A 72,089-nucleotide genomic window follows, 5' to 3' on the forward strand; every position below is an offset into this window, starting at 1 on the left:
CGGAACAGATAGGAGAAACCAGACGCACTTCGACGCCTATGCACCCGCTTCCTGTGGGTGAGGTAAAGCTGGCACTCCGGTGCCCAAGTATAGAGAATCATCTCTAGTGTCTGTGTTTCCAACCTTAAGTTCCTAGGTCATCCGGAAGATTCCTTTTGCAGTAACTTTGTACTTTTTACGCACCCATTGAAACCTATGGGAGCACGCGTGTGACTATTTGCTCTGCACACGCAACCCGTGGACCTCCTGGTCACTAACTGAAGTTAGCTCCTTGTAGGCCCAGCGATTCTAGAGGCCCTAGGCCTTTTCCCTTTTCTGTTCGTGGTACTTATACCACTATTTTAGTATATGGTTTGAGTGGCCACCAGGGCCTATCCATATAAAGTGCAACTTCTGTGTATTCTACTGTAATCTTGTTTGATGATTTGTGCTCCTGTGCTCATAAAGAGACTAGGGGTTACTTTGAGAAATAAATACATATATATTTTGAATATATATCTGTGTGGTGTCCTTTCATTGGTATAAAAGGGGGTTACATTTGGTAAAACAGCCTGCTTAACACGTTTCACGAGTTTAGCCTCAAAGACTGCTTAGCCTACGCTACCACTAGGGCAGATAGTCCGAAAAGGTTGACTTACAACCACACCATAAGGGTTGCTTGGCATGGTACAAGGTGGTCACTTTAACTAGTGAACATCATATACCAGGCCAACTTCTCACATTGGTGAGCAGCGGTTGGATTTGAGCTTGCTGTGTTTTACCATTGTAATCTCTTGGTTACCAATTGAAAGATCACATAGGTACCTGTAGGTACATATAAAACAAGATTAGATTATACATAAGTTCTACTGAACTTAGTTGTTGTAGAGCAAAGGGAGTAGCACACCCTGACTACAACTACTAGATAGGTTTAGTAGGTAAACCCAAGTGTAGGTAGATTGCAACACATCCACCCACACTTAAGAGCAATGGCTGGGGCAGAGGGGTCCAAGGTACCCATCTCTGTTGAGAGTGACCCCCAGAGGGCACCATCCATCTTTGCTACCCTAAATCAGAATGAGCTCAGGCATTTGGCAACTCTTAGAGGCCTTAAACAGCCCAAGAACCCTACCGCTGCTGAGTTCAGAGAACTCTTACAGAATGATGAGAATCAGAGAGAGCTCGAGAAAGCTTCCCAGTTAGCCCCCTTAGGGACAGGAACAGGAGGCCCCCCTTCTGAAGATGCTACAGAGGTACCCCTTCCCAATAGTCACCCCTTAGATGGGATGCCTACCACAGAGGATGAGAGTGAGAAGGATACTGAAAGTAGTGAGGATGAAGGGAGAACTAGCCCAGTGCCAAGTGTTATACTTGGCCCAGCTAAACTAAGGCTATTGGGGACCGACAGTGGATATACCCCATTGGATCTCCCCAGTGGACTTAACACAGGGCTTGGAAGGCAAAGGAATCGCTCAGGCGAATCCAATGCTTCCCATGGCTCTAGAGGCTCTCAAGGTCACTCCAGAAGGAGACTGACCACCCCTCAGAGAAGGGAACATGAGGCCAGAATGCAGGAAGCCCAGTTGAGGATCAGGAAGCAGGAGCTAGAAGTAGCCCTGATGGAAGAAAAACTGAACAAGTCTAGGCATCCTAAAGAGAGTGGGTCTATACCCACTGGTGGCAGCATTGTCCCTAGGGACAAAGATAGGGTCTTTGACAATAGGAACCTGTCTAAGGTTGTGCCCCCCCTACAAAAGTGGGGATGACATCCACAAATGGATGACTGCTCTTGAGAGAGCCTGCAAAGTGCAGCAGGTTCCTGAAGACCAGTGGGCAGCAATCCTCTGGCTCTCCTTTGAAGGAAGAGGCAGAGACAGACTCCTCACTACTAGAGAAGAGGATGTCAGAAATTACAGAGTCCTGAAGAGTGTCCTAGTTGATGGGTTAGGCTTAACCACTGAACAGTACAGATTAATGTTCAGAGACACCCAGAAGACACAGACTCAGGACTGGTCTGAATATGTTGAATGTGCCACTAAGGCTTTGGAGGGTTGGTTGCTGGGAAGTAAGGTATCTGATTATACAGGATTGTACAATTTGATGATGAGAGAACAGATTTTAAATAACTGTCAAAACCAGCAACTGCATCAACACTTGGTTGACTCTGAGCTGACCTCTCCACAAGAATTGGGAAAGAAGGCAGACAAATGGGTCAGAACCAGGGTTAAGCAAAAGAACCAGAACCAGGGCCAAGGGGGTGATCAGAAGAAAACAGACCAAAAGGGTGGAGATCAGAAACCTAAAGACCAGAAGTCTTCAACAGGGCCCCAAACTACTGCTAAGGAGGGTGGGTCCCAACAGTCCAAAAAGAAGAAAGAAGGTCAAAAGAAACCCTGGTGCAATCATTGTAAAAATACAACTCACTGGACTAGTGATTGCAAAAAGGGTGGAGCCCCCAACACTGTTGCCCCTAAGGCACCTGCTCCCAGTACTACTGTTAGCAGTGTTGGTCCCCAGACAAAGGGTGTAGTGGGAATCACTATGGGAACTGAAGGAGATTCTGACTTAGACAGAACCCTGACACAGGCAGTCTTGATCTGTGATGGGGACATTGATTTGTCCCTGACTGTGAGCCCCAGTAACCTGGGCAAGTACAGGCAGACTCCTTTAATAAATGAAAGTGGCTCAAGCCTACAGGGACACATGTGCCAGTGTCACTATGGTGACACCAGGCTTTGTGGATCCTGGACAGTACATACCAGGTGAGAACTACCTGGTGACCAATGCCAGCAATGCCACTACTTCACATAGTGTGGCAGTTGTTAACTTCTCATGGGGAGGGGTAACTGGCCTCAAAAGGGTTGTGGTTAGTGCAGACCTCCCAGTAGAATGTTTGTTGGGCAATGACCTAGAGAGTTCTCTATGGTCAGAAGTGGAGTACAGGACTCATGCAGAGATGTTAGGTATATCATCACATGTCCTTGCTGTGACTAGGTCACAGGCCAAAAAGTGCCTCACTGAACCTCAGGTCTTGGATCCTGGAACAATGGACCAAGCACCTACCAAGAAGAAGAACAGGAGGGTCAAGGCTGTGCCTTCCCCTCCTGCCTCAGAGTGATGATCAGCCTTCCCAGGAAGCTGATCTAGAGGACCCTGAAGGAACTGTCCCTGAAGAACTTGAACCTGATCAGGTTGAGTTTCTGGGGACAGGGGGACCTTCAAGGGCTGACTTGAGGCAGGCTCAGTTATCCTGTCCCTCTCTTGAACCCCTCAGACAGCTGGCTGCTGCTGAGGCTGCTGGGAATGCTCAAGGTACCCATAAAGTGTATTGGGATGAAGGGCTCCTTTATTCAGAGGCTAGAGACTCCAAGCCTGGTGCCACCAGGAGGTTGGTTATACCTCTGCAATTTAGGGGCTTCCTTCTTACCTTGGCCCATGATATTCCTTTAGCAGGACACCTAGGCCAGAACAAGACCTGGGACAGACTTGTCCCTCACTTTCACTGGCCTCACATGAATGAAGATACAAAGGAGTTTTGTCGCTCCTGTGTGACCTGCCAAGCCAGTGGCAAATCAGGTGGCACAACAAAGGCCCCCCTAATACCACTACCTGTGGTGGGGGTCCCCTTTGAAAGAGTTGGAATAGACATAGTGGGTCCCATGGATCCTCCCACTGCATCTGGGCACAGATTTATACTGGTGGTAGTGGATCATGCCACCAGGTATCCAGAGGCAATTCCCCTTAGGACCACTACAGCTCCTGTTGTGGCCAGGGCCCTGCTGGGAGTATTCTCCAGAGTGGGGTTTCCTAAGGAGGTAGTATCTGACAGAGGTACCAACTTTATGTCAGGATACTTGACAGCTATGTGGAAGGAATGTGGTGTCAACTACAAGTTCACCACCCCTTATCACCCACAATGCAATGGGCTTGTTGAGAGATTCAACAAGACCCTAAAGGGTATGATCAAAGGATTACCTGAAAAGCTCAGGCGAAGATGGGACATCCTTCTACCCTGCCTTCTGTTTGCTTACAGAGAGGTCCCACAAAAGGGGGTTGGCTACAGCCCCTTTGAATTGTTTGGGCACCCTGTGAGAGGCCCACTGTGTTTGGTGAAGGAAGGATGGGAGTTACCTCTCAAAAAGCCTAAGCTAGACATAGTGGACTATGTACTTGGTCTCCGCTCCAGGATGGCTGAGTATATGGAGAAGGCATCCAAAAACCTTGAGGCAAGCCAGGCCTTACAGAAAGCTTGGCATGACCAAAAGGCTGTCTTGGTTGAGTTTCAGCCAGGACAGACGGTATGGGTGTTGGAGCCAGTGGCCCCAGCAGCACTCCAAGACAAATGGTCTGGACCCCATACAATCCTGGAAAAGAAGGGAGAGGTCACCTACTTGGTGGACCTAGGAACTCCCAGGAGTCCCCACAGGGTACTCCATGTTAACAGGTTAAAAGCATATGTTGACAGGGCAGACATGGGCTTGCTCATGGCTACAGATGAGGGACAGGAGGAAGAGAGTGACCCTCTCCCAGACCTGTTGTCTCAAAACCCTGAAGATGGCTCAGTTGAAGGAGTGACCCTTGGAGGCAACCTCACTGCCCATCAGCAGACTGAATGTAAGCAAGTCCTACAATCATTTCAACATCTGTTTTCCCTAATACCTAGCCAAACTGACTGGTGTACCCATGTGGTGGACACTGGTGACAGTCTGCCTGTAAAGAACAAGCTCTACAGACAACCTGACCACGTCAGGGACTGTATAAAGGCTGAGGTACATAAAATGCTGGAATTAGGTGTCATTGAACCCTCAGAGAGTCCCTGGGCTAGCCCAGTGGTTCTGGTCCCCAAACCTCACACCAAAGATGGCAAGAGAGAGGAGGTTCTGTGTGGATTACAGAGGACTCAATGCTGTCACCAGGACAGATGCACACCCTATTCCAAGGGCAGATGAGCTCATAGATAAACTAGCTTCTGCAAAGTTTGAGCACATTTGACTTAACAGCTGGCTATTGGCAAATCAGATTAGCTGAGGAGTCTAAGGCCAAAACAGCATTCTCAACCCCAGGTGGGCATTATCAGTTTGTGGTGATGCCCTTTGGTCTGAAGAATGCACCTGCCACCTTCCAAAGGCTGGTGAACCAAGTCCTTACTGGGTTGGATGACTTTTGTGCAGCATATCTTGATGACATTGCTGTCTTTAGTTCCACCTGGGAGGATCACCTGATCCACCTGAAGAAGGCTCTTGAGGCCCTGCAAAGGGCAGGCCTCACTATCAAGGCTACTAAGTGCCAGATAGGGCAGATTAAGGTTGTATATTTGGGCCACCTTGTAGGTGGAGGCCAAGTTCAACCACTGGAGAGTAAGATACAATCCATCAAGGACTGGTCCCCTCCAACCACCCAGACTCAAGTTCGAGCTTTCTTGGGCTTCACTGGGTAATACAGGAAGTTTGTTAAGAACTATGGGTCCATTGTGACTCCTCTTAATGATCTGACATCCAAGAAGATGCCCAAAAAGGTTCAGTGGACAGTAAGCTGTCAAAAGGCATTTGATGACCTGAAGGAGGCCATGTGCTCTGCACCTATCCTGAAAAGTCCTGACTACTCCAAAGAGTTTATTGTCCAAACAGATGCTTCTGAGTTGGGTGTGGGAGCTGTGCTGTCACAACTTAATGTAGATGGTCAAGACCAACCCATTGCTTTTATTAGCAGAAGGTTGACCCCCAGAGAGAAGAATTGGTCAGCTATTGAGAGGGAGGCCTTTGCTGTGGTGTGGGCCCTGAAGAAGCTGAGGCCATACTTGTTTGGCACTCACTTCAGAATTCAGACCGACCATAAGCCCCTCTTGTGGCTAAATCAGATGAAGGGTGAAAATCCCAAACTGCTTAGGTGGTCCATTTCCCTACAGGGGATGGACTTTACAGTGGAGCACCGGCCAGGTACTGACCATGGGAATGCAGATGGTCTCTCCAGGTACTTCCACTTAGGACATGAAGACGAGACTGGTCAAGGCTAGTTTAATGTCCCAGCGTTTGGGGGGGGTGGGGAGGGGTTGTGTAGGAGAGTAGGGTCTATCCTATCCTATGGTCACCCCAAATTTTTGCTTCACTGGTTTTTGACATATTGAGGCTGTGGGCCTGCCAATCAGACCCCCAGCCTGCTGTTCTCTCTACTAAATTGACACTGTGCACCCTAGGTGCATAACCTATTGGAATTGGATCACCCTGTGAGCCCCTGTACCAGTGTACACTAGGTACCCAGGGCATTGGTGTATCTAAGGCCTACCAGGGGCTGAAGCATGTATTATGCCACCCCTGGCCTAACAAATTTGACACAACTGGCTGATCACTCAGATGGGGTAAGCTGGTGTAACCACCTCTTACTTAGGTATAGTATACCTATACCTAACCTTAAATGGGACACATGTTAACCTATCAGTCACTCCTATGGCAGGCCTTAACAATCCTGAAGGCAGAGTGCTTGGTTCCATGTGAGATGGTGCTCTGGCATGAGCTGAGCCTGTCTGCAGTGGTCGGAACAACTTCCTTCTACTGTTTCCAGATATCGTCATACCATATACTCTTAAGTGCATTATGAACCTCGCGGTTAAATGCTATCTTTGGTTTGGCTTTATCAAAACATGTCGAGTAAGGTGTCATACGAATTGGAATACTAACCCCTCGCCAATTCTGGCGACGGGGTTAGCATTCCACCCTTCTAGAGGGACACGACATGTACAGTACCTGAAACCCGGGTAAAATCAGACAGCCTCAGCTCCACAAAATGGATGCTGCCACCACAGACACAAGTCTGCCCTCCTGCTGCTGGGAGTCCTTCCAGCTTGGGAGGTGTGGACAAAGGGTTTCCTGCCAGGGGAGGTGCGTGCACCACCCCAGACAGGATTTTGTGTATTGGTCAGGTAGGGCTTGAAAGAAACCAGACATGCCTGAGGCTCACAAGGAGCCTCGGTGCATATGCCAGTTCAATCCGGTCCTGGGGCACACCAGTCCCGGGCCTGGGGCGAGCTGGACAAAGGATTGGGGGTGTAACCACCCCCCTTCCTGGTCCCACCCTTAGGGAGGGACCTAGCAGGTAGTCCGGCCCCTAGAATCCGCTTAAAGGTAGGAGCTGTGTCCCAAGACTTCAGACATCCTGGAATCAACTTGAAACTAAGAAGAAGACGGGAACTTCGACGCTCTGCCGCACAGAGGACTGAAGCCAATCTCCCCTGTGGTCAGGGAGTGACCACCTTGCCAACGCAAGCACCATCCAGCGAATCAACGTCTGCTTTGCCGCCGCCTCCCGCCGGAGCCCGAGCCCAGAGACTGACAAGACCTGGACCTCCAGACCTCTCACCGCCCGATCCACAGTCCCTGAAAAGAGACCCATGGAGGCACCGAGACACGTGGAGCCAGCCATCTTGGAACGACTACGACAAGCTGACAAGTGCAACAACCGAGGCTCCCTCCAAGTTGTGCTTTGGGATCTGAGAAGCCCAACATCCGAGCAGCATCTGCACTAAAGGTGAGCCCTCCAGCATCTCCACGATCTGCGTGGGGCCCTTCTGCATTTTGCCTAACCGGTTGCTGGCCCGCTGGCTAGTGGCCATCTTGGCGACGAACTTCACGAAATACACCGCTGGTCTGGTTGCTCCAGACTGGCCCTTGCTCCCCTCCGAAGGAGCAGTCCCTCTGACCTTGCTGGTCAGAATCAGCTTATTTCCTTTCCTACAACAATTGCTTTTGCCAAGGCTTGTTTGCTTCGATCAAGTCGCCGACACCGCCAACAGCGAGAGCCTGCGTGGGACAGCTCGTGACTCGACTCCTGGACGTCGTCGACCTTCAGCGACCACGTGGCTGCAGAGACAAGCTACACCTTTCTTCCTGTTTGCACCCGATATCGCCTGGTACCCACCTGGTGCCACGCTGGTCACTGGCTAGTGACTGAACACTGTCCCCTCTGCTTACAGGTCTTCAACATCTCCGATCCACTCTTGGATCCACCGCATCTCTTCCAGACCGACCGCCTGCAGCATCTTTGTCCACAGGCTCCACGGAACAGATAGGAGAAACCCGACGCACTTCGACGCCTATGCACCCGCTTCCTGTGGGTGAGGTAAAGCTGGCACTCCGGTGCCCAAGTATAGAGAATCATCTCTAGTGTCTGTGTTTCCAACCTTAAGTTCCTAGGTCATCCGGAAGATTCCTTTTGCAGGTACTTTTTACGCACCCATTGAAACCTATGGGAGCACGCGTGACTATGCTCTGCACACGCAACCCGTGGACCTCCTGGTCACTAACTGAAGTTAGCTCCTTGTAGGCCCAGCGATTCTAGAGGCCCTAGGCCTTTTCCCTTTTCTGTTCGTGGTACTTATACCACTATTTTAGTATATGGTTTGAGTGGCCACCAGGGCCTATCCATATAAAGTGCAACTTCTGTGTATTCTACTGTAATCTTGCTTGACGATTTGTGCTCCTGTGCTCATAAAGAGACTAGGGGTTACTTTGAGAAATAAATACATATATATTTTGAATATATATCTGTGTGGTGTCCTTTCATTGGTATAAAAGGGGGTTACATTTGGTAAAACAGCCTGCTTAACACGTTTCACGAGTTTAGCCTCAAAGACTGCTTAGCCTACGCTACCACTAGAGCAGCTAGTCCGAAAAGGTTGACTTACAACCACACGATAAGGGTTGCTTGGCATGGTACAAGGTGGTCACTTTAACTAGTGAACATCATATACCAGGCCAACTTCTCACAAGTGGGCTCAACGGGCCTTGTGTTTTTTGGGTAATGCCACTCCCTGAGACGGAAAGGAGACGATCCTTCTTAATGCGCATCGATTCCAAACTGGCGGAGATGGCCACGACCGAACCGGGTTCCCTTGCCAATGGCATGCTGTTCGGCGACAAATTCGTCAAAGAAATGGGCAAATACGTGGCCACGTTTTCGGCACTAGATAAGGCTCAGGCAAACATCAAAAAAGTCTTCCACACGGGTGTTTTTGACAGGGCCGGACACTCACGAGGTCGAGGGTTCGGCCGAGGTTTTAACCAGACCACCCAAGGTGCAGAACAAAGAGGCAGAGGTGGTCAGAAGCCGCAGTTTTACCCCTCCCGCAATCGGGGAGAACGAGGTAGAGGCCACAGAGGAGTCTTCAGAGGGCAGCAAAATTCAACTGGAGATGGCTCCTATTCAGGTAAAGATTTTAAGTACCACAGAATGCATGGTGTGAGGTCGTATTGAGTTATTCCTTCACAGGTGGCAAGAGATTACGTTCGACCCCTGGGTTTTACAAACAGTGCAGGGCTTCCAGATAGAGTTCTATGCCTCTCCAAAACAGAGTCAGGTGCCCGTCTCCCTACATTTTTCCCTACTAGAACAGAGTTTCATCGACAGGGAAGTGGAGGCGTTGCTCCACAAAGGTGCAATTGTGAGGTCTACCCCCCACACTCGGGGTTTTGTAAGCACTATTTTCTTGGTTCTAATGAAGGACAAAGGGTTTCGCTTGGGGTTGAATCTCAGGAAATTCAACGCATGGGTGGTGTATCGCCACTTCAAAATGGAGGGCATTCATTTACTGCGGGACATCCTTCTAGAACACGATTGGCTAGTTCGCTTGGACCTGAAGGACGCCTATCTGGCGGTCCCCATATTCCCGCCACACAGACGGTTTCTCCAGTTTCTCTGACGCGACCAGTGGTTCGAGTTTTCCGCGATGCCCTTTGGTCTGTCTTCCGCCCCTTGGTGTTTCACCAAACTCATGAGACCGGTGGTTCAATGGTTGAGAGAAAGGGGGGTGCGTCTGATAATTTATCTAGACGATATCTTGATTATGGCGCAGTCGAAAGAACTGTAGGTAATGCACCTTTCTTGGACGATTCAACTGTTGCAGAAATTAGGTTTTCTGCTGAATCTAGAGAAATCGGTTTGGATCCCATCGCAAACGACGGATTTCAAATCAATTCACTCACAAGTCAGTTACTTCTTCCTCTGAAGAAGAGAGTGGCAATCAGGAAGGAGTTGAGGAGAGCGCTTGCCTCTGACAATATCATTGCGGACGCTAGCTCGCCTGGTAGGCCTTTTGGCAGCATCCATTCAGGCGATCTTTCCGGGGCCATTACATTACAGGGCCCTTCAGAGATTGAAAATCTTGCATTTGCGCAAGGGTCTCGTATGCGCAACAGATAACCCTTTCTGCAGAGGCTCGTACGGAGATGAATTGGTGGTTAGAGCATATGAATGCCTTGAATGGCAGGGCCATTTTCTCCACCAGCCCGGATGTAGTGATAGAATCGGATGCCAGTCGATGGGGCTGGGGAGCTCGTTGCGGGACTCTAGAGACAGGGGGGGGGGGGGGGGGTCGGTGGTCCCAGGAGGAACTGAAAATGCACATAAATTGCTTAGAACTTCTTGGGCGGAGTATATTCCCGGGTCATCCAACGTGATTGCGGACTGGAACTCACGACATTTGCGGGACAGCAGCGATTGGAAGCTGCATCCCAACAGTTTCAAGGCGTTGAACCTCAAGTGGGGACCTTGTGTATTGGACCTGTTTGCGTCCAGACTCAGCAGACAGCTTCCACGGTTCTACAGTTGGCGGCTGGACCCTCTAGCGGTCGGCTCGGACGCCTTTCTTCACTTGTGGACGACGGGCATTCTATATGCCTTTCCACCATTTGCCATGATCCCAAGGGTGTTGGCACAGGTTCGCAGACCGAAAGCAGAGCTTGTTCTGGTTTCACCTTGTTGGCAAGCACAAGCATGGTTTCCGACCGCCTTGACATTGGCTTGTGCGTCTCCGGTTTGACTTCAGTCATTTCCAGACATTCTCACAGACCCGCAGGGGCTTCGGCATCCGTTACTGTTGCAGGACCAGTTGGTTCTTATGGCCTGGAGACTTTCAGGCGTCGCTGGCAAGTGCCGGGAGTTTCGCAAGACACTTTCTTATCTCAAGCTTGGGCACCCTCGACACACATACAATACGAATCCGCTTGGAAGCGATGGGTTAGTTGGTGTGTGGTGAGCGACAGAGTGATCCCGCGGGATCAGACATTAATCGGATTATGAATTTGTCAGAACTAGCCAAATCCGGCTTGGCATACCGGACGGTGAATAACTTTAGATCTGCGATTTCAGCGGGACATCCGCATGTGGAAGGCAGACCGGTGGGGGAACACTCTTTGGTTTGCAAGGTGGTGCGAGGTATTAGTTTGGTGAATCCTCCTCAGCCTAAATACACCGTACTTTGGGACGTTTCGGTGGTACTGCGTTTGATGAGCTGGCCGAATAATGAAGCTTTGTCTAGGAAGCAATTATCGGCAAAATTGACAGTCTTGCTGTGCCTAATCTCATGTAGGCGAGTATCGGATGTACGGGCCTTGGATTTGGCAGGTAGAGCATTTACTCCTTCGGGAGTTTCCTTTTCAAGACGTACCAAAACGCATTCACAGTGTATCTCGTATCCTGCTTTTCCTCATCACAGCAAATTGTGTGTTGTCAAATGTTTGAAGGTTTATGAGGATTGTACTAGGGAATTTATAACTGATGTGTTAGGTCAATTATTAATTGCTCTTCAGAGAACTTTTCGCCCGGTCACATCTGCAACCCTGGCCAGGTGGGTCACTTGGTTACTGGGTCTTGCTGGGGTGGATACTTCCATGTTTGGAGCTCATTCCGTTAGAGGAGCTATGGCCTCCAAGTCATTTGGGGCGGGCTCCCGGTTGCAAGATATCATGACTGTGGCGTACTGGTCGGCTGATTCCACATTTAAAACGTTTTACCATAAACCTATTGTGGATGTAGCTTCGGTGGTGGTGGATCAACTTTAAACTAGCATAATCTGAGCCTCCGTGGACTGACATAGAATGAAAAATTGTCTGGCAAGCGCGACAAAGAATTTTCAATTCTATTAAGGACACGGAGGCGAGGATTATCCCACCCAAGCTTCAATATTGATAACATTGTGTAACTGCTATGATGTTGTACCCACCCTGTAATGCTGTAAGTTTAATGCAGTGTCATTGTTTTGAATGGAAATTACGATATCAGTTTCCATTCCAGGTGACCAGAACAAGCAAACTTGAGCTTCTGGGGTTTCGGCATCTACAAGGTGCGGTTCGTTGACATGACGGAGGAGGTCGCTTCGGACAAGGATCTACATCATGTGAAGTTTTCCAGTTTGGTTGGACGGTGGAAGATAAAGGCAAAGAAAGAGGAAGTTAAGGCTTTGTCGGACACTCTTATGTTATGGACTGTGTTGTGATTGGTACACATACAGGAAGGGGTTGTCCTTCCGGGTTCATGCCAGTTTAAAGTTGTTTATTGGCTGCTGTGTATGTCAGTAAAGAATAGAGAAGCATAATCCTCGCCTTCGTGTCCTTAATAGAATTGAAAATTCTTTGTCGCGCTTGCTAGACAATTTTTCACTATCCAGTGCCCTGACCGGGGGGGGGGGGGTTTGGGGGGGAAGAGAATGTTGGAGGTTTGGAGCACGGGTGAGGGAGTGTATTGCGGCGCTACTTTGTAGGGATAAGGGCTTATTTGTGGCCAGTGTTCGTGATAGAGGAGGGCGGTTAGGGTTAAAATATCGGAGGAATAGGTGGGTGTAATGCAGGGGAGGCTGGTTCAGTGGGGTTGGAATTTGGTTCGCGACCGAGAGCTCACGAGGGGAGAACAGTTGGACATACGCAGCAGATTCTCGCTTTTAAAGCAACCCACCACAACACATTAATAATGGAACTTGTACTTTTATTGAGCTTTGTAATGTATTGCCTCAGGTATCGAACTGTATTAACGTGCACATGAGTAAAAAAAGTTATTTTTCCCAGGACGGACTGATGTGTTTCACGTGAGATGCGCCCAGTCGTTAACTTTGGAAAGGTCTGTCAGCCTGATCAACCTGTTCGTCAAACATTTTAGTGTAATCAAACTGGGCACAGAATGTCTTGGAATAATGTTAGTAGAGCAGAATTGTATATTGTTGCAAACGTACAGTAAACTGTATTGAATTATGTTCTTAATGGGACTTGCCACCGTGACAAAGAACTACTACCCCTTGGGGAGTGGAAAGAAACAAAATTCCAACCTGTCAAGAATCATTTTATTGATAGTTTTGTAGTGCTGTTGCTTGACAAGAGTATAAAGGGAGTGGTGCGCGTGGCCGTCACGCGACACGAAAGTGACCTCGATCAAGCGCGAATGAGCATGAGGAATGCCATGGCACCTCTGCTCAAGCGCACGCCCGCGCACATGCACTGCAAGCTGTAGCCAGCGGTAGCATTGTTTGAAGCCCTCACAAAGTCTCCCCAGACCAGCGCAAGTGCTGGGTCAGGCAAGACCTAAAACTAAGGGAGCAACCCATGCTTTTGGGGCTACTCCCAGACATGCCTATAAACCTCTGGTTCTTAGTGGGCTTTCTGCCCACCCGGAGAAGCAGATGGCCTATTGCCCAGATCTACCTTCAGGAGGAGAGGGGGGGTGGGCAGGGCACAGAAAGGGTTTTTAGGATGTGGTGGAATTACCATGCCCATTCTGGCTAATCCCCTCCACTACATATAACAAGCATTGGCATAGCCAATGGGTCTCGCTTTTGGGACCTTATAAGTATTTAGTTATGCAACTGTTGCATGGCTAAACACTTAACGTCCCAAAGGCGAGACCTATTGGCTATGCCAATGATTGTTACAACTTCTGGTCTGAGCACATTGCTTAGGGCTACAGGAGTTTAAAAACTGGAACATCCCATAAACACAGCCGCAACACTGCAGTTTTGAATAGAACCAAGGTGCACAGAATAACGTAAAAGGTGGTGCGCATGAACATAGAAAAGAGAACGATGCACAAAGGGGTTTTAAGTGCAATACAATCTGGGGTAACTACATTTTTCTACTTGGCCCATAGTGCAGAAGAAAACAAATTCATGCATCCACTTAATTTACATGATTGTTATAAGGGGAGGGGGTGTGGTCCGTCGGCTAGACTGCCCACTTTGGTGCTGGAAACCAGGTTAAGAAGATCCTCGGTGGTCGCATCCACATCCTGTGATTCTGGGCAAATCACTTAATCTCCCAGTGCCTGGATGTGTAATGTAAATACGGTGCTCGTGTAAAGCACTCCAATACCTTCGGATCGAGTTCGCGCTATATAAATATGCAACAAAAAAAAAGCCAGCGACTTCACCTGCACATCCATTCTTTGCAGAGATGTCACGCGCATGTAATGTGGTGTTATGTTGCACTACGTGTTTTAACGCATAATCCACTTGTGATTCGGGCCGCAGGCAGCGTCATGGACGCGAGTCCGAACCTATCCGGGTTGCTTTCCCGTCTGATGAAATTAGGCAGCTCCTTACGCGGGGTGACCGCTATCAGTCAGTAGCATTTGTCAGCAGTGTCTGACTGATGCAAGCCTGCGGGAGCTTTGCATAGAGGAAAGAGGCGGAGGGAGTGGGTGGGGTTGGTGAGGATCAGGGGCGGAGAAAGTGCTCAGAGACTCCCACAAGAGCGGACTTGTCTCCCCTTTTCTGCTACGTGCCGAAGCTGCAGTCGCTCCGCATTCCCATGGACACCCCCCGCCACCCATGAAAAGTTAGGGGGAGGTGCACTAAACCTAAAACCAGTTAGAACAGGGGAGGGGAGCTGCATCAGTAGATTTGTTGAACCGGAGTTTCTCACCACCACCTCGCAAAGAGAAGAAAAATACAAATAGACTAAAACAATGTCAGCCTCCCCGGGGTCAAGCGTAGATCCCTCGCCCGTGTCGAATTGGCCAATTGTAACAATAAACGAACATAGATTGTGCAGCCTCCAGGTGCACAAACAGTGTGTGACTGTGAGCCCCCTTCGCCAGCTCCAGACAGTCGGATGTGACTTGATATCAGCCCGCAGCCTGTCCGCAGGCAACGGGGTCACCAGAATGTTCTCATTGATGCTGAATGCACAAGACAATCAAACATCGAACATGGGCTGCCGCTGGCTCCCTGAGCTGCACAAGTCTTTTCGTCCACAGATGATTTCACGAATGTAGAGAGGTTGGGACATCTTAGCACTGTCTTTCGCGGGGGACCCCAGCCCCAGTGATAGAAGAGAATGTTGTTGCCTTACGGCCAGAGCTGCCAACTTTAGAGCTGGGGAACCAGGTTCAAGCCTCAGCGTAGGCTCAACCTTCTGGGCAAATCACTTACTCTCCCGTGCCTACCAAAACATGAATGTATCCTTCTGTAATGTAAAACTGGTGCTCGTGTAAAGTGCTCCGATACCTTCGGGTGAGATCGCACTAGCTTTTCGGAGCACTTTTAAATGCCCCTTACTATAGTCTTGCTTTGCGATCGCTTACACGATAGCAAGGCTAGACCTAAAAACCTCTGGTGCCTAGTGGTCTTAATCCCCCCGCCCCCCCACAGGTAAGAGCCAGAAAGACTAATATTTGGGGGGCATTGCCATGCCCATTTTGGGCAGCTCCCACCCATATATACATAAAAATTTCCCGATGCCTAGTGTGCTTTCTGCCCCCACTGGGGGCTATTGCCTCATCTGCCTCCCAGGAGGGGGGGGGGGGAGGCAAAAAGACTGCCCAAAATAATGGGGAAAGCAGAAGCCCTTGCCCAAGGGGGGCGCTCCCCATCCCTGGTGCCTAGTGGGTGGATCCCTGCTTGGGGCTCTCCTAAGGCGATCCCCAAGCAGGGATTCACTTGGAAGGTGAACTATTGGAAAGGGGAGGTTCGTCCCTTTCCAATAGTACCACTCCCACACAGAGGCAATGAAACAAACCAATTTGGTTTCTCTGAAATCAAGTCAGCGCAATGTGTGCACTGATTGCCATTTCAGAGACATCAGAACACCCTTGGGAAGATTTTCCCCAGCTCCCAAGGGTGTTTGGACAAAAAAGAAATCCTCTGGTGTTCACACCAGCAGGCCTTTGTTCCATGGGTGCAGATGGCCAGAAGCCATCCACCGCACATAAGCACTGGCGGCTCCCGGCCACCAGAGGGGTTAAGGGGGCAATATGTTCACCTTTACAAATAGAACTTAGTACTACCATGAGATTTCAGTGCACAGGTGGTCAGAACTTCCCTAGTGTCCTCTACCGCATGCTGTCCACCAGTTTGGGAGCTCAGCAGAAGTGCTGGGCCTCGGTGTTCAGACCGAGGAGTGACTGGGTCGCAGCAAGCTGCATGTGCCAAACAAGCTACACACCTATCAAGCTGAGGCAGTAAAGACAAGGAATGTAGTATATATTTGACAGGTGTGGTCCACTTCTTTTGGCTACAAGCAGCAGGGGTTACTCTGCATCTAGGCAGAGTGGCCCTGTGGTGTAGTGCTGCCACCCATGCTTCGTTAACGCAGGCTCAGGGCCAGTGCATTGGACCTGGGCTCGGCATGCCCAAACCAGCGTTACCACCCACTCATTACTTACTATTGGTTAGCTTGCACGTCACTTGTTTCCTTGCGTCTTACTGGTCACCTGCTGGCTGCTCTACTCCTGCATTCTTCCAGGTGCTCCCATCCCTGCTGTGGCGCATGGACATCGCAGCTTCCTGCTTGCGGGCAGTGTCCTTCCACTGGCCGTCTGCTGATCTAGGTACTTTTTTAAATGCACTCTATTAAAGTGCATAGCACTGAAAGGTCTCCCTGGCCTCCTCCACAATCGCAGTCTGTAATTTGTTCCCATTTTGCATAGCAGCAAACAAAACTGCGATGCCGCAGTCAATAATAGCCACGTCCTCATTTTTTCCTTTACACAATGTTGCACAGCAACACAATCTAGAAGATAGTCTAGTTTCAATGCTTTCTTTACACCTTTAAAACATAAAAGGGCATCCACACGAGTGCGTTGGTTAATGTTAGATGGAAATTTTGTTCGATTTAGTGACTTAAAAGGGGTGGTGATGGACGGAGCATCAGAACCAATCAAACACTCACACCCAGTCAACAGATCTGGGTTTGATCCATCACCGTTCTTTAGCCCACTCTGCCACCCCAGTTCAGACATGGCCATATGCAAATCAGTCTGACCCTGTGCCTCATGGGAACAGTCCAGCCCGAACTGTCAAGCCATGCCTTCCCTGGACCGGAAACAAGCTTCCTAGGACCGGTTTCTGGCATTTCAGCCGTCTTCAGCCAGGCTTGCTTGAATCCAGTGGCAAAGTGAGCAAGGGACTCACGTCTGAGCATACCCTGCCAACTTATGGCGAACAAAGCGGTACAAAAGGGGTGGTGATGGACGGAGCTTCAGAACCAATCAAACACTCACACCCAGTCAACAGATCTGGGTTTGATCCATCACCGTTCTTTAGCCCACTCTGCCACCCCAGTTCAGACATGGCCATATGCAAATCAGTCTGACCCTGTGCCTCATGGGAACAGTCCAGCCCGAACTGTCAAGCCATGCCTTCCCTGGACCGGAAACAAGCTTCCTAGGACCGGTTTCTGGCATTTCAGCCGTCTTCAGCCAGGCTTGCTTGAATCCAGTGGCAAAGTGAGCAAGGGACTCACGTCTGAGCATACCCTGCCAACTTATGGCGAACAAAGCGGTACAAAAGGGGTGGTGATGGACGGAGCTTCAGAACCAATCAAACACTCACACCCAGTCAACAGATCTGGGTTTGATCCATCACCGTTCTTTAGCCCACTCTGCCACCCCAGTTCAGACATGGCCATATGCAAATCAGTCTGACCCTGTGCCTCATGGGAACAGTCCAGCCCGAACTGTCAAGCCATGCCTTCCCTGGACCGGAAACAAGCTTCCTAGGACCGGTTTCTGGCATTTCAGCCGTCTTCAGCCAGGCTTGCTTGAATCCAGTGGTAAAACGGAATCATGGTGCTAAAAAAAAAAAATTGGTAAGCACTGGGATGGTCTAATGCGGTTGTATCATAGCCAGTCTACTCTGGCCAAATTACATGCCTTTGATGCTACACCATCTTACTTGCAGCAAGAGTTGTGTTACACAGGGCTTCTGTTGTATCCCATTTCACGGTGACAAGGAGTCAAGATCCAACAGAATACAACCAGAATCAATGTATTAGGCTTCCCTCCACACAAGCATCCTTCTACAGTAGATGCCAGATGAAAATGGGGCTCAGGGAGGTAAAAATCATGGTAAAATTACGGTAGGTGGCAAAAGAGACTATTCCAGGACAATGGAGCAGAGGAGAGCCAACCAATGGAGCTGGACTGGAACAAAGCATTACTGCCAAAGTCAGAATTGGAAGGAGCTGTAATATTTGCACACCATTGATAACTCGGCTCTCCAGAAACCTCGAGTGCACTCCATCCAGGCAATCAGTTAGAAACACAGGAGGCAGGCAGAGTGCGTTGTCTAGCAGGCCTCAAGATGCCAAGAACATGCATCCAAACAAGCTTTGGACTAAGTTAACCCTCTCTTGCTTCAACCTTTGGTTCTGAAACATGGAACAATACGGAATATTCAAGGGAGTATCCTTGATGGGGGTGAGTGGGACGAGTGCATTAAGGTGTTTACGTACGTCACTTTAGTTTGACCAATTCTTAACCATTTGACTTTAATTACCATATACTAAGAAGTGACAATACTAGAAGTAAAAGGATTTTATTCGTAAAATTGCTTGTTGTAATAAGTTTAATATTTGTTTAAGTAACTCCCATTTAGATAAATTTCCTGAGGGGTTCTAAAAATAATGTATTAAAGGGTTCCCCCTCATGGGCAATAGGTTACACCTCCAATAGTATTGCATAGTAACCAAAATACGAGCAATACAGATATTGATGGTAATTCAGCATTATACAGTTCTATATTTATCTACCACCTGCAGACTAATCCGCGCAGAGAACTGAGGCAGTAGACCCCTAAAACTGCACATTACAGACTAGCGCAGCAGCATGAAACTAGATTCATAAGTCACACACTCCCATTTAGCAGATATTTTTCTCCATTTAAAAAAAAACATCAGAAGCAGGGACCAAATGCAGATATCCGGATTTTTTTTAGCTTAATTCCCATTCACATGGGTAGGAAGCAAAAGTGCTCACTGAAATGAAGCTAGATAAGAATCCAATTTAACCGGAATCGCACCAGTAACATACATACAGTACTGGATTAAAGTTTCACAAAAGCATAATTGAGTATGCAAAACTGTAATCACTTCCGCTGTAAAACGCGTGGGTTAGCGACTGAAGTCGTGAGGGACAAAAACAACAAAATGGCAGAACAGCAGTGCCCTAGGGTCACTTACCACTGAACAAGCCCTCACTCAAGACAACTGGCATAACGAGTCCAACTTGGCTGAATTCAGTTTTTTCCTCCCGTCCCTCATTAACTAATACATATTGATTAGGAGTAGGAAGGTTTCAGGATACTGCACTCGTAGAAGTCAATACTTTAAAAGAACATGTCTAAATCAATATGCCCAATAATGGCACAGATTATAATGCAGACGATGGAGTATCAAATCCAACAGGAATGGAAAAACGTCATATTACAGACATCAATAGGTGAAGCTACTTGTACAGCCTACAGAACCTTAATGTACAGGCTATTGTAAAAGAGGGGGGGCTGGGGAGTCTACAGTACAATGGTATGTAGAAGTTTCTAGACCAGACGTAGGTATCAAATACTGAAAGCATTGGACATTTTCACCAAATTAAGAAAATAAAAAAAGTCTATTAAGGCGCTAAAATGGTAAAGGGACATGAGAACCCCATGCAGCCTGGCACCAAATCACTAAGAGCAGGATACCCACTGAGGACACGCTTGGCATTTGCACAGGAAGCCACCATATCAGTCAAGGGGGTGGGGGCAGCTCTGGGAGAGGACCAGCAGTCTTGAAATGATAACTGCGCTTTTCAGCTCTCCTCAATCAGAACTCCAGTCGAGCGGAAAAAAGCCCCTATAACCACCGGTAAGTTACTAACTCGCAAATCGGCACTGGCTACAGAAAGAATCATAGAAAGTTTACACAAAAAAAAAAGTGTTAATTGTCCAAGTTTAAGGCAGAACATTCTAGGTGATCAGGCGATACCCTTGGACACCAGACAACCTAGAACATTCCCGGCTCAATTGAGACTACTGTACTTCAACCAGTAGGCCAACCCTACAGAAGCACTAAATAGTTTTCTACACCAACATCTATATTTATAGAGTTAGAAAACATTTGACTTTATAGTGTCTCCTGTAGTCTGATTAAAGGCACTCCGATTAAGATTATTTTCAATTTCTATGAGCAATGGACTGCCAAAAATACGGCCACTTGCTCTCCATAAGATCAAAAAACTACCAAAAAGTGTCCGATTAACACAAGGCAGAGATCAATGTTTAAATATTTATTTTTGCAGTCTGAAAGCGAGGCTCCTACACAAGGATTCCATATTGCTTCAAAACATCTGTGTACTTTGAGATCTTGCTTTCGACGTTCTTCTCCGCCTGTTTCTTTAGTTTCTGAAACGAGAGAACAGGTTTTTTTTTTTTAAATATGCGCTCTACACTGCCCCAAAATCTCATTAACCACTAGCAGGGCATGTAGTGGCAAAACGGAATTAAGGAAACGCAAATGAGCCATCATGTAAAAATCAATTACCATCACAGTCTTCTTTTTCTCGTAATGCATTTTGGCCTTTTCTTTACGCTTCTCTTCCAAAGTCGCTGTGATTGCTTGGTACTTCCAGCCGACCTCGTGAGCAAGGCGGCCCAGGTATGCATACTACAAGAGAGCAGACGAGACCAGAGCCAATAAAATACCAGCTTCATTTTCCACTATCAATTTTAGGTGCACATGGTTTAGAATCTACCATTTAACAACAAACTGATTAGGTAGCAATAGCGTGAAAAAACATGGAAAGAACCAACAGGTGGGAAGCATCAATATGGAGAAGCAAGAGATCGTATTGTCTAATGTAGAGGGAAAGGAAGATAGAGCACTTGGAGAGAAGCTCCCAAACGAGGCTGTCACAAAACGCAATGAAAGGCTGCCCCCTTAGACCCTGGCATCGAGGTAACGGCAGTGCTCTGCGGATGAACGCATGCGCAGAGGCCGAATGTTGCTTTAACGGTCTCTAGACGTTCAAATGTCTAAAGGGTCAGTTCAGTTTCATTCAAGAAATCTAGTGCGATTTTCTAGTTCTCGGCATACAGCGATACACGTTTCGTTCTGGAGATTAAGGTGCAGCCTACACAGCACACAGATCTGCATTTATGTTTAAGCGGGGAAAATGTTGCAGTTTAGGAGATGTTTGAATTATCCTTCAGTGCCTGGTTGTAAATATTAAAATATGTAACTTATAAATCATTGTCTTTTCTTTAGGACAGGAGCTAGGCGATCTTCCGATTAGAGTTTCGTTCCAGTACACCCCAGAACATACAATTGATCAAAAAAGCTTTATACCTTGCGTGTTGGTTTCAAACGCACAATCTTCAGGGCTGCTGGGACCACCATACGCTTTCGCTGTCGAGAGAGGATAGCGATCAATAAATACATGACCAGTAAACAGGACACCATTTTATCTTGTCACTGGGAACGTCTCAGTTCTGTTGTGTTCTCATGTAGTAATTCGAACAATGTAGGTAAAGAGAATCATCATGGACATGGTTATATTAATCAGAGTAATACAAAGAGGCTTGCCTTATCGTACGGAGGAGGGATGCCATCAAAGACCTTCAGCCTTTCCAAGGCAGCCTGGCCACGCTTTGTCTTGTGGGGCAGCATACCTGTAAAGTTAGATACACGTCACCATATGTGCGGAATAAAGAACATTTGTGTTACGTTTCCATCAACTACAGAAAATTACTAAAAAGGGGTTTAAATCTCCGCTATAAAAGGAGAACTCAAACCGAGCACAGTTACTAGACTTGCATATTCATAGTGAGCAGTCATGGCTGCTCACCCCTACACCTACTCTAGTGTCTCCACGGACATTTGAAGCCTGCGCCAACAATCATAAGGCAACAAACTGCTATAGACGCAGCGAGCTAGTTCACAAAGCGTTGGAAACTATCAGCTGGTTATGCTAGGTAATCTAGCCTTACTGCTGCTGCTGGCATGATTAGAACAGTTTTCTGCCTCTGGTAGTTAATGATCGTGAGGAGTCTCCTGTCCATGGCTGTTCTTGCACAATTATGCTCCCTTTGCACTACTCACAGCACTAGGAAGGAGGCACTCCAACCCCCTGCAAACCTTTGCAATGGCAGGGCCATTCCCACGTATCCGGGAGGCTGTACACAATGCAGGCATGAAGGGCAGGCTCAGGCCATGCCCGCCAGCTGCTGGCTGCACCAGGAGTAAGCCCAGAGCACCCGATCGAGTCAAAGGCAGACACGACCTGCCCCATGCCCTAGAACCGGGGTGACTGCTGCCCCACACTCCATGCAGTTACACGAGTGTGGGAACAAGGGCCTTCTCCAAACATCTCTAGGATTTACTTTTCACCCCTTTCTTTACCCTGGTCTTCCTTGCAATTGCTTTCATCTCATTCCTGCCTTTCTACTCCTGCCTTCTCGCTGCTCACTTCACATTTAGCTTCCACTCTACCCTGCATCCTCTCCTGCACCTTCTCTTCACTCATTCTTGTCCCTCCGGTGTCATCTCAACCCAACTTTCTCACCATACCTCCAAAATGGACTGCTCAACACATAACAGAATAAACAAGTATTGGCATAGCCAATAGGTCTCGCCTTTGGGACCATACAAGTGTTTAGCCATGCAACAGTTGCGTAACTAAATACTTATAAGGTCCCAAAAGCGAGACTTATTGTCAATGCCAAGCGGCCGTGAAAGTGATCGCGATCAAACAAAGCAGCCGTGCCGCCGAAAGTGAAAGTAACCGCGGCGTGCGCCTGCATGCACTGTAGCTCTAGGCTGGCCTGGTAGCACTTTTTGGAGCCCTCTTAATAAGTCTCGCCTCCCGGCCTGGGTACAGTGGAACAGGGCCATAACTTTCTAATGCTCGCCGGGAAGTACACCAGGGCTAAGAGGGAGAACCTGTTCGTGGCTTTTGTTGACCTCTCAGCCGCTTTTGACTGTGTGATCCATTCTAAACTATGGACACTCTTGGATCAAATTGGGGTTGAAGAAAATTATTTATTTTCTTAAACGCTTTTATAGTGATGCATCTGCTCGGGTCCGTTTTGGACGAACGGGAGAGTGCACGGGCAAAATCCCCATTAGGTGTGGTGTTAGGCAGGGTTGTGTCCTGGCACCACTCCTTTTTAACTTGTATATTAACGGATTAGAGAACGCCCTGTGTGATACAAGTTTTGATCCCCCACATGCATCTGGTCGTCCTATTCCGTTAATGTATGCGGACGATGCCGCACTAATGTCTTGCACCCAAGTGGGTCTACAAAGCATGGTTGAGAATTTTGCCCTTTTTATGAAAGATTTGGGCTAACGAGTCAATATATCAAAAACCATCATGCGCTGTGGTAGAAGTGCAAAAGTTAAAGACTATATTTATTGAAGGTCAGCAGTGGATCTTGTACAAAGCAATTCTCCTACCTGGGTATTTTATTTACCGCGAAGGATGCTTGGAGCGAGGCTATATTAGCTAAAAAATTGGTAATGAGTCGTGCAATTGCCGCCCTTAGATCCTTCGAGAAAATTAGGCACCAGACCACCTGTTGAATTAACTATAAAGCCAAAAGTGTTTCGGCCGCAATGTATGGTAGTGGGATCTGGGGCTTTGCGGATGTTTCTCAGCTTCAGGTTCTTGAAAATTCCTTCTTAAAATGTATCCTCGCTGTTCCTAGGAGTTCCTCTAATTTTATTTGCCACTCTGAACTGGGTCTTTTATATCTGACTGTATCAAGTTGGAACCGGTGCTACTTTGGCATAGGGTTTGGACAAAAGAAGAACACAAACTCAATAGAGTCATACTGGCAGATGTCTTAAAATTAGATGGATACTCGAGGATACCGTGGTTGAATTATGTTCAAAAATTCTTAAGAGACATTGGCAAATTGGACTATTTTTTAAAACCCCATACCATGTCCGATATCTCACGGAAAGAGCTCAAAAAAGAGGGGTTGCTCTTTCTAGAATCCCTAAGAATTACTGCTGAGATTACAAAACCCACTGTTTTAAATCATCACTTGATCTTAACTTTTAATATTCAGCCCTATTTGATCCATGTTACTAGTAACTATGACAGATTTTTATTAACCCGTTTTAGGCTGGCCTATTTCACAGATTGGTAAGCTTCCCATCAGTTAATAACTGGTCCCATATTTTACCTCCTTGTCCCTGTGATGGAAGTTCTCCCCAAAGCACAATGCAGGTTTTATTTTGTAAATTTTACCATCAAATGAGGAGTGCCCATTTGTTACTTTTAAGAGAGATTGGTAATCGGCAATGCCGCCCGGCCATGTATGAAATTCAACGGTTGGACAATTGCCTTGGTGTTGCAACTATCACATTGTACTTAAAGAAAGTGATTTTTATTAGAAAAAGGATCGTGTAAATGGTTTCTCTCCCTATTCTCTTGCTAATGTATTTTCCATATGTGTCTTTTTAATAATCTCCTTTTTATAATGAACTGTATTGTTATTTTACACTTTTATGATTGTATTCCATTCACAATCGAATAAAGTTACAAATTGAATTGACTGCTCAACATATAACAGAATAAACATGTATTGGCATAGCCAATAGGTCGCGCCTTTGGGACCATACAAGTGTTTAGCCATGCAACAGTTGTGTAACTGAATACTTATACGGTCCCAAAAGCGGGACTTATTGTCAATGCCAATCGGCCGTGAAAGTGATCGCGATCAAACAAAGCAGCCGTGCCGCCGAAAGTGAAAGTAACCGCGGTGCGTGCCTGCATGCACTGTAGCTCTAGGCTGGTGCACTGTAGCTCTAGGCTGGCCTGGTAGCACTTTTTGGAGCCCTAATACGTCTCGCCAGACCAGCGCATGCGCTGGGTCAGGCGAGACCTAAAACTACACAAGGGTGCTTGCTTTATAAGCTTTGCCACACCAGTGGTATACTTCAAAACAGGGTGCATTAAATGACAATGGGGGTTCATGTGCAAAATCCCAGGTGGTCTCCATTAGAATTGGGATAAGCGGGCCCAAGATGGATACAAGGATGCTCCAAAAGGACCTATTTACAGGTACTTCATTAGTATAGTGCCACAAGAATCAAGTGCAAAAGGAAGGATGTTACATAAGCATCTGTTCGAGACATGCAATATGAAGATTCACATGCTTTGTGTACTCCTACCATCTAGTGTTGGATCTGGATGCGTACACGTTTTTTCTTCAGAGAGCTTCAAGTCATGAGTTCTGGTGACTACTTTGAGATACACCTGGGCATCGACTCCACTTAAGATTTCACACAGGCATGTGACAATCGAGTGTCAAGTATAGTTGAGCGCTGTCCACGCAGAGCAAAAAGGTAAAGGAAACCAACAGCCACATGTGCCCAGGGAGGAGGGTGGGCACATCTGAATCTACAGCACTGCATGCCAAGAACGGATCCTTACAGAGCAAGTAACAATCCTTCAAGGTAAGTGTAGCTGTAGATACCCATGCTTTACAAAGATTAAAGCAGTGCTCCTCAAAGTGGTGGCCAACTTGTGGGTGTTGCAGTGGTTTGAAAGAGTGCACGTAACTCAGTCCTACTGTAGCTTGTTGGTGTTAGAACATCCACACAATGTAGAGTGAAGGTGTGATGTAGATCATGTAGCTGCTTTACATAGGTTAGCAAAGTCGTATGTTGCATAGGAAAGCCATAGAAACCCCTATCTTTCGATTAGTGAGCTCTGGGGGGCAGAAAGTTCTTGTGGCTTAACGTAAGAAAGTTTGAAAGCATTTAACTATACATCTGGAGATTACGGATTTGGGCTATCCTTTGTACGGAGGGGAGACCACAAATTGACCATTGTTTTCTGAAAAGTTTTAGTTCCAAGTAGTGCATAACGGCTCTTTTGGCATCTAATGTATGGGGAAACCTTTTTGCAGCAGTCTGGTGGTGGAAAAAATACTGGCTACTCAATTGAGGCTAAAGTGAGACTACCTTTGGAAGGAATTTAGTTTCAATCTGTCTCTAAAGGTTCTTCTATGGTTAATGCCTGGAGCTCACCAACACATGTAGTGGCAAATAGAAAGGACACCATGCGAGAGATATTAAGTCTTGTGAGAACAAGATGTCAAGATTCTAGGAAGGTGCAGGTAGAATTACTAAAGACCTTCCACACAGGCTTTAACAACTGGTACATTGAATAAAGACAGGTGTCCATTTTGTAGATAGGCAGCCACTGCAGCAAGATGTAGCTGTATAGATGTTAATGAGAGCCGAGATAGTTAAGTGGGTAACAATGTTTTGTACCGTGGCATTGAATGGGTGTTGTAGGACAGTAACAATTCTAACATTTAGCCGCTTAGCACGCCCTTGTGGTAAGCCCAAGTGTTTCTTTGAGAACAGACATACATTCTGGTGGAAGATTGAGGTAGCTGAAATCTAGGACCTCAGGTTGAGCGCCATGGGGGAGCTACTAGCAGGAGTGAGATGGAAGGAGAATGCTACTTATCTGTTCTTGGCATGTAGAGCTGCAGAGTTGTACACTTTTGCATAGATCGCCATCTGGTGTTGGGCTTGGATGTTTGCCTTCGAAGTCGTCTTTGTAGTCACGAGGTTGGTGACTCCTTCGGTCGACAGTGCGCATGAGCATCGGCTCCATCCATAGATTGTTTTAGCCACGTAGGGTTAAATGTAGTGAAAAATAGAAATATGTCCCATGTGTAATGCAAGTAAGATAATACTGGAACAGAGGTATCCGGGGAGGCGGGTGGGCGTATAAAACTCTGGAGCTCTACATGCCAAGAACAGATGCATTTTGATAATTAGCACGTTCGAGGCATATGAGCTGCAGATTGCATAGACTATACAGCAGTTACCTCATTAGCAGTGGCTACCTGGATCTGTTGCAGTAGTTTGAAATAGTGTTAATACATCCCGGCCCACACTAGCTTGTCGTTTTGCCTGCACATCTACACAGTGTTGTCAAGGTGTGTGCTTTAGCCCAAGTTACTGCTTTGCATATGCCATCTAGGGGAATGTTCCACAAGAATGCCATAGATGTCCCTAGTTTGCATGGAGTGAGCTCTAGGGGGGAATGGTTAATGTGCGTTTGGCTTTGACGTAGCACATTTGTATGCATTTCACAATCCACCTTGCAATTCCTGTTTTGGATATAGGATTAGCTTTTTGAGGTGGGGAGAAAGCCACAAAAAAAAAAAAAAACAAAAAAAAAAAAAAAAACGGTTTCCCTAAAGGATTTTGTTCTTTCAATTTAGTGGAATATTGCGCTTTAAACATCTAAGGCGTTTAGAGCCCTTTCTACCACAGAGTCTGGTTGAGGGAAAAACACTGGAAGTTCAGACTGGTTGAGATGAAAGGCAGATACTACTTGGGGTACAAATTTTGGGTTAGTCCAAAGAACAACGTTATGATGGATCTGTAAAAATGGTTCTTGAATGGTTAATGAATATGCTACTTACCAGTATGCATCTGTTCTTGGCATGTAGGGCTGCTGACATTCATATCTGTGCATAGATCGCCGCCTAGTGTTGGGTCCGGATGTTTGCACGTTGTTGTCCTGGAAGAGTCTTCGAAGTATCCTTGGATAGGTGACTCCTCCCCTGGACTACAGTGCGCATGGGCATCCTCTCCATCCTCAGATTGTTTTTCGCCATTGTGGCAGTGATGGAGTAGATACAGAAAGTGATGACCATGCTTGCAGTAATTCTGAGAGCTGCAGCTGCGACAGGCGCCGGGGAGGAGGGAGGGCGATATGAATGTCAGCAGCCCTACATGCCAAGAACAGATGCATACTGGTAAGTAGCATATTCAGTTCGAGGCATGTGGGCTGCTGAATTCATATCTGTGCATAGAATACATAGCAGTGCCCTCTATTAGCGGCGGCTACCCGTGCCAGCTGCAGCGGTCTGAAAAAGTGTTTTGAGAACAGCCTGTCCTACAGCTGCCTGCTGTTTTGACTGCACATCTACGCAATAGTGTTTTGTAAATGTGTGTGTAGTGGACCATGTGGCTGCTCTGCATATATCATGCAGGGGAATATTTCCTAGGAAGGCCATGGAAGCCCCCAACTTACGTGTTGAGTGGGCTCGTGGTGGAATAGTTAATGTGCGTTTTGCCTTTTGATAACAGATTTGAATACACTTAACTATCCATCTGGCTATCCCTGCTTTGGAGATGGCGTTACCTTTGTGGTGTGGGGCAAAGGCAACGAACAGTTGTTTTGTCTTCCTGAATGGTTTAGTCCTGTCGATGTAGTACATGAGGGCCCTCCGTACATCTAGTGTATGTAGTGCCCTTTCTGCAACAGTTTGTGGGTTTTGGAAGAAAACGGGCAGTTCAATAGTCTGGTTCATGTGGAACTGTGATATTACCTTGGGCATGAACTTGGGGTTGGTACGTAGTACGACCCTGTTAGCGTGAACCTGAATAAATGGCTCTTGAACGGTTAGTGCCTGGAGTTCACTAACTCTTCTGAGGGAAGTGATCGCTACTAGGAAGGCCACTTTCCAGGTAAGGAATTGAATCTCGCATGAGTGTAGAGGTTCAAAGGGTGGACCCATCAGGCGTGTGAGGACCAAGTTGAGGTTCCACATTGGAGCCGGTGGGTGACTAGGTGGAATGACTCGTTTGAGCCCCTCCAAGAATGCTTTGATGGCAGGCACTCTGAATAGAGAGAGGTGCTGCCTGGTTTGCAGATAGGCTGATATTGCGGTCAAATGGACACGTATAGAGGTGTACGCCAGATTGCATCGATATAGGTGTAAGAGATAACAGATGATGTTTTGGATGGATGCGTCCAGCGGGTTGATGTCATTATTTCCGCAATAAATGACGAACCTTTTCCATTTGGCTGCATAGCAAGCTCTGGTAGTGGGTCTCCTGGCCTCCTTGATGATGTCCATACAGTCAGGTGGCAGTTTGAGATAGCCAAACTCTAGGACTTCAGGAGCCAGATCGCCAGATTCAGCTGTTGCGGATCTGGGTGCTGAACCTCTCCATGGTTCTGCGTCAAATGCGCGGGTTTGATCCGCAGCCTTTGATGCGGCACCACGGAAAGTTCGAGGAAGGTGGTGTACCACGGCTGGCGTGCCCACGTGGGAGCAACTAGGACGAGTGTCAGGGAGTGTTGTCGGAGTTTGCGGGCCACTAGCGGTATCAATGGCGCTGGGGGAAAAGCGTACGCAAATCTGCCGGACCAGTTCATCCATATCGCATTGCCCTGCGACTGCGGATGTGGGAATCTGGCGGCGAAGCTTGGGCATTTTGCGTTTTCGCTTGTCGCGAATAGGTCTATCTCCGGATGACCCCACTGCTGAAAGTACGGTTGGAGTACTGATGGGTGTAACTCCCACTCGTGCATTTGGTGGCTGTGTCTGCTGAGCAGATCCGCCATCTGGTTGTCCTTGCCAGGGAGGTGTTCCGCCATGAGGAACATGTTCCTTTGAATGGCCCACTTCCACATGCTCTGAGCCAGATGAGACAACTGTGGAGAGTGTGTGCCTCCCTGTTTCTGTATGTAGTACATTGCGGTCATGTTGTCCGTCCGGATCAACACGACCTTGTTGCATAGATGTACTTTGAACGCCTTCATGGCTAGGAAGATTGCCATCAATTCCAGAAGGTTGATGTGCAACTTCTTTTGTTGTGTTGTCCATAGTCCTTGCACTGTGTAGTGGAGTACATGAGCTCCCCATCCCTGGAGAGACGCGTCCGCTGTCAGTACTATTTGTGGGACAGGCTCTTGGAACGGTCGGCCCTTGCAAAGGTTTTGTGGATTCCACCAATGCAGAGAGTTGTATGCCCGACCGCTCACCAACACTAGGTCCTTTAACTGTCCTTGAGCCTGATTCCACTGACGTGCTAGGCACTCCTGAAGTGGGCGCATATGTAATCTCGCGTGCGGGACTATGAAGATGCAGGAGGCCATCATGCCTATCAACTGCATGAACACTCGCGCTGGAAGTGAGTGATTGGGTTTGAATTTGGAGATCAGCAGTTGTATGCTGTCGATCCTCACTAAATTTGGCGGAGCTGTGGCCGCCAGAGTGTCTATAGTCGCACCTAGGTACTGTTGTACGTGTGCGGGCTGGAGATGGGACTTTGGATAATTCAGTGAGAATCCCAGACTGTGAAGAAGGTGAATGGTGCGGGACATGTGGCTTGCACATTGCTGGGCTGACTTCGCTTGAACGAGCCAGTCGTCTAGGTAGGGGTAGACGTGTATATGCTGCCTCCGTAGATGTGCTGCCACCGTAGCGAGGCACTTCGTGAAAACCCTGGGCGCTGTTGTCACGCCGAAGGGAAGGACTTTGAACTGATAGTGCTGCCCCTGAACAGTGAACCTGAGGTATTTTTTGTGTGAGGGGTGGATGGGTATGTGAAAGTACGCATCCTTGAGGTCCAGTGTGGCTAGGAAGTCTCCCTGCTTGAGAAGCGGAAGGACTTGCTGTAGAGTGAGCATATGAAAGTGCTCTGAAAGAATGTACTGGTTCAGGGGTCTCAGGTCCAATATAGGTCTGAGCGACCCGTCCTTTTTTGGAATTAAGAAGTAGTGGGAGTACACTCCCGCACCCTGCTCGTGGATGGGTACGACCTCTATAGCGCCTTTTAGAAGCATACTTTGCACTTCTTGCTGTAAGAGCGTTAAGTGCTCTGAGGACATAGGACGGCTTCTTGGTGGTATTGTGGGTGGAGTGGAGGTTAACTCCAGACAGTAACCGTATTTTATAATATCTTTGACCCACCTGTCCGTGGTGATGGAATTCCACGTGGACAGGAACCTTTGTAGCCCCCCCGACAGGTGTTATGTGGTCGGGAGGAAGGGAGAGGGCGTCACTGCTTGTTCTTGGGGGAGGACCTGGTGTTGCCGTAGCCGCGTCCTCTGCCCTTTGTGCTGGAGCCACGATATCCACCTCGGGTGTTTTTATCATAGGTGGTCTGTGTATTGCCTTTGTTATATGTTTGTTGTGACCCCTGTCCTCTACCTGCTCCCTTGTTTCCGGGGCGACGAAAGGAGCCGCTCCGAAAGGACTGAGTTTGTAGTGCGCCCATGGACTTTGCAGTGTCCGTATCCTTTTTTATCTTTGAGGGTGGTGTCAACCTCTGGCCCGAATAAATAGTCGGGGTTGACGGGCTGGTTCAGTATATTGTTTTGTACCTCAGGCTTGAATCCTGAGATCCGTAGCCAGGCATGTCGTCGCAACATGACGCTTGTGTTTATGGCTCTGGCAGCCGTGTCTGCAACATCTAGTGCGCATTTGATGGAAGCGTTCGTTAGTAGCTGTCCTTCTCTGATGAGCATTTCTGCGCCTTCCTTGAACTGGTCAGGGAGATGTTGGAATATTTGCTCAAGTGTGTCATAGTGCGCTCTATCATAGCGAGCAAGGAGCGCTTGAGTGTTGGCTATGCGCCATATGTTGGCAGCTTGGGCGGCAACTCGCTTGCCAGAGGTTTCTAACACCTTGGACTCTTTGTCCGGGGGAGGAGCGTCACCTGTTGTTTGCGAGTGTGCCCTCTTGCGTGCATTCGCTACGACGATGGAGTCGAGTGGTAATTGTCCTCTGATGTAAGTAGGATCCCCAGGTGCTGATCTGTATTTTTTATCAATCCTGGGGTTTATCACTCGTGCCCTGGAGGGTTCTTTGAAAATGTCCTTGGCTGGTTTGAGGACCCCCTTCAACATTGGCAGAGTCTTTACATGTCTTTCTGAGGATGCAAAGGTGTCCATTAGAAAGTCATCTTCGATGGTATCAGAGTGAAGCTGCACCCCATGGTTATTGGCAGCACGTTCGATAAGAGCATTGAACGCTGCAGTATCCTCCGTAGGAGATGTCTTTGCCCCATAGAGTTGTGGATCCTGTGCATCGAGAGGTGCACTGGGGTCTGCAGGGTCGCCCCAAGTTTGATCAGGGTCCTGCTGGTCATCAGGGTCCGTGTCTACATGGTAGGGGACTTGGTCAGCCATGTAGTCCTCCAATGCGTCTGTATCGGAGCATGTGGGGGAGAACCGGTGTGGATCCTGGTAGGATGAATGGAAGGGTTCATAAAGGAGAGGTTCCGATTCTGCAGGCAACTTCCTTTTTAGTGGGATCCTGAAAGGGTCCAATGGCGGCTCCGAAGTTATCCTTCGGTCCTGGAGAATCATTCTGCCAGTGCCGGCGTCGATGATACGTGCTGGAGACGTCTCAGCAGGTGTGACCGTAGGTTGGGTGACCCGTGTCCTGAGTTGGAACATTTTTGGGATTGTTGACGGAGGCAAGCCGAAGGTAATGTTGGTCGGCACCGAAGAGGCTGCGGGAGCTCCGACCGAACCGGAGCCCGACGTGTCCTGGAGGACAGGTGTGGTTTTGCTGCCTTGCGTCACACCAGGTCGTACTTGGGGCGCCTTCGAGGCTTTGGCACCGGCCAGGCTCGTAGAGGCGGCCGTAGATTTTTTCGGTGCCGGAGGGTCATCGAGTCGGGGTGAAGAGATCACCGTCGAAGTCTTCGATACCTGAGGCTTAGGTGTCGTCGAGGGAGCGATGTGAGACACAGCAGGCGGTACGGCCCTTGGTGTCGTCGGTGCCGGTAGCCGAGCAGGTTTGTCGGTGCCGATGGCTTTTTTCCGTTTGTCGACTCCAACGTCGCCCGCCTCAAGTTCGGCACCGAAGTCCCTCTTGGTGCGGTCGGTGCCGACGCGGTGCGCTGGCGTCGAAGGCCTCGATCCGACCAGCGCTACTTTCAGTTTCGGTTTCGGTGGAACCTGAGCAGCTTTCGGTTTCGGTTTTGTGATAGGGAAACCAGCCTGTTTATGTAGTAATGGCTGCCGCGGAACGTCCGAGGCCGGGCCCGAGGGCGGGGCCGAAGAACTGCGGGATGGGTCTCGGGTAAGGCCCGAAGGCGATCCCTCGACCGGAGCCATAGGCTGTGGCACTGGTGTTTGAACGGTTTGAACAGGTAGGCCTTGTTCATCATTGGAGCTACTTTCTTCGGCCCCGAAGGCCTCCTCGTCGTCTCCTACCTCGGTGTCGTCTTCACCTCTGTGGAAGAGTGACTCGTCTTCCTCGTCCGATCCGGGTTCGTGTTCGGAAACGGGACTGGAGGGCAAGACTTCCAATTCCTCGACGTCCTCGGCCTCGCCGAAGATGTCTGTCGGGGCCGGTGCCGCGTGCTGCGCCTCGAGTCTCGCCGCTCGTCGATTCCGCAGAGTCTTCTTTGAGCGGAACCGGGCACAGGCCATGCATGTTGATTCGTCGTGGTCCGGCGAAAGGCATTTGTTGCACACCGGATGGACGTCGATGTGTGGGTACTTCGCATTGCATACCGGACACCTTTTGAACGGCGTCCTGGATTCCATCGTCGAAGTCGTCGATGGACAGGTAAATGCGAAAGCAGTCGGTGCTGAAAGTTAGTAAACTAACAAATTCTATCGAAACCCGATCGATAAACAGTACCGACGCGAACTAAAGGCCTTTTGGCCTCGAAAAAATATTTTCCTAACTTGAGCTAAGATAGCACATCCGAACCCAATGGCGGAAAAAAACAATCTGAGGATGGAGAGGATGCCCATGCGCACTGTAGTCCAGGGGAGGAGTCACCTATCCAAGGATACTTCGAAGACTCTTCCAGGACAACAACGTGCAAACATCCGGACCCAACACTAGGCGGCGATCTATGCACAGATATGAATTCAGCAGCCCACATGCCTCGAACTGCCTGGAGTTACTCAGAGATGTGATTGCAATTAGAAAGGCTACTTTCCAAGTGAGGAACTGTAGTTCGCATTTGTGGAGAGGTTCAAAGGCGGACCCATTAGTCTGGTAAGGACTACATTAAGGTTCCATACCACAGAGGGTGGAGCTCTTGGTGGAATTATTCTTTTGAGTCCTTCCATAAAAGCTTTAATAGCAGGAACTCGAAACAGACAAATGTCTGTTTAGTAGTTGGGCCACTATGGCAGCTAGATGTAACCCAATAGATGTATATGCTAGTTACATTGTTGTAGATGCAAGAGGTATTGGATAATGTTCTGAATGGAAGCATCTAGAGGGCCAATGTTGTTGGGCGTGCAGTAAAGGACCAATTGTTTCCATTTTGCTGCATAGTATGCCCTGGTGGTAGGAGTCTAGCCTCTAACAACATTTAGACAGTCTGGTGGGAGATTAAGGCAGCCGAACTGTAAGATCTCAGGTGCCAGATCACAAGGTTGAGTTGATTGGGATCTGGGTGTCTTATCTTGATATGGTTCTGAGTAAGAAGTTTGGGCAAGAGGCATAGCTTTTGATGTGGTACTACTGATAGTGCCAATAGAGTTGTGAACCATGGTTGCCATGCCCATGTTGGAGCAACTAGGATCATTGTGAGGGAATGTTAAGAGTTTCCAAATCACTAACGGAATGAGTGGGAGAGGCGGCAGCACCACACTGGGGACATTTCCTAAAGTGAGTCAGTTCCATCAACGTCTCATTAGACGTGGGTAGGCCCTGTGGCCTGCGGAGAAATTCGTGAGTTTTCGAAGTGGTCATTGAGGGTGCGCATTGAAGGGTATGCAATCAAGACAATAGTCGTTTAGCAGTGATTGTGCATCGAAAGGGGGCACAGTAAGTCCCATCCGAACCCGATAGCCGGAAAAAAAAAAAACTAAGGATGGAGCCAATGCCCATGCGCACTGTCGACCGAAGGAGTCACCAAACTAGTGATTAAAGACTTCGAAGACAAAAACATGCAAACATCCGTGCCCAACACCAGATGGCGATCTATGCAAAAGTGTACAATCTGCAGCTTATATGCCTCGAACCCTAAGTTCGAAAATCAGAAGCAAAGGATAGAGGTGGAAAAGCATAGGCAAATATTGCTGACCAACTCATCCATAGAGAATTGCCCATGGATAGTGGGGGTGGTAATCTAGAGGCAATGTTGGGCATTTTGCATTGCACGTGGTTGCAAACAGATGTGAAGAAATCCCCACTTGTGAAGCAAGGGAGGAGGAAATGTGAAGTCGCGTTCTCGTTCATGGACTTGTTGCTGCATCCTAAAAGGACAGCAAAATGGTCTGTTCCCAGAAGATGTTCTGCTAACAAATTATTGCTGCGACACAGGACCCGGAGCCAAATGCTTGGAGGCACAAGAGCTATACAGAGTTCTCTTCCACCCTGTTTTAGTAGGTAGTACACAGCTGTCATTATCCTTCCAGCTGAGAAAACTTGAAGCTCCAGGTAGTTTAAGTTGAGTGATGCGTGTCGTCCCAGAGAACCTCCACTGTGACCCAGCCTGGTAGTGAGGAATCCATGGTCAGTGATGGGGCACAGGGGTGGTTGGCATGGAAGGCTTTGCCTGGTGTTTCAGCACCGAGCTGGAATGTGGAGTGTCCAAACCAGTCCTTCGGTACCGACCAGGGCCAAGAGGCAGTGGTGGTCCAAGCGTATCAAGAGGGGCTGTGTGTTCTCATGTTCAAAGAAACAGGGGGTAATGTACTCATGGAATGGTGTCACGTCAGTCATCTGTAAGTTGACTGATGAGTCGGAACAGCCCTTCGTGGAGAATGCATCTTCAGCTATAAAATCTTCAGGGTGTTCCTCTTTACCGCTGAAGATGCTAGGCATGTCCTCCGCTGCATTGAGCTTATGTGCGAGACTATCTTGAAATATTTTATTTGAGAGGCAGGAGCAACAGGCCATGTTATCTGCCTCTGTGTTCCTGTGACAAACAGATCACAGACCTGATGTGAACCAGTGGATATTTCGTATGGCAGCAAGGGCAGAAACAGAAGGGCCAATTCCTTCACCAGCAGGGCATTCTCTAGAGAACCTTGTGGAGTTAATACGATGGCATCGTAGGGCGATGCCCAGTAGGAGTCACAGTGAAAGCACAACTGGAGGAGTCATGAAGCTTTCTATAATACTCCGTGGTAATTCACAACCCAAACTACTGCCTAATTTAGAGTGTAAAACAGAAGAGCACTGTAACAGTCTTGACCCAGAGCACAAGCACACACAAACCCAAGAGGAGAGGTCACTTTAACTTGTGACTCGAAATAATTCTTTGCAGAAAAACTTGCACCAACTCAGATCAAACTCTAGATGCAGGAGAATGCCACGCACGAGTTATCTACAGCTACTCATGCACCATACATTGTGGTAATCTACTACCGTACCTGGGCAGAACTGCCTACAATCATACAGCGCTTATATCCGTGCAATTACTGAAGAGAGATGGAAGTGTTACACCTGTAAATGAATGAGGAAATTTACCTTGGAAAATCTTGATTAGGGGGTTTGAGCAAGCTACACAAATATCAGCACATTGAGCGCTTTCTTGGTTAGATTTTTAGCTCACGATCTACCAGTTCAGACATCTGTACTATCACCCATGATCTAATTCAACTACACTAATGCGAGCTGCAACAGATATGCATCGTAAACCCACATTTCACAACTTTTGCAATTCCTACCTCTAGACCATGACAAACTAAGCACTCCATTACACCTTGTAGGAATGCATGACTCGGTAGCAGCACACTATCACCCGCAAGTAGTGTCTTTCATATTTCTCGTAAGCATTAAACACAACTTTGCAGCGTTTGCATTGAAGTTGTGGGATTGCTTCCTAAGCAGAGAATGTACTTTGTAGCAGCGTTAAAAGCAAGAGGACCTCCTAACGTTGTGTGGGAGTGTTAAAGGCACTCCATGCGCAAACACTAGTACGGTTTTATTACTTGCACACTTACTATAGGGCTGCCTGTCGGCATTGATATAACCTGCTCTGGCTCCATCACCAGACTCCAGAGCCTTCAAGTTTGATTATCTTGTGCAGCCCCATGTTGGACATCAGAGTTAATGTTAACTCAAAAGACCTAATTTGGCCCAGCACTGTCATTCACTTTAAGTGTGATGTCAGCCATGCTAATGGCGTAAAGAGCTGCTCATTAGCAATGCACTATGGGGGAAATGTAAAGCATGTTAGGTTTTTTTGCATACCATAAGTGTTGCAATAAGAATGACTGGTATGTCAAAATGCGGGTATCACACTGCCATTAGATCCAAGCTATAACTGGCTTATGGGCCGAATGAGGGTTAAACAGTTCCTGGGTTGCTTGTGTTCCAAGTTAGGCAAGACATGACCATTTGGGCTGGACTGTTCCAACTGGAGCAGGGGCAAGGCAGATTAGCACATGGCTGCATCTAAACCGAGATGGCATGGTGTGCAAAATAACGATGGACTGATGGGTTGTACCAGTGGCTGAGATCAAAGCATTCCATCCATCCCTTTTATGTAAGCTTCAGCGTGTCAACTCAAATGCAGCATTACCTTTCTGCGCAATGCTTTAAATACTCAAACTCCACCACTCCGAGCTAGCATGTGAAGTTAATTGCATTTGTTTTGAGTCTTCATTCCAAGGTTCTGTAGGTACCCAGCCATAAAATAGGCTAGACTGAAAGAAATCCATTAGATTGATTGTGGCAGTCCTAGTAACAAACATCTGCAATACAAGAGTCTGAAGAGCTATTGGCACTGTAAATGACAATTCCTTTCATGTGTTTTGAAAACCTGCAAGTGATGCGCACACATGCACTTTGTAAAATGGACGTTTGCGCACCACTTGCAGGCTTTCAAAACACGGCATCATTTACAGTGCCAATAGCTCAGACTCTTGAAAATGCAAGACCTCTTGCATTGTAAATGCTTTGTTTATGGACTTACATGCTCAACATTTGAAATTACACTCAGATAAAGGGGAGCCACGAGCTAGACAAGGCACAGCAAAACACTGTCTCCACCCAAGGAAGGAGTGGGGAGGCGTAAAGGAGAAACGTGAGAAGTCTAAAACTCCATGGAGAAGACCAATGTGGGGAGTATAAACTGGAAGGAGTTGGGCCAGAGATACTCAAACACGCATTTACGAGGCAGACATAGGTAAAGCTATCAGGGAGGTGGTTTTTTTTAAGCTGCATAGCAGAAGGGTGTTGGGATACAGGACTGAACAGGCACTCAGAAAAAGTGCTGATAAAAAGGAAAAGCTAGTGAACAGAAGCTGTACTAAAATAATCCAGCATGTAACTAGTTAAGCACAGGCAGGAGCAACACAATATTACCAAATACACATGCAGAGGATTCATGCAGCCTGAAGTGGACGTACCAGGGAAGGAAAGCAGAATTATCTGCCTGCATCAAGGAGAAACTAAGTATACATGCTGCAACGGGAGGATAACGCGGGTCAGGCAAGGGAGGCTGACGGAACAGATACCCTCAAATCAGCGATGTGCCACCAAAAAAAAAAAAAAAAAAAAAAAAAAAAAAAAAAGCACAAGCTTGTCGTGCTGCATTTTATTAAAAAAAGATTTTGGCAGTGCATGCTATAAGAAAGCTGCGCGGCTGCCAAATGTGCTGACAAATATACAATTAAAACAAGATTTGGGTGACCCGCTTTATATGAAGCCACGCGGCCGCCATTATTGAAGTTTAAATGGGGCATGGGAGATAATTAAAAAAGGTGCACGACTAACATGAATATCAAGCTTGGCGTGCCTCTCCATAAAAAATGAATTATGGATTTGGGCAAGTCTCGCTATAAGAAAGTCACCGCCATTATTAAAGCTCCAACATGGCATGCCAGTGCTCCAAAAAGGAGGGGGAAAAAATTGCTCACACAAAACGCAAACAGATCCAGAGTAACATCACATGTAACAGGGGGTGTGCTCACGGGAGGTTACAAGAGAAGGCAGTACTAAGGAGGTACTACTACACCCATCATCCAATCAAAAGCCACTATTTACAAAAGACCGTGACAGGAGCCAATTAGAACAAGCATTGGCATAGCCAATAGGCCTCGCCTTTGGGATGTTAGTTTAGTTATGTTTTATTTTATTGTATGTGCCTTGTGAGATGGCAAACTGCAGCGTATTTTCTTAAACACTCCTTGCCGGCAGCTATGGGGAGGCCCATTCTACTGGTAGGCTGAGAGTCGAATGAGGGGGTGTGAACCAGCAAGTCTATCAGCAGCTCCAGCAAAGCGAGTGGCCATCTTTGAATGGAAATCCAAAAGGAGCAGCCACCAGGCAAACTTTTTTTAAAATTCAGATCTCATTAGGTTCTTCGCAAAATGACTTTAAGTGTCACAATATCTACAGAAACACTATTAAGGCACCCGTTAAGTCTAGCGAATATTTCAAAACTCCCCAAGTTGGCAGAGTATGCCCAGACATGGGTCCCTTGTTCACTTTGACACTGGATTCAAGCTAGTCTGGCTGAACCTATTGAGAAAAGCATTTTTTGTTGCATACAGATTCCACCACACTATTGCCAGGCTCCCTTTGCAAGCTCCTAGACTTCCAGTATTTCCCGAATAGGTGCTAGAATCCCCAAGAGTAAAGCTAGCACGCACTTGGTAACACCTGTTAGTTGGTGTCCTACTTTCACACTGGTGCACTTCTGACTAGGTGCAGCTATAGTGCCTTAGTGTACAGTGAAAAGAGGGAAAGTCTTTTTGAAATAGTTGGCAGAATTGGCGCTAACCTTCCCAAAGAGATGATAGGGTGGCTTCCTCACCGCTTTCCAGGCACACGGCTTCTAGTCTGCTTTCCCGCTGCGACACCACTGTTCTGTTGAGAAAAGTAAATATTTTGTGGAAACGACAGCCGAGGGGTTAACCGCGTATGAATAGGATTCCTAGTTCACCACCACATAATGCCACAAACAAGCAACAATCTCGCAATACTAAATAATCGCCAAGGAATATTCAGTTTCAGGAGGATATTTACATCAGATTCACGTGGCACCTGTGAGCTCTCACCACAGGAAGGAGGTAGCGCTTACAGTGCGAACCAAGGAGCACTTGTGCACAGATGAGCTGCTGGGGCAAGAATACTGCTCATGTGTGGCATTACCTGGGTAGGAACCACATTAACACGTTACCCCTTGCTGGACGGCGTTTCCGCAAAATATTCACTAGTCTCCATGGAACACTGCCGTCTCTTAACAGAAAGCGGCTAGAAGCCTTGTGCCTGGAAAGAGGTGGTGACCCAGCCATTCTAGAACCAAAGTCCCCCCTGCCAACTACTTCAAGAAAGGACTTTCACTCTTGTCACTGCATCAAAAATCTTCCAAAACTCACCCACAGTGCGCACTGGAGCCTAGAAGAAACCCCTCTTGGCGCTGCAGAAAGGATAGCACCAGTGTCTGGGTGTAGGTGAACTTGGAGCGGAGCTCAGCTGCACTAAGGCTGGTGCTGACTTTGTCTAGTGCCACGAGCCTGCAAGTGTGGCGCTTCGCTATTTACAGACAGGCAATAACAGAAACGAATAATAATCATGAAAACCTTGCAGGGAACTCTTGGGTAAGAAGTCCTAGCGCAGCCGGGCAGTCAGTCCTAGTGGTAAAGCAAGAAGATGGCGAGCTATGGAAGCAGCAGCTGACAAGACATCACCGCAGGGTAAAGTGATGGGAATTAATCAGGACCTTTCCCACGCCACTGTATAAACAGACAAGCGAAGCCACGCTAATTAAAAACAGATGGCCCCTGGGCACCACTGCTGGCTCCCGAGAGAAAAACGTTCCGAGTTGAACATTTCCCTAAAAGCTGGGACATCCACATGCCTTTGGCCAATTGCGTGCTAAAGCCAGACAAAGGCTAATAGCGTGTGATCACATGCATGAGCTTCTACTGAAGCAATTCCAAGAGTTCGATTTCCTATGCAGCACATGTGCGCTACCATAGGCTCGACTGAAAAATGGGTGGAGCTTAGTGACCATATCCTGAATACAGAAGGTCTCAAAGACCGTGAAAGCGCTGCCTAGGCAAGACGTAAAAACAGGCCTCCAGTCACCTAGTTTGAGAGATAATTGCCTGATGCGGCTATCACTAATTACAACTCCTGTGCCAACCCCCAATGAATGTTAAGGCACAGCAATGAAAGCAGAGCCACGCCCTCTCAGTACCTGATGGCAAGCTAGGCCTAGTATCTGTATTCTGCATTTCTAGGTATGTGAAAGAATGGAGGTTGGTAGGGATAGTTTCTCTGTCCACAGTGTTCGGCCCAAAGTTTAAGTGCTTGTCCACAACATGGTCTTGGGAAGACCAGAGAAGTTCAGCAGGTATGCTCCCCACCACCTGAACTCAACAAAATGGATACATTTTCAAAGTATTTGTTTGTTGCGCCTTGGGATCCAGCAACTTAGTGTACGCTCTTTAGTGGGCTAGCTCACTAATTTAGTCCCTAGCGCAAGAAAACCCTGAGCTAGAGGTAATCATTTTCAAAGGTGCAGGCATTGTGCCCAGTACGCTTCATATACACAAACTACTTTTCTGCCCTGTAGGTTGGTTTATTTATGGTTATTTCTGCCCAAACCTCAAGACGTCATCCATTTCATATAAACTTTTCACATTCCTTTTCTATGTTGCCAACAGGCAAGTAAAGAATATTGGATCTTCCTTGCTGCCACAAGTCATCTCTATATCTAATCTGTTTATGCCAAGACTCCCTGCGCACTTCCCATGTTCTAGTATGGAAACCTGTGTGCAAAAAGAGACCACATGAGCCCAAGCTGACTTACCTCGGACTGTCCTCCAGAAGATGCGACTAGGGGCTCTGAAGTGGTATGGGCCACGAGATGGGTTGGTGTTCATTCTCTTTCGCAAGAAAGCAAGGTACTTCACTAAACAAAAGAAACCACAATTACAGCAGCTTAAAAGAAGGCAAGTGGGAAAGTGTACGAGCCAAATAGGGCTTGGCGCCATCCTGACAAATGGCCATAGCTCACACAGACCAGGAAACTACAAATCGCCATAATAATAATGACCCCTCCGCCCCCCTGACTGCAAATACCAGCCATTACTTGCAAAGCAACAATTTCACTTGTACCCTCGAGAGGAAAAAAGTTACCCATGATGTGCAGCACTGCCTCAATGTTTACGGTTAACAGGTATGCTACATGCCCATTATGTCTTATCTCCATTTATGTAATATCCTGGGAGCACCAGATTCCCTCCGAATAACTTTATGCTCAGTTCTCATCAATGATGGAGCCACAGTGGCTATGAAAAAATCCAAACTAAGCTCTCAAAAGCAAAATGAATGGACAGGAGCCAATTTAACCCATTGTACCAAATACATGTCAACAGTTCACTGTGCAATTTGTATTTCCCACTATGAGCACTTTACAGGAGCCAGAGGGAAATATACAGAAACATTAAACTAGACAATTGTGAAATCCAGAGATCGTATTAGAAAGAACAAAAAAAGCAGCACTTACGTTTGTTTCGATAGAAGTTGCCAGAGATGTTGATGCCCTCGCATCTTACAACAACCACTTTACGACCTGTAAGAGAAGTACAACCAAGTTTACTTTATCGAGACAGGTTATGCGACTCATTGTTTTGAACTATTTTACTGCAGTTACTCATCGGAAGGACTTTACAGTAGCAATCCATTTTGAAACCTAACTAGCAAACAGCTTCTCGTCCCCGACATTTGTTTATTTTCAATATTGTTGGACAGGGACGAGAACTCATCCTCCGCTCCCTCCCATACAAACCTTTTCACACCAATTCATTGCAGCAACACTAACGGAACACACACGCTCCATATTCCAAGATGCACCCCATATGTCAGCAAAGCCTCTCATTAGCAATCAACACTACGGGTTACAAAAGCCATTCATGATTGTGACAGAATGTGGCAGCGTGACCATGACTCCTTTCCCGAAAGTATGATACTGGATATGTGAAACCGCAATCGTCACTTACCAAGCAACACCTGCTTAGCTACTATGGCTGAAAGTCGTCCAAGGAGATGCCCTCGGCCATCAATGGTTAGAACCTAGTGGAGGAAGAGATGACAGTTATAGATTTATCAGCATCTTTAGGAAACAACTAAGCATCACAATTTATTCAATCACAGGCTGCACCATCAGAAAGGGACTGTTCCATTTTAAGCTTCTCATTGCCTTCATGTTTATAAAACATGACACCACATCAACGACTCTACAAAAAGTGCGTTGTACTCTAAAACACCTGAAGAAAATGAAACTTCATTCCCCCAAGACGAATTCCCTCCCAAATACTTCAACAGCAAACAGGTCAAAGCTGGAAGATCCAGATCCCTGAGAAGTTCCAACTCACTTCTCATCCCCCCGAAATTCAAAAAGACAACCACTCAGTCCCGATCCTTTTCTGGTAACGTACCCAGGATATGGAACTCACTTACGATTAACCTCAGCTGCAACCCCTCCTACTGCTCCAAAAGGGACCTGAAACTCATTCTCCTCAAGAAGACCTTACCTTCCTAGTCAACGAACCAAAACTCCAATAACCTAGTTGATTCCCTGCTTATTTGTCCATCATGGATAAGTGGAGATTGGACTGTTTTCAACCTCGTGAGCTTCCCCTCCATCCTTCACTGCATGCCTAATATAATGTGTTGCTTATATCCTCATGCATCGTCATGTCCTGCTATGCAATGTACGACTACTTATAATGTTTGGCTTTTATCTGTATGCATCCCTCTGTCATGCACCCATGTATGTAAAGCGCTCTGTTACCTCCGGGTGTAGCTAGCGCTATATAAAACTTACAGTAAAAAAAAAAACGGTATCTTTTGAAAGTTGCAAGAAACCCCCGTCCAAGCATCTACCAACAGACCAAAAAACCCTTTTCACTAAACAGCCCTATACGAGTCTACATGATACACTCTTGCGCGAAGGACTGCACCAAAAGTCGCAATTATTTTCCGAAGCATGCCAATTAGGTTACATAGGTGCTTGTAAAGCAAATACTTAACCACCGGGTCACTGGATACCGCAGTTTCACAGCTAAATGATCGGTTTCCATAATATAATTATATTGTCAATAATGAATCCCCTAATTTGTGTGAAAGCGTAAACGTCACTCACTTATCAATAGACCAGCATTGGATGTAATTATTTGATTCAATCTAATATTGTAATGGTGAAAGTGTTAACCATGCCAGTCTTCAATTTGTTACCAACCATAACTTTAGGGGCTAGTCAGTGGTTCGTGAAAAGACATGCTTCAGCTTTACACAAAAAAGCTAAAGGGTATCACTGCTCCAAAGCCATCGTGAAGGTGTTGATGCTAACTAGGTGATTCAACTAGTGATGAATAAAATGACGGTGACAAACATGACAATGAGCATTTGTGTCGCTATACGAAGCACTGATACTATATAGGCAAGCGTTTCACCTAGTTCGCACCAGTTTGACATTGTACACACTGTGTGCACGGATAAAGACAAGGAGGACCTCTTTGCAAAGTAACTTGGACCATTTGTGCAGGAGGCGTTTTTGTTGAAATCTGCCAAATACACTGTAGATGTGGCAAACTTGTGCGTAAAACGTTGGTGCTGCAGAACTCTGATGCCAACAGCCGCATCTACACGGGATAAGACAACGTGTTATGAAGCAACTTGGATCCATCCCATAAGTTAATTCTTTGCACAGCCTTCAATTCAGCTGAGCTGCTATTAAATAGAGATACGCCAATAAAGGCTAGCAGTATTGCTAATTTGCTAAATAACCAATGCTGTTCTGGCTACTCCCGAACAACGTTTCTATACAGCGTCCTACCTGGAAAAAGTCGGATAAAAAACAAAAACACCCGTAACACTAATAAAAGGTCTGAAGTCACTAGGAACTAAAGTCTCAGTTTTTTGTAGTAATGAAAAATTACTCACCCGTGGACGGGGTGCACCACAAAAAGTAAAGAACGGACATTATCTGAATATGAACAATGTGATGGTACCATGCACGACAATGACTAACCTCATCCGCTACGCGAATTAAAAAAAATGTTTTCTGCCATACAGATGCTAGTTCTTTAAGGGGGAGGAGCCTATAAAAGTAAAGACAGTATTCCACCATAACGAACTTTGAAGTATCCCTCTCATATGACACATCTTGAGTCGTTTAACAATTCGTTTCTGTCGGTTTGAAATAATACTACTAGTACATAATGCAAACGCCACTGACAACGTGTTGAAACAGCATATCAGCACTAGTTAGGCACAGCTCCCTCGAGTCGTCCATTTGAGCCGATTGAAACGTGTTGCAGCCAACAGCATAAAAGCCACCGAGACTCCAGCATATCAGACTGGTTCATAATGATCCTCAAGCGAACACTCCATCAGCTCCCTGCGAAACAGTGTACCCTTTCGGAATCACCATCTTGCACTTGCCAGCCCCTTCTAAGCCACGCCGGACAGATCCTCACCTTTAGGTCCGCCATGGCTGCCTGCGCGCTGGGAAAGAGACCGCCGTAACGCACGGGGTTTCTTAAGCAACGTGCCAGGGGCGCAGCCGGAACTGATGTCACTACAAACGTTCCGCTACCATCTACTAACTCCGTTGCCATCTTCGATTGATTTGCAGTTTGCCCACTTTAGGGGAATGACGAGCAGTAATAACGAACTGAGCTTCAAAAGTTCTTAAAAGACGACGATTATCACTTCTGAAGGGACGTTGTTTATTATTTATTTCATGAAGCCACACACTCGTTACTACGTATTTTCATATATAATTTTCGTGCCTCCTAGAGTAATACCTAACATTTTCAGACACTGAACGCGAAAAGATGATATTTCTTTACGGAGAACACTTAAGGTCATACATACCACAAAAGATAGATCAGAATATATATAGTTTAATTTATGAATACTTATTTGAGGAAACAAGAAATACGAGGCCCTTCGTTAGTCCATCACCCATGTCTGGCGCGACTCGATTCCGATGTCTAGACTGCTTTCGAAGTTTCACAGTGACAGTTCATCGACAGACGACAGCCCAAATCGGGATATAACTACATCCATCATGGCCACTGTCCGGACGTCGAGTAGCGGTACATGCCTGGGAACGAAAGCGAATAACTGAGAGAGGATGGTCGATTTGAACCGGAAGTGACTCCAAACCCAGTCGGAGACATTATGGGGTACGCCTACTCCTTGAGGCGTGCCAATTGAATTTCTGTCATTTTTCTAAAATAATTGTATTGGGTTTTTAGAAGTAACAAAGTACAGTCATTACATAAAGTTATTCACATTCACTATCCGGTCCAAGAAAACAGTAGATATTACCCTTACTTGGAGTTAAGTGATGCTCAGTTACTTAAATAATCAAGAGTAAGTAACGTTGAAGGATGTGCAGTTATTGAAAAGTAGGATAACTGGTGTGAATAGCAGCATGTGACAAAAAGAGAAAAAAATCAGTAAACCCCCTCATCACCAGCGAATCCTACCACTACAGTAGTGTAGCGGGCGGGTGCCGGCCTAGCAGCGTTGAAAGAATTACACACATGCAAACTATTACACTGGTATGGGCGGAAGACCCCGAGCGGTCTTCGCCCCTTTAGTTATATCTTCTGGCCACGCCTGGAAAGAGGGTGATACAATGTTGTAGACCCTTCGGGGTCGAGTCTCTGGTTCCGCTCTCACAGGACGAGGGTCATTACATCCCTTCACAACTTGGTATTAAACTGTCTCAACAAAGTTCAACAAACAAAGGGGCAGATTTGGACTTACGTCACTTTTGCGTCGCTGTTTCATCACTTTTGGGACGCAATGGCGGCGCAATGCTGCGAGGTATTTACAACGTGACGCATCTAGGACGATGCGTCACGTTACGGGCGTTCCGGAGCAGGGTGGGGCGTTCCGGCGCAGAAACGCCTTGCAAAAGTGGCAGAGTGAAATCTACAAGATTTCACTCAGTCACTTTTACGGCCATGCTGCGTCAAAACCCTGCGCCTGATTGAAGCAAGCGTAAGGATTGACGTAGCATGTTAGGAATCGGGGCACCCCGAGCCTTGCTGGAACTGCGTCGCTCTTGCGACGCAACTCCAGCACTGCGCCGCCTTTCCGCCAGGGGATGCAACACGCATCTGCCCATCCGTGCGCCACGGTGCGCCGCATTGTAAATGCGGCGCATCAGTGGTGGCGCACAGGTGGGCAGATGCGTCGCAACTCTTCTGGCGCATCCCTGCTGATTAGCAGAGATGCGCCAGAAGTTGTAAATCTGCCCCTATGTCTTTTAGTCTCTGAGTTGGCAGTGGATTCGGTCTCAGGTTGTAGCATTAACCAGACCCCCCAGGATATAGCGGCATGGATTTGCAAATTTAGTGGCACAAATATGGAAATTTAGCGGCACAAATATGGAAATTTAGCGGCATTTTTGCGGCACTTTATTTTACTCATAATCATTCATTTTCAGCCTTAAATCAATGGAAACTCTTTTAGCAGAGTATTCCACTTTGAATAGGGAACCTGGAATATGGAACAGGGGAAGCAGCCCACAGGTGAAGGCTGTTATCCTTTGGAAATGCAATTCTCCATTTGGTTTAGTATAGGTTGGTAGCAGTTATCACACCTTTTGACACATTGCGGGACCGGTGTTTGGCACATCCTTAACCCTTTTCTCGCCTGAAAGTCTGAGGGCGGCTGGACACCGCTTTCGTGGACAAGCCATGGCCCTTTGAGCAGGTCAGAGAAAGTCCACTGTGATAAAAATAACTGACTTTATTAGAATGCAAACCTTTTGAAATCCTACCACTGCCCATTTATTTTAAAGCTCGAAATTATTCTGGTTTCTTCTTCCCACATCCTAAAGCTAACTTCCTGATTTGCAGAAGGGAAGAATATTTGTAAAAAATCCTCTCACGTTTGCCTCAATTTGTAACAAGCTAATATACAGAATTTAGCACACAATCCCTGGTAACCCCTAGTTTTACATATTTCATTCATTTCATTTTGATTTCAGGGCGCGGCCATTTTAGGTTGAAAGACTTTCTTCCTGATGTGTGTGTATGAAGCTAGAGATTGGATTAAAAATGAGGGCGGGCTTTATTGTAGCAGAGGAGGTGTGAGGCCCACTGAAATCTGTGAGAGGCTTGGCATGCCGGGTGCAGTCAGTGCACTGAGGACATGGTGCACACATTTGTTCATGAGGGAGTAAGCCAGCCGGCCACTGCGCAGGGGACATCGCTCTACAGCAGACTTCCAGATGCCACCAGAGTGAGCAGTGAAAGGAATTGGAACGCTCGTGGCTCATTCCATACCAGGAGTACGGGTGTCTTTGGTAGGTGATCTACCTCCACGCCATAACTCCCTTCCATGCCACAACAATGGTTACGAGGAGCTGAATGCACATGTGAAAGGTACCAATACTGGATAACTGAACTTATAGGTAATTAACTTGTTTACTTATCCAGTATTGGATCTTTCATAGATTCACATGCTTTAATCATCCCCGCCGTCGAGGTGGGATGAGACCCCCACCTTAACGGCGGGTATGATAGAAGCATGGGACTTTATGAAAGAAGCAAACACAAAGAGATGATGGACTGAGCGCTGAAACTTTTCACTCTCCCCCAGACACCAATCTGGCTTGAATCCATCATCGTTCTTTAGCTCACTTCACCCCCCAGTTCAGACACAGCGATATGCAAATCATTCTTGACCCATCTGCTTGTGTTTGCTTTGTTCGCCCTAAGTTGGGAGGGTATGCCCAGACGTGGGGCCCTTTCTCACTTTGAACTTGGAACTTATGATCTGCAGGTAACACGAGGATTTCTGCATCAAAAAGAAGTGACACTTTGATCTATCCACATAAGATGCAAACTGGTGTCCTGCATGTCACATGCTGTGGTTTACAGTTGACGCACTAACTCTCCGCTCTGTTTGATGATGAGTCAAACCTGTGACTAAACCGCACACAATTCTATTCCATTCAAAAACTGTTTTTCTGCACAGTTGAAAACAGCCGTAAAAGTACAATACTGTATATCATCACCAAATATAAAACCTCAAATGCACTGGTAAGAATGAAACGTGATTAAAAAACAGCAGTGTCTTCCCTTGTATTAACGTCTAGCATACAATACTTTTCCTGAGGTGTATTACCCCTTATAAAAAGAGTAACATTTAAACATACAGAGGGGTCTTAAAGTCAAACAGATAGCATAGTGCAATGTTGTGGTCTCTGTCCAAGAAGAGTTGGTTTAAGATAATATCTTCTTAGATTCTTATAAAATATCACAAAATAATATAAAGTGCTGGTGTGCTTTGCTTGGACCGACCTTCGCAGGGACACGGGATCATATCCGGTGGTCGTACCTTCGTATCAGAAAAGGCAACGAGGTGATGTACTGTGCCCAAGCGCAGCCTAGTCAGAGCAAAACGGTGCTATACCGCACAAGGATCGCTCCAGCAAGTGCATTAACCATCAAAGTTTTCTTACTGCTAGTCTACCCTGAAATTTGCTGGATACACAATGATCTCTGCTGCTGGTGCCTTATCCCGGCAAGCTATTTTAAAATGACCAATTAAGTAATCCATTACAGACCCTCTATCAATAAAAGGCCTATTTGGAGGCTCTGGTTGAAATGGCCGAGCCCATAAAACTTTCATGCAACGCATGGGCACTCTCTGTTAAACGCACCTTGAATAACTTGGGGTTTATTTACTTTTGGACTAACAGCTCCACTCTGCCTATTGCTTAAAGATTCAGCCCCCCTCTCCTCCCCCAGAGCATCATCAACTACGGGATTAGGTTCAGGGGTTGTACATTGCCGATTTCGCAGGCACTTTTGTAAAAATTGCGGCATTTTTACAAAAGTGCCGATTTCGCGGGCACTTTTGTAAAAATGGCTGCATTTTTACAAAAGTGCCGATTTCGCGGCAAGCCGCGAAATCGTGAAATCGCGAAATCCTGGAGGGTCTGATTAGGAGTTGGATTGAAGGCCTGCATTCCGGATGCTTGGGTCTGGCTGGAAGGTAACACTCAACTCTTCACTCTCTGCCGGTAGAACCATCTGAAGGCTAGGAGGACTGGCCAGGTTTGAGCCTCCAGTGCTGGGTTGTGAGTTTCCGTAGGCCAAGTCAGTTTCTGCTTCTGTGTTTTTCGGCTTAATGCTTCCTTGATTCAGGCGTTCTACTCTCCAGAACCATGACACATTCCTAGAGACTATTTTGTCCCCACGTTTGGCGGTGATGACTGTTCTGTTCACCCACAATATGGTCCAGGTACCTGGTTCATAGGGTGTCTTGAACTTCCATCCCACTCGTCAAACAGTACCAGGCTTCATGGCATGAGGACCCGAGGCTTGGCTCTGTGTCTCTTGCTGGCATGCTTGTTGTTTTGGGCTGGTCGGGTTTAGGCATTGACTGGCTCGTAGGGTGGTGTAGTCCAGTAGTCCGATACGCGGATGGTGTCCCTTCCATGTCCGGCGAGCATCAGGGACGAAGGGGATCTTTGCGTCGTGCAATGCGGTGTGCTGCGGTATTCTCGCTGGAATCGCTGTAGCGCTGCTTCCGGTTTGGTCTGTATCGCTACAGCGATGCAAACGACTTTATTCAGCATGTGCATGAATCGTTCCACTTCGCCATTGGCTTGCAGCCATTGAGGGGTGATAGTGGGGTGATAGTGTGGTGTCGTATGCCCAGTGATGTGAGTAGGTCCTTGAATTCTCCTCCTTGGAAAGGTGGACCATTGTCCGTCTTCAGTTCTTGGGGCAGACCAAACAAAGCAAATGTCCTTTCGAAAACTGGCGCGATGTGGACATATGATGTGGAATCCACTACTTTGACGATTGGGTACCTGGAATAGCTGTCGATGAGTACTGCTGTCACCCTTCCTTCCGGTAAGCTTCCAAAGTCGAGGCTAATTTGGGAACATGAAGCCGAGACAGGTGCCTCCGTAATTATTGGTGCCAGGGGTTCCTGGCTGCTTGTGAACTGGCAGGAGTGGCAGTTTCGTACCAGGTTGTCAACAGCGGCCTCTAAACCTGAGAACCAAACTTTCTCTCTCATCCGCGATTTCATTCGGATGGTTCCTTGGTGGCCTCTGTGTGCAATGGCCATCATTCTCTGTTGGAGGCTCTGTGGGATCACAATTCGAGATCCTCTTAACACTAGACCTTCCGCTATCATGCTTAGAAAGTCCTGCACCCTCCATAGTCTTCCGAGAAGCTCCTTGTCTGGGCCTCACCAGCTGTTGACGTCGCGCAAAAAGTTCTCCCACGACCCTCAGAGTACGGCGTCTACGACCTTGGCCAAGACTGGGTCGTTCTTGGTTGCTAAGCTGATCTCCTCCATGGTGAGGCCACGGGGACATGATCTTTGGGACACCATGTCCACATACTGTTAGGTCCATGCGTCGTTGTCGTTATCTTCCTCTCTTGGGTCTGGCAGGTGCCAAGAGAGAAAATCCGAAGGATTATTTGAACCGTGGCGATACACTAGATCCATCCTGTAGGTCTGCAGCTGAATCGCCCACAGTTCAATTCGTGGTGGAGGGTGTGGGGCAGTGCCTTGGAACAGTGGAACAAGTGGCTGGTGGTCGGTGACTACCCGGAAGGGGTGTCCGCTGACATAGAAATGGAAGTAGCTGCATGCACACTTGATTGCTAGCGCCTCCCTTTCGATCTGAGAGTACCTTGCTTCTGTGGGCGTGTGGGCCTTGCTCGCAAATGCCAGGGGCGCTCATTTGCTGGGTTCCACTTCTTGCGTGATCACTGCCCCCAGGACCAAGGGACTGGCACCCACTAGCAACTCCGTGTTCCGTGTTGCATCGAAGGATGCCATGGTGGTTTTGCTAAGCAATGCTTCTTTGATGTTCCGAAACACCTCCTCTTCTTCGCGGCCCCACTTCCATGCGGCATCTTTCTTGGTTAAAGCTCGGAGGGGTTCAGCTATCGTGGCCAGGCTGAGGATGAATCGCCCGCAATACGTGGCCTTTCCCAGAAAGCTACGCACTTCCGATACTGTGGTTGGTGCTGGTGCTTGCTGTATGGCGTGGGACTTTCGTGGGTCCATCTGCACCCCCTCCTGGTTAAAGACGTACCCCAAACAAGCATTGGCATAGCCAATAGGTCTCGCCTTTGGGACCCTATAAGTGTTTAGCCATGCAACAGTTCATGTTGTTGCACCAATGATATTGTGCTGCATAACTAAATACTTATAAGGTCCCAAAAGCGAGACCTATTGGCTATAACAATGCTTGTTTTACACTTGTATTTGGATTTGAAAATTTGTAGAGTGCATTATACCCAAGTGTGTCAACGTGCTAGCTAAGTGCAAGAGCAACTACAGCAAGACCTTCACTGTAGGGAGAAAAGCCAGGTTTTCATGTGCTCACGAAAAGCAGCATGGGAGGAAAAACTTGAAATGTAGTTGGGAAGGGTATTCCACTTTGGATCGAAATTGGATTGGCAGATTCGCCTGAACTTTCAGATTTGGCAGGCAGCTTCCGAAGCTTTAGGCTGTTATGTTATAAAAAAGTTTTTTGGACACCTATGAGAGAGTACATGTTTTAGACTACCATCCTCATTCTCTCTTCCTCTTGCTCAAATCTCTTTCTCTCTCTTTGATTTCTTTATAGACTTGACAGAATTGGCTGTATGGGGCTCTCTCTAGGTAGCGTCTTTACAGGTTCTCAAGCATCCACAGAACACTGCAGTTTGGGGTAATTAGGTTATTACAATTAAGACATCATTAACTTCCACCAGTGGTTACCCCTGAGTAGCACAGAGCTTGCAGAGGTTTTTTGGGGCTCCATCTTAAAGTTGCTTGAGGTTGTTAAAAGCTGAAGGTCTGTTGGAAAGAGTGGTAGAAAGTATGGCAAGTTATTTGGGCTGCCATCATCCTAGGACCAAAAGCCTGCCTTCAGGGACTCTATTCTCATGCAGGTCACCAAAGGAGCTAGCTAGCTATGGTCAAAAACTAATTCTTGAGCTGTTTTTGTGGAGACCTTTTTGGGAATATGAATGAGTGGACAAGGGTAACTAAGCCCAGTCTAAACGGCACAATGTGATTCCAAAAGTCTAAGAACTCACTTGCTCAAAATGAGCGTATAGCCAAGCAAAATGAGAGGGAGGAAAAACTGGGAGGAAGAGCAGACAAAATAAAAACCTGATGGGGAGAATACAGAGCAGGTTAAAAACAGTAAAACTAAACCCCCCAAAAATAGACTCATCCATACAAATCTTGCTCATCAAGTGCCCTGATTTCATAGAACAAATGCAAAAGTGGTGCTTGTAGTCAGCAGAATAAACCATACATTTCCAGAAGGTAGAAAAGTTGGGAAATCCAGAATGGGGTGACCAGGGTTAATCCAACCAAATTTCCCTGCTCATGACTGACTTACAGGAGTAGACCTAATTAAAATACCATTACTTTAAATAAGAGGAACAGATGTTAACTACTCAATGCAACTGCAATTTACAATGACATGGATCTGTACTCCAGATGGCGCTCATAGTCCACTAAAAACAATACCATACACCAAGATTCCTATGATTACAGTGCTTGTTCCCTGAAACTGTGTGGAGGTGTAGGAGGAACAAAGACCTTATGACTGCTCAGGTGTGCCTTGCGAAATCTTTCGATTCTTTATCCTTGTCATCTGGTAAAGGTGTGCTTCCGTCCACCCACTTCCTGCCACAGGTAGTGGCAGGATTTAGGTTTTTGTAGTTGGGCCCAGTAAAGGAGGGGGGTCAGGCTGAGCAATGCCAGTTAGCATCATGGTGACCAGGATAGTATTGCGAGCAGGGTGGGTTGTGGGTAATGAGTACACAATGGTGATGACCCCCACACTATGGCACTGCTATCATTACACTGCATCTCGGCTGACCCACCCCACCTCTGACTCCTGCTGCTGCACAGGCACCCACACTTGTACCCACCGCCACCAACATAGTATTGTGTTAGGTAATTAAAGATGACAGTACCCCAGGAAATCTTCTACTCTGTATCCACAGCATTGACTAATTGCTAAGTGGTTAAACAGCTATGAGAGTCACTTCAATTTTTTTTGTTACAATCATCCAACCTTCTAGAATACTAATGGTCGGCTACAATATTACGGGGTTATAAAATAGTGATTAAGACTGAATGGATACAAATATCGATGCAATTGATACATCTAGCTACGAAGGTGTATCCAATTTATTTCTTGCAAAAAATTGGATGCAAGAAAAACTCTAAAACATGTCACCCACCTCATCAACCTTTCCAAGCACAGAAAGGCTTCATGAAGATGGACAAAAATTATACCAGTCTCCTGTTCCTGCTCGAGCTCTGCTTAACCACCAAGCACTGTTTCATAGATTAAAAACATCTATGGTCTGCTTGGACAAGGTGCTGCAGTTGTTCATCTCTTACCTTGTTTACCATCACAAATTACTCCAGATGAGAATATCAAGATCGAAGAAACTTCTCGTCTCCTCTTGAATGCCCCAAGTTTCCATCCTGTCCGCTATCATCTTCAATCACTACATGGAAAACACTTGATACCCTACTCTCAGCCAGGAGTATCAAGGCCCATCCACACATCGAAAACTTACAACTCTACCTCAAAATCTCTACTGATCACGACACCCAGCAACTCAAAACCTACCATAATCTCACTTAGAATTCTAGGTTCAGTGCCTACCTAAAACTCAACCTAATAAGAGAGAAATCTCCCTAATTACAAACTGCAACAACACAAGGTTTGGCTGGTTCTCCAAAACAAAATTTGGCAGCATGGACCCCAATGCAAAATCTCTCAAATTCAGCCCTGATGGTAAACCTTACTGCACAGAAAATATCATCAAGAAAACTGAAACAATATAATACAAGTTCTCACACCTGAAAAAAGTGAAACATTTTGCCGCAGAAAATGAACTCAGTCCAAGCCTTAGTCATCCTTCAGCTAAAATGGAGGCAATTCCTTGTTCTTTGGTCTCCCTGACACAGCTCATAGCACAACACTGATCCCTGTTGAAAGTCATCCTACACACTGCTGCATATCTCAGACAAGGCGTGGAGAAGTATCCTTTCACATCAACCTCAAAGGATTTACACGGACTACACCTGCAAATGTGCATCATCTTCAAGACCAGCTGCATCAAAAACAGGGCCAACAGAATCGGCACACCTGTATACCTGGTGAAAGAATAACCACCTCAGTGCTATTCAACAATACTAGGAATGATAGAAGATAGGTCTTCCGTATCAAAACTCCAAGCTCTTAAACAATACCTCTGACAATAACAAAATTGCCTCAATCCTTTTTCAATTTAGAAAGGAACCTACTTCTCAAAATGATTGGAATCACCTCACTTAAATACTTTGCCTATTGAAATGGATGTTTTATCATATCCCTAGCCCTATGGCCCTGTTTAGAGCCCCAGAATCCCTCTTGATAACATGTCACTTTACAATTGTATCTACATACATACCAAGTATGACCTGTGAAAGCAGCAGCTAATTTTGTTACTGAGGAAGCAATTATCTTTTTTGCCGACTGCTCTAATTACATCTTTAGTTGAGAATTAAATTAGATGGCAGGTAACCTCGTCACTGCCTCGGCATCACCTCCCCTCAGTCCTCATGGCTTGCGAGTTACACAGATGCTTCATTGTACATCTTCCTCGTGGAAGCAAAGAAGCCTTTTGGAAAAGATGTGCCTGGCCACCATGAACTGCTATCAGAAGGATGCGAGAACTGGAGCCCAGTTCATGAAATATGTTGCACTGCTAGCATATGGGCGTTTTGGAAGTGAAAAATATACCAGAATTAACATACTTCGAGAACACATTAACAGCTATCTCCACATCAGCCCATTAGAGCTATTTAAGTGAATTTCTAGACATAGATTTTTTTTAGGGTGGAGTTTTATACAGCGCGAACTAGACCCAAAGGTATCAGAGCGATTTACATGAGTGCCAGTTACGTGTTAAAATATACATATTTATATTTATCGATAACAAAAGTTTATTTAGCTTATTTTTTTCTTATGGGAACTTTAGTTAAAGAGAAATCTAGTCTAATCGCAAAAAGAAACAGGCTGAAATATTAGAACTTAGCAAACAGGTGGGCAACTAAGCAAATTCTGGTCTATGTGGGCAAACATTACAAAACAGTGAGAAATAACTGATATCTACAAATATGTCACAATTGGTTAAACACTAAAGCGCCGTCGGTGTGCCAGAGACTGACAAACCTAGAACATCCCATGTGCGAAACCAGAAAAGAACACACAGCGTGAAAAGAAAGCTTACAATGCAATAGCAACCTTGCCTATGAAGTAATTCACAAGCGACAACGAACGCTCTGTATTGAATCTATTGTCGACGATTCAGAAACAAATTTGAGACAATCTTCTGCAGACCGTGCCTTAACTCAGTGATAAAGAGGGAGTAAATCTGCTGAACTGAGGTTTGCCAAAAACAAGATGCTTGATAGAGTAAAAGCGAGAGCAAGTGAATTAGACAGTGAGAGACTGCATATTTAGAAACACGAAATTTGATGAAAAACGAATGCATGGAAAAACAATTAAATGAAAGGTGAACAGGTTAAAGGAGTACTTTGCTTTTACTTTCCCTTCTTTGAAGTTTTCTAGCACCTAAAATCACCTCCAGCCAACACGTCATAAAAACAAACAAATTAATGTTTTATACATTGACCACTTAAATCAACAAGCATTGGCCGCGTGGCTCACTGAGAACATCAAAGCGGCCGAAAGGGGTGAAAGGAGAAGTGAGTGCAAGCCAAGGTGACAAGAAGGGCTGGGCGAGAAGGGAGGGGGGAATGCCAGCAGCAGAGGAGCCTGATTAAAGCTGACGAAAAGGGAGGGGGAGAAGGGAGGAAGGAATGCCAGCAGCAGCTGTGCATGTGCACGCCATCGTGCACTCAAGCTTCAGGCCTGCAAAATCATGTGGGTAGCACTTTGAAAACCCGTTTACTAAAGGCTCTCCGAGCAGCGCATGTGCACTGGCTCAGCGAGACCTAAAAAAGCGCCTCAATTGTTTTTGAGAACACCAAAGCGGCCGAAAGCAGCCGAAAGGGGAGAAAGGAGGGGTGAGTGCAAGCCGAGGTGACAAGAAGGGCAGGGCGAGAAGGGAGGGGTTAATGCCAGCAGCAGAGGAGCCTGATTAAAGCTGACAAAAAGGGAGGGGCAGAAGGGAGGAGGGAGTGCGAGCAGCAGCTGTGCATGTGCACGCCATCGTGCACTCAAGCTTCAGGCCTGCAAAATCATGTGGGTAGCACTTTGAAAACCCGTATACTAAATGCTCTCGGAGCAGCACATGCGCGCTGGCTCAGCGAGACCTAAAAATCGATGGAGTTCTGAAAAAAAGAACACTTGTTTTTGTGGAGTGTTATGCCGTAATCTGATAGTCATTGCAGGGCTGCTTTGAGGTGTTTCTGGTGCTCCTTGATGGATGACAAGTGGATTATGATGTCGTCACTGACATTTAGCACCCCTTGTAAACCGGAAAGAGTCTTAGAATATTTTAGCAGCAGATGAAATGCCAAAGTTCTTCTGTTTGTAACCGCACAGCCCTATGTGTGTCAAGAAGGTCGTTGTATACCCATTCTCTTCTGCTAGCGTTAGCTGATGGTACCCCGCATTAATGTATAGCTTGGAGAACACTGGGAGCCGTCCATCAACAGCATTATATGTCTCTCCCTTTTGATCGGGCAGGCGCATGTCTATGCACAACCATATTTTTCCTGGTTGTTTAGCTTCTACGCAATTACCATGGGTGAGACCCAGGGTGTCGGACCGGTGACCTTTTCAGTCACTCCTTGTTGTTCCAAGTCACGCAGTTCTTGTTCGACCAGAGGCCGTAGATGGAATGGGATGCATCTGTGATGGATTGCTACTGTTTTAATCGATTTGTCTATCTGAAGCTTCATGCACCCCAGCCCAGTGAAGAGGTGCTGGAATAGTTCAAGCACCTCTTCCGTCTGGAGTTCTTTGACCGAGCGGGCAAAAGTGACTAGGCTGAGGTCTTCCCCGGTGTGGTATCCTACTAGGATGTCGGCTTCTCCACGACTACATGGAACGTTGTCATAATCTCCTGGTCCACCGCTTTCACCTGCACCATCATTTTGCCTTTCAGAGGTAGCAGTGTTTGGCTTCCATAGGTGAATATCTTGACGTTAGTCAGGGCTAGCTGGGTGCATGGGCGCAGTTGTTTGTATTGGTGGCTGCCCATCACGTTGATGGTTGTGCCAGTGTCGATCTAAACTGTGACACAGTATCCTGCTATTTCTTTGACGCACTTGGGCTCTGGGCGCTTCAAGTTGCTGGCAAATGATATGAGGAAGGATTTGTCCTCATCTTCGGTGGACGAGTCTTCAAGGCGGTATCGCTGCCGCTGTTGGCTTTTGGCTGCTTTCGTGTTCTCTAGGTCCTTGAGGGATAGCTGCCTCGAGGACTTTGAGGGTGGCTTCCGTCCTCGAGTGTCTCTGTTTTTGGGCCAACCCCTGTTTGCGGTCGCGAAATGGTTGAGGGTGCCACACTTTGAACAGGTTCGCCCTGTGCTGGGCATTCCTCCAGGGGGTGCTCTTCTCGTCCACAGAACCCGCACCGAGAATGAGGTGCGAGCTTCGCTGATTGTCTTACTCTGCTTCCTCTACCTTGAGTACGGATCGCGTCAGATTGCTCTACTTTTATTGTGGCAGGCCTTTCCAGTTGCTGAGTGATGGGCTATGTCCATCTCCGTCGCCCTGGTGTCCGACACGTCATGGGACCGTGCCATGACAAGGATATCTTCCAGGGTGATACGGGGCTGGTGGAGGATGAGACTCCTAAGGGTTTTGTTGCAGCACCCTTGTATAATCTGCACTCTCACCTCTTTGGCTTGTTCCTCAGCCGTGCATGTGCTGACCAGTTCCCTCAGGCATGTGTGAACGCGTCCATGGACTCTCCTTCCCTTTGGCAGGCTTGGCGGAACTTGAATCGTTCATAGTCCGGATTACGTTGTGGGTCAAAGTGCGCGTCCAGAGCTCTGACCGCTGCACCGTAGTCCTTAGCAGCTCCGGTGTTCGGTAGGTGCGCGAAAAGTTTATATAGCTCTTTCCCTGCTAAGTGCAGTAGCAGTGACCTCTTGATGTTGTTGCTATTTCCCTTGTTGCGACAAAGTAGTTGTTTAGGCGGCTGATCCATATTTTCCACCAGGGGGAGGCAGTGGTGTGGTCAGAGTGCTCACTGAATGGTTGAATCGCACTGACTTGTGTGTGCTGTATGGCTGGTCTGACGGGGGTTGCCCCACTTGTTGCACCTGCTGTAGGCCTGCTTGGCCGGAATTGTCCGTCATGGTCTCTGAGCTTTGTTATAGTGGTGTGAGTTCTTTTTGTTCTGGGTAGCTCTGAGCTGTGCGTTGTTCTGTCGTGCATAGGGGCACTGCACCCTGTTCCACTTGTGCCTCACTTTTGTCTTTGTTCCCTCGATGTCCCGTTTCATTTCCCCCTCTCTTTACCACCTTTTACTTGGCCTGCCTAGGCCTTGCTGGTAAAATTATATATTTTTCTTTGTTTTCTTCTTCTTTGTTTTGTGAGTGTTTCTCACTCTGGCAGAGCTTTACTGCAGATGTCATGTTCCCCCGGTCCCTCAAGTGGTATTTCAGGCCTTGCTGCAGCATGTGGGCATCGGCCTCTTTGGAGTGCTGTGCTCCTTGAGCTCCCCATGTGTTCTTCCTGGCCCTGGTGTAGCGCGTGAGCGTCGGATGCTTACAAGTGCTCTCGCCCGGTGCAGGGATGAGCGCGCTGACTGGCACTTGGATGCGTGTCGGCGTGGGCTGCAGTACTCACTGGGCTCTCTGCGGCGGTACCGCTCCGCTCCGCTTACTTCAGGCGGCTGCGGGCGAGTAGACTGCAACGGGCATCAGTGGTGAGGAGAGGCACTGTGGATTTGGTGAGTTTAGCGGGCCTATGGTAGGTCCTCGTCAGCAGTCATGTGGGAGAAGTGCCGTGGGGTGGCTAGCATCCCCATCACCAGTGCAGTGGAGGAAGGTGTAGACAAGTGCGGCGGCCTAGCAATGCTAAAAGAATTACACTAGTATAGGTGGAAGACCCTGAGCGGTCTTTGCCCCTTTATTTATATCCTCTGGCCACGCCTAGCCTGATGGTGATACAGTGTTTGTAGACCTTTCCGGATCGAGTCTCTGGTCCCGCTCTTGCAGGACTAGGATCATTACAAGTAGAATCCACCTTTGAGCAGGGGGCAAGGTGTGGTTCATGGTAAGAGCGGAACTAAATTCGTGGGTGAACCATGTCATTTGGGTTTGAAGGGTGCTCTAAGAGGGATATAGAAATGAGGAGGCCCTAAGTGAGAGAGTTACAACTGTAAGAGAGCTTGAGGTATTTCCTGCCTGGTATCCTGACTTTTTTGTTTGGTCCTGGTGTCACATATCTAACATGTGCTGATGACTCAGCCTGCCCCTGGTAATGTGAGGTCCACAACATTTTCTGTGTCCTAGAGTAGAGCCGAAAGTATGTTCTCTTAGCAGGCATTTTACTATTGTCCATGCCCACAGTAAGTCACATAATGTGGTGGTGTCATCATACAGAGTTTTTGTGAATCTCTAGAACAACCAGACCCTTTTCTATGTGATAGGAGAGAGCCTAGTCTACTGATCCTCGTTTATATGTGAATCCTAGTCCTTGCACTGACATTCTGTGTGCATGCTAAGTGCATGTTTTTGTAGCAGGTGTGATTATACTTTTTCTGGAATTACCTCCAGAACATGACTTGATAGGGCTCTTTAAGACCCTTTGGTATTAAGGACTTAATCAGTGCCCAACATGAGACAGAGAACCCGGTGGACTGCATCCTCCTGCAACCCACTGATCATTAAATGTGCAAAGGTGTCTACTAGATAATGGTCTGTCCTGTGATACTGACTAGAATAGCTAGTGGAACCCAAACCTTCTTTCATCACACTGTAGAATTCACACTTGGATCAATGTATTTTGTGTTTTATTAAAATCAATCAATCTGTCTTTTATAGCATGGCTTATCACCCTGAGGGGTCTCCAGACATTGAGGTTCTGTGACCCTTTGTTCAAAAGCCATGTTTTGAGCTTCTTCCTGAACTGTTCACAGTTGGAGAGGGGAGGTCGTTCCAGAACTTGGCGGCAAGGTAGAAGAAGGAACGACCTCCACAGCGGCTCTGATGGATGCCGGAATGTGTGCCAAGGCGAGGATGGGGGTGCAGAGCTCCCTAGTTGGTCGGTGGAATGTCAGGCAATGGTTGATGTAGGCGAGCACGGAGTTGTAGGGGGTCTTGTAGGCATAGTCAGGAGCTTGAAGAGGCATCTTTTTTGGCCAGGGAGCCAGTGAAGAACCTTGAGGTGAGTGGTGGTGCCCATTCTTCTGGTGATGTTGAGGTTGAGCCTTGCTGGAAGCAGTTGAGGAGCTGTAGGGTGGTCCCGGCATAGAATTTGTTGCCATAGTCCAGGTGGCTGGAGAGGTTGTCTTGGGGGACCATTTTCCTGGTGGACATGGGGATCCATAGGAAGATCTTGTATAGCATTTGGAGGGTGTGGAAGCAGGACGAGGAGCTGGCGTTGACTTGTTGCTTCATAGTGAGTTGACTGTCAATTACGATTACGAGGTGTAGTGCGTGGATGGGGCCGAGTGCCGTGGGCCACCAGGTGTCGTCCCAGAGAGAGGCTTTGTTCCTGAAGATGATTATCTCCATTTTGTCCGAGTTTAGCTTGAGACAGTTCACCTTTATCCAGGTTGCGATGCCAGACATGGCGATTTGAAAGTTAGCTCAGGTGGTGTCGGCGTCTTCTGTGTGAGAAAGGATGAGCTGTGTTTCATCTGTGTAGGAGATGATGTTTAGTCCGTGGGTGTGGGCGATGTCTGCTAGGGACGCCATGTAGGTATTAAAGAGGGTGGGGTGAGGGAGGAGCCCTGGGGGATGCCGCAGATGATGTTTTTGGGTTCAGAGTGGATCCTCTGAGTTCAACTGGTGAGGAAAGAGGCGATCCAGTTGAGAGTGTTGCCTTGGATGCAGATGTGGTGGAGTTTGGTGATGATGGTGTGGTAGGAGATGGTGTCCAAGGCTTCAGAGAGGTCGAGGAAGATGAGGGCAGCTTGGTTGAGGAAGCATCTAATGTCGTCCGTTGCTGCGATCAGGGCGGTCTCGGTGCTGTGGTTGGACCGGAAGCCCGATTGGGAGGAGTCTAGCAGGTTGTTTTTTCGAGGTATTGTGTGAGCTGGTGGGTGATAGCTTTCTCCAGAACCCTTGTGGGGAAAGGGAGTTGTAAAAATCTATCCTAGTACACACAATCCGAGTAGCAGTTACTATTAAAATGAACCAGAAAATGACAATGATATTTGTCAACAGACAGAGCAACAGAAGGTAAAGTAATGACCGTATTTTAGGATTTCTCTACATTGGTTTCCCAACCCCTCTCTTCACTTGGCTAACTAAAGTTGTTTTAGCACTTAAAGACACTTGTTCTAGTTTCATAGATGACCTTGCTGCACTGCATACCTTTTTCAAACAAAAGAAGCAGCTTTCAATAAGGAAACAATTATTCCTGTCTCTGCACCTCTGCAACTGTTTTGTCCTCAAGCAAGCCAATTAGCTTGTCAAAAGATTTCATGTACCTTTTCTGTAGCCTTCAGGAAGGAAAGGTTTTTGAAGCTACTGCATGACCCTCATCCTGGAGCCCCATGACTGAAGTTCCTCTCTGGTCAACAATGTTTCAATGCAACGCTACACATTGTTGAATTTTATAAAGTAAACAATCAGTACAAAAGCGCCTCTGGCCTTTCGCCAACTAATAACTGAGAAATCCAGATCTTAAATTCTATGAAACTTGTTGACTATTTAAGAATAATAAATAAACAATCAATATTACAGGCTATGTAAGGACAAAACATTAAGCATTATACTAAGCAAGCTGAATTATTATATTGCACTGAAACAAATATTGTAATAGCATAGGCAATTGGGCATTTATATGTAAAAACGTACATCTGAATGAATGAACATGTAGAATGCAAAAGGAAGGACTTAAATGAAAAATATGTGATTATATCAGTGTCCCAGTAGGTCTCTGTTGGTAGTGAGTGTTTAGCTACTAGGACCTTTGGGGTCTATTTTGAAGGGCCCCTGGTTCAGCATGGCACAAGATGGAGGATCAATACACCTTCACCAGACATTGAAAATGTTTTGTCTGCATTCCAGTAGCTGTAGAGTGGAGACCCAGACACTGAAGTGAGGGAGCATGGAGACATTCAATAGCAAAGGGCTCCTGATTAATTCTTCCAAAGCACTGCCATTTGGTAGATGGTATAGGTGAGGGGAAGGACTGAAGTTTCTGCTGTTCAAGTAGAGGAAATTTCTAGACGGCCTGTCCTTTTGTCTGTCTCCGATTTCAGCTTCTGGATGGCTGATGATAGTCTTACATACCATTATTTGCCATTGTTCCTTGTTTTGGATACTCCTGCGTTGAGCCAGCACCACCACTACCTGCTGTGAGACCCATCATCTTGCAGAAAGGCTGCGCCTGAGGAGCAGCCAGAAACTGCCCTAAGGAACATGTAGGAAGGTGGATATCTGACTATGGTTACCCCCAATTTTTTGCCTAGTGTCTAGCTGGTTTTTCGACTTAGTAGGCCTGAGATCCTGCCATTCAGGATCTCAGCCTATCTGCTCTCTCTTTAAAATGGACTCCATGTACCCTAGGTGCATAACCCGTTGGAACTAGATCACCCTGTGAGCACCCGAACCAGTGTACACTAGGTACCCAGGGCATTGGTGTATCTAAGGCCTACCAGGGGCTGAAGCATGTATTGTGCCACCCCTGGCCTGGCCTAGCAATTTGACACAACTGGCTGATCACTCAGCTGGGGTAAGTTGGTGTAACCACCTCTTACTTAGGTGTAGTATACCTATACCTAACCTTAAATGGGACACATGGTAACCTATAAGTCACTCTTATGGCAGGCCTTAACAATCCTGAAGGCAGAGTGCTTGGTTTCATGTGAGAGGGTGCTCTGGCATGAGCTGAGCCTATCTGCAGTGGTCGGAACAACTTCCTTCTACCGTTTCCAGATATCACCATACCATATACTCTTAAGTGCATTATGAACCTCGCGGTTAAATGCTATCTTTGGTTTGGCTTTATCAAAACATGTCGAGTAAGGTGTCATACGAATTGGAATACTAACCCCTCGCCAATTCTGGCGACGGGGTTAGCATTCCACCCTTCTAGAGGGACACGACATGTACAGCACCTGAAACCCGGGTAAAATCAGACATAGCCTCAGCTCCACAAAATGGACGCTGCCACCACCGACACAAGTCTGCCCTCCTACTGCTGGGAGTCCTTCCAGCTTGGGAGACGTGGACAAAGGGTTTCCTACCAGGGGAGGTGCGAGCACCACCCCAGACAGGATTTTGTGTATTGGTCAGGTAGGGCTTGAATAGAATCAGACATGCCTGAGGCTCACAAGGAGCCTCGGTGCATATGCCAGTTCAAAGCGGTCCTGGGGCACACCAGCCCTGGACCTGGAGCGAGCTGGACAAATGATTGGGGGTGTAACCACCCCCCTTCCTGGTCCCACCCTTAGGGAGGGACCTAGCAGGTAGTCCGGCTCCTAGAATCCGCTTAAAGGTAGGAGCTGTGTTCTAAGACTTCAGACATCCTGGAATCAACTTAACACTAAGAAGAAGACGGGAACGTCGACGCTCTGCTGCACAGAGGACTGAAGGAATTCTCCCCTATGGTCAGGGAGTGACCATCTTGCTAACGCAAGCACCAACTAGCGACTCGACGTCTGCTTTGCAGCCGCCTCCTGCTGGAGCCCGAGCCCAGAGCCCGACAAGACCTGGACCTCCAGACCTCTCACAGCCCGATCCACAGTACCTACAAAGAAGGAACCCGTGGAGGCACCGAGACACGTGGAGCCAGCCATCTTGAAAGACACTCGACAAGCTGCAAGCGCGACAACAGAGGCTCCCTCCCAGTTGTGCTTTGGGTCCTGAGAAGCCCAACATCCGAGCAGCATCTGCACCAAAGGTGAGCCCTCCAGCATCTCCACGATCTGCGTGGGGCCCCTCTGCACTTTGCGACTCGACGCGCCTGCCCGGTCCCTGGCATGTTGGCTAGTGGCCATTTTGGCGAACCTACGTGAAAACTAAGACACTGGTCTGGTTGCTCCAGACTGGCCCCTGCTGCCCTCCAAAGGAGCAGCCCCTCTGACCTTGCTGGTCAGAACTACAAGCTTTCTTCAATTCCTACGACTCCTGCTTTTGCCAAGGCTTGTTTGCATCTTTTGAGTCGCCGACACCGCCGACAGCGAGAGCCTGCGTAGGACAGCTCGTGAACTGACTCCTGGATGTCGTCGACCTTCAGGGACCACGTGGCTGCGGAGACAAGCTACACCTCTTCACCTGTTTGCACCCGACATCGCCTGGTACCTACCTGGTGCCACGCCGGTCACTGGCTAGTGACTGTGAACACTGTCCCCTCTGCTTACAGGTCTTCTACAACTCCGATCCACCCTTGGATCCACCGCATCTCTTCTGGACCGGCCGCCTGCAGCATCTTTGTCCTCAGGCTCCATTGAACAGATAGACGAAACCCGACGCACTTCGAGACCTATGCACCCGCTTCCTGTGGGTGAGGTAAAGCTGGCACTCCGGTGCACAAGTGTAGAGTAACATCTCTAATGTCTAGATCTGAAGTCTTGATTTCGTAGTTCAACCAGAAGACCCTTTTAGCAGTAACTTTTGAACTTTTACGCACCCATTGAAAACCTATGGGAGCCTGCGTGTAACTTTCCTCACTGCACACGTGACCCGTGGACCTCCTGGTCACTAACTGAAGTTAGCTCCTTGTAGGCCCAGCGATTCTAGAGGCCCTAGGCCTTTTCCCTTTCCTATTCGTGGTACTTATACCACTATTTTAGTATATGGTTTGATCGGCCACCCGGGCCTATCCATATAAAGTGCAACTTCTGTATATTGTGATACTTTCTTGTTTAACGATTTGTGCTCCTGTGCTCATAAAGAGTCTAGGGGATACTTTGAGTAATAAATACATATATATTTTGAATATATATCTGTGTTGTGTCCTTTCATTGGTATAAAGGGGGGTTACATATGGTAAAACAGCTTGCTTTACATGCCAAAACGAGTTTAGCCTGAAAGACTGCTTAGCCTACGCTACCACTATGGCAGCTGGTCCGAAAAGGTTGACTTACAACCACACCATAAGGGTTGCTTGGCATGGTACAAGGTGGTCACTTTAACTAGAGAACATCATATACCAGGCCAACTTCTCACAGAACAGAACCAGGAATGCCGGTTCTGAAGCCTTAGACATGGAAAATAAGTGTTCTGTTGGGATACAAACCACCCCACTATGTTCCAGTTCCAAGTTCCTCTTGACCGAGGAGGAGAGTAACCCTCAAAGTACTTGAAGGACTACTGTGTGGAGCATGCTGGTATCAACATTACAGCCAATATGGGGGGGGCGCTAGAAGGCGCGCTGCAATACGGCCGCTTATTGAAGCAGCTCGGCCGGTCGGGGAAAAAGCTGGAGTTTTAAAACAACATAACAGTTGCTATGCGGTGCGGAAACTAGAGGCATGAACGGCGGAATGTAGCTGCTGTGGCCCGATGGGTGAACGAAGACAGGCAGAGGCCCGGAACGTGTGTAAATCACTGGAGAAGGGGTGAAGCGGCGAGTCAACGTGGCGACAGTAAAATGGCGGTGCCCGGTGTGTAGACCAAACGGAGTGGATACTGGAATCTACGCCGCTACCCGGTGGCAGGAAAGGCCAAAATCTCCATTCATTCAGTGGGTGAGACTTTTATAATTGCCTGTGATAGCGGCGGAATGCGAGCGGAGGCCACCGGGGAGCTACGCGTACTGGTATAATGGCTTGTGCAGAGGAATAGTAAAATGGCGGACCCTGCAGACTGCAGCGATGCACTATAAGGCCAAAAGCGATAATTGAGGGAGGACTCTGATGGTGCTTACAGGGGGGAGAGTCACTTTGTGCTGGGGGAGAGCAGAGCACCGCTGTACATTACGGGACTACGCGGAGGGCGCCCTGCTGTGAATAGCGTGATAATCTACGGCGAGTGCTGAAGCGGGAAGCGCCGTGGCTGCCGCGAACCTGTTGCGCTCGTCTGCCTCAGACTGGACCAATAACAAAGGTGCGCCCGGGCCATCGTGAGTCCGTGCTAGGAGAGGGGGGTGTCGTAGCGCCCATTGGTCAGCAAATACTTGCTGGGATGTCTGCTGGCTGGCTTCTCCAGATGACTAATCACAAAATGAAGAGGCGGCCTGGGGTTCACCGTCCTGCTGACGCCTGTGGAAGGAAGGCGCGCCATTGCCCACTATAAGGAAGACCAATCACCTCCCTGGCACTGCCAGATATAATGTGCATATTGGCGCCTTAGAGACCTGAGGGAGCATGGCTGCTTTGTGCTTCTGCCCCTGAACTACAGACGAGACGCAGGCAATTTCTGGTGGGCTCAAGCGTTGGACTACTGCATACCTACTGGGGTGAGAAGCCGCGACGAAACCCATATCTATCACGCAACAGTCTCCCAGATGGGTAGAAGCAGGTAGACAAGCAAACTGGCGCTATGTAATCTGCATTACTTGTCCTCATCATGGGAAAGCCGGACAAGCAGCAGTCGAAGCTAAACTTTGATGCCAAACATAATACAAAAGGTGCGACTGCGCAATCAGACACAGAGTCAGAACCAGAACAATCAGTGAACAAAACTATGGAAATCACTCTGCAAGCCATACAACAAAGCCTCAAGGCAATCAACGGAAAACTAGACTCACTCACTCAGCGAGTGGATAGTATATCTACTAAATTAGACACGCAGGGTGAGCGCCTGGACGCAGCAGAAGATCGCATCACTGCGGTGGAGGATAAATCTCGTGGCACGACACGGAAATGCGCGAGAATGGAGAAAATCCTGGAAGTTATCAAAAATAAGACCGAGGATTTAGAGGCGAGATCATGCCGCAATAACGTCCGAATCGCGGGAGTTCCCGAAAGTACAAACACTGGAAAGATGGAAACGTATGTAGAAGACATGTTGCGAGAGGTGTTTGGAGCCAGCAGTTTCTCCACGGTATTGATAATAGAGAGGGCCCACAGGGCACTAATACCCAGGCCGCCACCAGGTACCCCACCACGGCCCATAGTAGCCAGGGTTCTAAATTACAGGGACCGCGATGTAATTTTACGGATGGCTAGGGAGAAACAGCAAATTCATTATCAGGGAAATAGCCTATCCTTCTACCCAGACTTCACCATGGCAGTATAGACGGCGCGTAAGGAATTCAACCCAACCAAAAAGAAACTCAGAGAAATGGGCATTGAGTATGCGATGCTATACCCTGCCAAACTGCGGATAACATATGATGGACGGGTGAATTTTTTTTTGACGCTAAAGGCGGCGCAGGACTTTATTAAAAAGATCAGCACTAAGCAGAAGGCGCACAGTCGTACTGCACCAGATCAGGATTCTGACTGAAGTATGAGGGGATAGATCTGACCAAGACTTCCTACTTGAATTGCGGGACTAAATCATTACTGCAAAGAACATCGATGTTGGTCCGGCGAGATGGCGGCTGTGCTGTCCCACCCAGAGGATCCTTGGAACTAGACTTCAGGCAGTGGATCCCACACCTGGATCCGGAAATGGGGGCACCTAACTCTCTCCTTTGAGTGGGTGGACACCCTCTCACGTTGGCGGGGGTTTCCTCATCTGAGCGGGATGGACCAGGTGGAATGCGTGCTCCCTTCAACGGGTGGTAGGACAGGGGGCTTTCCCCAACACCTTTCATTCCCGGAAGTAATCCTGAAGCTACCCTCGAAAAGTACCTTTGCGCATAGCTATGCTATTGATACTTAGGAGAGCGGTGGATGAGATGTTGCATTACAGCTACTCTGTGCTCACTTGCAGATTTGTTAGATATAGGGTATTAGGAGGGGCTGCAGAAATCAAAGTCGCATGTCTCAGTAACAACTGACATAGTTGGTAAGTTATGCTAAGCCCTGTTTTCTTGTTGCATCATGAGAAGTGCGCACGAGAAAGAGCAGTAAAATGATGTATGGCTAAGATAGACCTGTGGCTCTGAGGTACGTTATACGCCTATGAGTTGCCAATGGATTGATGTTTCTTGTCATCTGAGTGTTTACCGTATGTCACAATATGCACTCGATTCCTCACGTGGTACCCGACCCCATCCACACCGCTGGATGGTGACACGTGCACTCGGCGGACCCCCCCATGAGGGTACTCCCCAACAGAGATTCCTGTTATGTCGAAACTGTCCTATGGGGTATGTCTTTGGCGTGATTGGGATGCCAAAGTGGGTGGGGGGTGGAGGGGTTGGGTTCGGGGATTGTTTTGCAGCTTACAGAGTTTGAAATATATTGCCACTCTAAGGAGTGCTAATAATGCTGACTACATCTTCATGCAAGTTATGGTCAACTTCAGCAACACCATTCCATGTAATGTGCTTGAACAAACCATGTGTATAAATCACACCAAGGACCATAGATAAACTACCGAAAGCGTATCCTAATCTTTTAACGTGGAACATCAGGGGGCTTAACAACCCGAAAAAGATACGACAGGTTTTTGCATATCTGGATAGACTCCAAATAGATATTGCTCTGTTGCAGGAGTCTCACTTAGACCCAACACACAAATGTATGGTGGGGAACAGATGGGCGGAAACGGTAATAAGCTCAACATACTCCACCTACTCTAAAGGTGTGCTCATAATGGTGAAGAAGGGGACAGGATTTTACATAGATAACACAATGACTGATAATTTTGGTCGCTACATTATCGTAACTGGACATATTAGAGGGCAGCGTATAGGTATAATAAATACATACGGGCGCAATGTTGATGACCCTGAATTCTATAATTCGATTTGGCGCATGATAAATAGTCTAGCTGAAATGACGTTATTGTGGAGACCTCAATCTTTCCTTAAATGAACACCTGGATAGGTCAGGCACATCCAGAGAACCACACAAAAAGGCTGTAAATGTGCTGCATGATATTATGTCTGAATCTAAAATGGTGGATATCTGGAGGTTGCGATACCTACAGCATAGAGAGGCTACACATGCTTCTATGATCCATAATAGTTGGTCTCGAATTGACTACTGGCTGGGAACAGAGGAGGTTACATCATGGACACGAGATATAAGACACTTACCCAAAACATTGTCCGACCACTGCCTCATACTCTTGGCCATCACAATTCCACAGTACACACCTCCACCATACGTGTGGCGTTTTAATGCCAGGGCGCTACTGGACTCTGTATACACAGACGCAATAAGCCAGGCCATAACTGATTATTTTGCATTAAACCAACCCTCCACTGATGATCTCAGTTTGTTGTGGGAGGCCTTTAAGGCTACAATACGCTGGGTTTGTATTAGCACTAATGCGGGAATTTTAAAAGACATTCGTGCACAGCTGTCTAGGCGTGAAAGCATGTTAAAGGAGCTGGAGCGCGAATACGAACAAACATGCAACCCAGCACTGCTGTGTGACATTAGGAAGGTTATGACAGAGTATCAAGAATTTGCAGAAGATGAACTGAATTACATATCTAAACAGCAGAGGGTGCACACATATGGCGAGGGAGGTAGGCCAGGTCGTGTCTTGGCGCATAAAATATGCTTAGGACATGCACCGCGAATGGTTATGGCAATAAAAGACGACAGTGGTACACTTCATTTTGACACACAGAGTATACTGCGTGCCTTTATGAGTACATACGGGGATCTGTATGCGTCGCGTGATATAGCCACATCACCTGAGATTCTGGCATATCTAGAAGACGTAGAAATTGCCTGGTTATCTGATGCGCAAAGGGAATACCTCTCTCAGCCAGTTACAGTAGAAGAGGTCACTGAGGTGGTCAAAGCACTCCCAAATGGTAAAGCGCCAGGCTTTACCAGTGAATTTTACAAGGCATTTGAGAAACAGATTTTACCTCCTACACTGAGGGAAGCCATGCCCATTGCCCTGCTGAAACCTGGTAAGGACCCTGAACAATGTGAGTCATATAGGCCCTTGTCCTTGATAAATACTGACACTAAAATCCTGGCAAAACTGCTTGCAAAACGCCTTCAACCCTTAATGCCCAACATCGTCCTACCCAATCAGTCGGGTTTTATACCCGATCAAACAACTGCCCATAACACCAGAACACTTTTTGCATTATCGCACAATCTGGCCCCAGATATGAAAGCAGCTGCAATCCTTCTGGATGCAGCAAAGGCCTTTGATTTGATTGAATGGACCTATCTTAACACCATACTACAAAGAATGATTTTCCTACAATGGATTAACATACTGTATGCAAAACCAACAGTGCGAATAAGGGTCAATAAATATGTCTCTGACGCCATAACAATTGCAAGGGGTACACGTTGCTTTTCGCAATAGCTCTTCAGCCACTTGGGTGTAAAGTCCGGCAGCGCCACAAATATGCTGCTTTGAATTTTCCGCAACGACCAATCAATATTTCACTCTATGCGGATGGTATGGTTCTATATATACGAGACCCTGATACAAATCTCTCACCTATATTGCGTGAATATATCAAATTTGGGCACCACTCGGGACTGCAAATTAACTGGGCCAAATCAACCATTAACCCGTTAACAGACAGCACACGTCCTCATCCAACAGAATATCCTTTGGAATGGCAGACAGACCCCGTTAGGTATCTTGGTATTTGGTTTCATCGAGATCCTGAACTAGTTATTCTTTCAAACTATGGTGTAGCAATCAGCAAGCTTGAGGAGAAGATCGGGCGCTGGATACAACTTCCTTTATCCCTTGCAGATAGACTAGCCATTGTTAAAATGGTTGTGCTGCCAAAACTTTTATACTTATTTAACAACATCCCTATTACTCCACCGAATGCTGTATGTCAACGCCTAAACACTATGATAACTAGACTAATATGAGCCAGTAAACAAGCTTGCATATAACTCACCTTGCCCTTCTCTAAAGGGGGTTTTCAAGGTACCAGATCTTCTCCTATACTACCGGTGCGCCCAGGTGCAATATGCACACTACTGGTACCACCATGTTCCATTCCTGCCGCACATAGCGATTGAGGACGGAGATGCACATCCAATTCCATTAGCTGCTATATTGCCGCATCGACGGGCTTCCCTGTGCCCTCACCAAATTAACACTATAGAGACTACTAATGCAGCATGGCGATAGATGGGAAAGTTGGCACATAACCTACCTCTGTACGCACCAGCAATGCCTTTACAGTTCCATCCAAATCTGTCGGTAACTCA

The 72,089-nt window shown here is 47.2% G+C and overlaps 1 protein-coding gene and 1 non-coding gene across 2 annotated transcripts; both read right to left on the reverse strand.

Moving 5' to 3' along the window:
* Positions 1-20,262: 20,262 nt before the first annotated feature.
* Positions 20,263-45,330, reverse strand: RPL13A (ribosomal protein L13a). The gene is made up of 8 exons (XM_085616308.1): positions 45,190-45,330; positions 42,709-42,781; positions 42,216-42,281; positions 41,517-41,618; positions 21,573-21,658; positions 21,336-21,395; positions 20,532-20,654; positions 20,263-20,392 (listed from the first exon to the last, which is right to left on the reverse strand). Exons 1-8 carry the CDS (start codon positions 45,328-45,330, stop codon positions 20,306-20,308), a joined length of 738 nt encoding a protein of 245 aa, XP_085472434.1. The 3' UTR covers positions 20,263-20,305.
* LOC146809460 (small nucleolar RNA SNORD34) lies at positions 21,467-21,537 on the reverse strand. The gene has a single exon (XR_014967330.1). It is a non-coding gene; the product is annotated as a small nucleolar RNA SNORD34 (small nucleolar RNA).
* Positions 45,331-72,089: the final 26,759 nt, after the last annotated feature.

Source organism: Triturus cristatus, chromosome 7 (assembly GCF_964204655.1).
Source record: "Triturus cristatus chromosome 7, aTriCri1.1, whole genome shotgun sequence".
Lineage (NCBI taxonomy): Eukaryota > Metazoa > Chordata > Amphibia > Caudata > Salamandridae > Triturus > Triturus cristatus.

Excerpts from the sequence above, each read along its gene's own strand:
- RPL13A (XM_085616308.1), bottom strand. The coding sequence starts at position 45,330 with ATGGCAACGGAGTTAGTAGATGGTAGCGGAACGTTTGTAGTGACATCA. Across the intron at positions 41,619-42,215 it reads CAACTTCTATCGAAACAAAC|TGAAGTACCTTGCTTTCTTG; the intron begins GTAAGTGCTGCT and ends TCTTTTGTTTAG. Across the intron at positions 21,659-41,516 it reads CTTCTGGAGGACAGTCCGAG|GTATGCTGCCCCACAAGACA; the intron begins GTAAGTCAGCTT and ends CTAACTTTACAG.